We start from the raw sequence: 72,089 nt of genomic DNA, 5'->3' as shown, positions 1-72,089 counted from the left end.
TAGCCATACTGGTTAGACCAAACAGTCCATTGAGCCCAGTATCCTGTTTCCAGAAGTGGCCATCCAGGTCACAAGTACATGGCAGAATCCAAAAAGAGTAAAGAGATTCCATGCTGCTTATTCCAGGAACAAGCAGTGGATTTTCCCCAAGTCCAGCTTAACAGTTATGAACATTTTTTCCCCCAGGAACATGTCTAAACCTTTTTTAAACCTTGCTACAGTAATTGCTTTACCCACATTCTCTGGCAGTGAGTTTCAGAGCTTAATTACACAGTGAGTGAATAAATATTTGTTCTAAATGTACTACTTAGTAACTTCATATGTGTCCCCCTGTTCCTTGTATTGTTCAAAAGAGTAAACAGGTGATTATGTTTACCCAAGCTGTCTCTTCTCCAAGCTGAAGAGCCCTAATCTCTTTAGCCTTTCCTCATAGGGGAGTGTTCCATCCTTTTAATCATTTGCAACACCTTCTCTGTATATTTTCTAATTCAGCTATATCTCTTTTTTGAGCTACAGTAAACAAAATTGCATATAATTTCCAAGGTGGGCTGTACCATGGAACACAATAGAGCAGGAGTTCTCAGCCCAGTCCCTTGGACACACCTAGCCAGTCAGGTTTTGGGATATCCACAATGTATATGAGTAAGTTAAATTTGCATGTACTACCTCCACTCTATGCAAACATATCTCATGCATATTCATTATGGGTATCTTGAAAACCTGACTGGCTAAGTGTGTCCCGAGGACTGGGTGAGAACCCCTGCAATCTTTATTTCTATCCCTATCCTAATATTTATATCATTCTATTCCTTTCTTAGCACTGCATCATATAGCTACAGTTTGGATTGTTCTTCCCACCATGCATAAGAACATAATAGTAGCCACACTGGGTCAGACCAATGGTCCATCTAGCCCAGTATCCTGTTTCCAACAGTGGCTAATCCAGGTCACTTGGCACTTGCTCACATTAGAGGGGGAAGTTATCAACGTTTTGTTACTGTTAAAATGTGTTATTTTACTTTTAGCCCCAGTTATTAGTAACTAGTAAAAAAGGCCCATTTCTGTCAGAAATGAAATGGGGCGCTGGCAAGGTTTTCCTCGGAGTGTATGTTTGATAAAGAGTGTGTGTGTCAGAGAGAGAGAGAGAGAGAGTGTGTGTATGTGTTTGTGTGAGGACTGTGTGTGAGAGACAGAGACTGTGTGTGTGACAGAGAGATAGAGTGTGTCAGAGAGAGTGTATGTGAGAGACAGAGTAGTCTCAGGACCCCCCTCTCCCCCTCCCCTGCCCCCCCCCTGCAGCCACCCCATGTCCGGCGACCCTCCTCTCCCCCTGCAGCCACGCATGTGCAGCGTCCATCCTCTCTCCCTGCCCCCCCTCTCCCTCCCACCCTCCTAGTTCCAGTGTCCCCCCCCGCCCCTCCCAATTCCAGGAGCCCCCTCCCTCCTATTTCCATGGCCCTACCAGTTCCAGTGTTCCCCCTCCCTCTCTCTGAGTTGCAGGTTCTTCCCCCCCCCTCCCTCCCAGTTCAGTGTTCCCCTCCCAGTTCCAGGGTACCCAGTATCTCCCTCCCTCCCTCTGAGTTCCAGCTTTGTTCCCTCCCCCTCCCCAGTTCTAGGTTCATTGCCTACCTTAGGGCCATACCAGCCTGAGGGTTCCCCCCTTCCCTCCCTCACTCCCTCCTAGCTCCTTGTTCCCCCCCCCCTCCAATTTCCAGGTTTCTCCTCTCCCTACCGGTTGCAGGGTACCCTCTATTTCCTTCCTTCCCTCTTAGTTCCAGTTTCCCCCCCCCCCCCCCCATTTCCAGGTCCATGCTCTTTGCCTCCTTCCCTCCCTTGTGATACCTTGTTTTGAGGTCGCCGAGTTGTGTAGCATTTCGTGTAGCTTAGCGGGGAAGGGCTGGTAAAATGCTCAAACCTTAACTTTGTCTCCGTTTCCCATTTCTCCGTTGTGGTGCGTGTGCTGCTCTGGCAGAATGAGTGTCAGCTGATGGGCGTGAGCCTTATCTGTCTCTCCGGTTCCCGATTATAAGTTTTTTAGTGCAATGCTGCTAGGGCGAGTCTCAGCTGATGGGCGCTAGGCTTTTCTGTGTCTCCAGTTCCCGATTCTCCGTTCTGTAGCGCGTGCTGCGTTGACGGAGTGAATGTCAGCTGCTAGGCGCGATCCTTATCTGTATTTTGCCTTGCCAGTTCCGACAGTTAGAGTGAGTGTCAGGTGATGGGCGCTAGGCTGCTTTTCGTTTTGCTGTGCCAATTTGCGTGTGCCAGTGTTGGGGGGGGGGAGGGGAAATCAACTGTGAGTGACGTCACCTGGCTACAGAGCCTAGCTCAGCAACTCCAGGAGCCACGGACACAGGCAGTCCCACATTAGAAGGTTGGTGGTGAGAATTATTATATAGGACTAAGTCTCACTGCATAAAATGGTACATGTTCTAAAATAGCATGAGTTAGTGCAGACTTGTCCAACCTACGGCCTGTGGGCCAGAACCTGCCCCACCAAGAGCTTTTTTTCTGGCCCTCGGAAGCTTGGTAGTACTTGGTATTCCTGCTTCCCCACCACAGCACAGCTCCCTGTAAGCATGAGCTGTGCAGTGCCAGAAGTTCAGGTTGATCTCATGATTTCAAGTCTCATGAAGCTTGAAACCGCGAGACCAACCCAAACTTCCAAAATGGCGTGCTGAAGCTTACAGAGAGCCAAGTAGTGGAGGGGAAGCAGGAATCCCACTGTTTCTTTAGCAGCCAAATATAAGTGAGGGAAAAGAAACTGAGTGAAGGCTGGGGGCTTACAGGAGCAAGAGAGACTGAGTGAAGGCTGGGGAGTTATATGAGCAAGAGAGTGGAGTGAAGGCTGGGGAGTTACATGAGTGAGAGCAAGTGAGTGAAAGCTGGGGAGGGGACAATGCACTGTTGTATTTTACTAGTATTTGACAAAACATATGGCAAAATAGTGAATGATACATACCTGTAGCAGGTGTTCTCCGAGGACAGCAGGCTGATTGTTCTCACGACTGGGTGACGTCCGCGGCAGCCCCCACCAACTGGAAGAAGCTTCGCGGGCGGTCCGCACGCAGGGCACGCCCACCGCGCATGTGCGGCCGTCTTCCCGCCCGTGCGCGACCGTTCCCGCCAGTTGAATGACAAGCAAAAATGATGAAAACGCAACTCCAAAGGGGAGGAGGGAGGGTAGGTGAGAACAATCAGCCTGCTGTCCTCGGAGAACACCTGCTACAGGTATGTATCATTCACTTTCTCCGAGGACAAGCAGGCTGCTTGTTCTCACGACTGGGGTATCCCTAGCTCTCAGGCTCACTCAAAACAAGAACCCAGGTCAATTGAACCTCGCAACGGCGAGGGTACAACAGAAATTGACCTACGAAGAACAACTAACTGAGAGTGCAGCCTGATCAGAATAAATGCGGGTCCTGGAGGGTGGAGTTGGATTTACACCCCAAACAGATTCTGCAGCACCGACTGCCGGAACCGACTGTCGCGTCGGGTATCCTGCTGGAGGCAGTAATGTGATGTGAATGTGTGGACAGATGACCACGTCGCAGCCTTGCAGATCTCTTCAATAGTGGCTGACTTCAAGTGGGCCACTGACGCTGCCATGGCTCTAACACTATGAGCCCTGACATCACCCTCAAGAGCCAGCCCAGCCTGGGCGTAAGTGAAGGAAATGCAATCTGCTAGCCAATTGGAGATGGTGCGTTTCCCGACAGCGACCCCTAGCCTGTTAGGGTCGAAAGAAACAAACAATTGGGCGGACTGTCTGTGGGGCTGTGTCCGCTCCAAGTAGAAGGCCAATGCTCTCTTGCAGTCCAATGTGTGCAACTGACGTTCAGCAGGGCGGGTATGCGGCCTGGGGAAGAATGTTGGCAAGACAATTGACTGGTTAAGATGGAACTCCGACACCACCTTCGGTAGGAACTTTGGGTGGGTGCGGAGCACTACTCTGTTGTGATGAAATTTGGTATATGGAGCATGAGCTACCAGGGCTTGAAGCTCACTGACCCTACGAGCTGAAGTAACTGCCACCAAGAAAATGACCTTCCAGGTCAAGTACTTCAGATGGCAGGTATTCAGTGGCTCAAAAGGAGGTTTCATCAGCTGGGTGAGGACGACGTTGAGATCCCATGACACTGCAGGAGGCTTGATAGGGGGCTTTGACAAAAGCAAGCCTCTCATGAATCGAACGACTAAAGGCTCTCCAGAGATGGCTTTACCTTCCACACGATAATGGTAAGCACTAATCGCACTAAGGTGATTCCTTACGGAGTTGGTCTTGAGGCCAGACTCTGATAAGTGCAGAAGGTATTCAAGCAGGTTCTGTGCAGGACAAGAACGAGGTTCTAGGGCCTTGCTCTCACACCAAATAACAAACCTCCTCCACTTGAAAAAGTAACTCTTTTTAGTGGAATCCTTCCTAGAGGCAAGCAAGACACGGGAGACACCCTCAGACAGACCCAACGCAGTGAAGTCTACGCCCTCAACATCCAGGCCGTGAGAGCCAGGGACTGAAGGTTGGGGTGCAGCAACGCTCCGTCGTTCTGCGAAATGAGAGTCGGAAAACACTCCAATCTCCACGGTTCTTCTGAGGACAACTCCAGAAGAAGAGGGAACCAGATCTGACGGGGCCAAAAGGGCGCTATCAGAATCATGGTGCCGCGGTCTTGCTTGAGCTTCAGTAAGGTCTTCCCCACCAAAGGTATGGGAGGATAAGCATACAGGAGGCCGGTCCCCCAATGAAGGAGAAAGGCGTCCGACGCTAGTCTGCCGTGTGTCTGAAGTCTGGAACAGAACAGAGGCAGCTTGTGGTTGGTCTGAGAGGCGAAAAGGTCCACCGAGGGGGTGCCCCCACTCTCAGAAGATCTTGCGTACCACTCTGGAATGGAGCGACCACTCGTGCGGTTGCATGACTCTGCTCAGTCTGTCGGCCAGATTGTTGTTTACCGCCTGCCAGGTATGTGGCTTGGAGGAGCATGCCGAACTGGCAAGCCCAACGCCACATCCCGACGGCTTCCTGACACAGGGGGCGAGATCCGGTGCCCCCCTGCTTGTTGACGTAATACATTGCAACCTGATTATCTGTCCGAATTTGGATAATTTGGCAGGACAGCCGATCTCTGAAAGCCTTCAGTGCGTTCCAGATCGCTCGGAGCTCCAGGAGGTTGATCTGCAGATCCTTTTCCTGGAGGGACCACAGACCCTGGGTGTGGAGTCCATCGACATGAGCTCCCCACCCCAGGCGAGATGCATCCGTCGTCAGCACTTTCGTGGGCTGTGGAATTTGGAATGGACGTCCCAGGGTCAAATTGGTCCGAATGGTCCACCAGAGCAGTGAAGTGCGGCAACTGGTGGAGAGGCGGATGACATCCTCTAGATTCCCGGTGGCTTGGAACCACTGGGAAGCTAGGGTCCATTGAGCAGATCTCATGTGAAGACGAGCCATGGGAGTCACATGGACTGTGGAGGCCATATGACCCAGAAGTCTCAACATCTGCCGAGCTGTGACCTGCTGAGACGCTCTGGTCTGCGAAGCCAGGGACAGGAGGTTGTTGGCCCTTGCTTCGGGAAGGAAGGCCTGAGCCGTCTGGGTATTCAGCAGAGCTCCTATGAATTCCAGAGACTGGGTTGGCTGGAGATGGGACTTTGGGTAATTTATCACAAACCCCAGCAGCTCCAGGAGTTGAATAGTGCACTGCATGGACCAGAGGGCTCCTGCCTCCGAGGTGTTCTTGACCAGCCAATCGTCGAGATATGGGAACACGTGCACTCCCAGCTTGCGTAGATACGCCGCCACCACCAAGAGGCACTTTGTAAACACCCGTGGGGCAGAGGCGAGCCCAAAGGGCAGCACATAATACTGAAAGTGTCGTGCGCCCAGGCGGAATCTGAGATACTGTCTGTAAGCTGGCAGTATCGGGATGTGAGTGTATGCGTCCTTTAAATCCAGGGAATATAGCCAATCGTTTTTCTGAATCATTGGCAGAAGGGTGCCCAAGGAAAGCATCCTGAACTTTTCTTTGACCAGGAATTTGTTCAGGCCTCTCAGGTCTAGGATGGGGCGCATCCCCCCTGTTTTCTTTTCCACAAGGAAGTACCTGGAATAGAATCCCTGCCCTTCCTGCCCGGGTGGTACGGGCTCGACCGCATTGGCGCTGAGAAGGGCGGAGAGTTCCTCTGCAAGTACCTGCTTGTGATGGGAGCTGAAGGATTGAGCTCCCGGAGGACAATTTGGTGGAAGGGAGGCCAAATTGAGGGCGTATCCGCACCGCACTATTTGGAGAACCCACTGGTCGGAGGTTATGAGAGGCCACCTTTGGTGAAAAAATTTTAACCTCCCTCCGACCGGCAGATCGTCCGGCACGGACACTTTGAGGGCGGCTATGTTCCCGTGGATCCAGTCAAAAGCCCGTCCCCGGCTTTTGCTGTGGAGGCGCAGGGGGCTGCTTAGGCGCACGCTGTTGACGAGAACGAGCGCGCTGGGGCTGTCCCTGTGCCTGTCGAGGCCTTCGGGCTGGCTGGGTGTACCTACGCTTGGCAAAAGCATAGGGCGCAGCCTGCCGGGCCCGGGAAAAACGTCCACCTGCTGAGGTGGATGCTGAAGGCGCCCGGTGGGAGAGCTTGTCGAGGGCGGTTTCCCGCTGATGCAGTTGGTCCACCAGCTGCTCGACCTTCTTGCCAAAAATATTATCCCCCCGGCAAGGGACGTCGGCCAGTCTCTGCTGGGTGCGGTTGTCCAGGTCAGAGGCACGCAGCCATAAGAGCCTGCGCATCACTATACCTTGGGCCGCAGCACGAGATGCCACGTCAAAGGTGTCATAGATACCCCTGGACAGGAACTTTCTGCACGCCTTCAGCTGCCTGACCACCTCTTGATAAGGCCTGGACTGCTCCGGCGGGAGCTTATCAACCAGGTCCGCCAGTTGCTTCACAGTGTTCCGCATGTGGATGCTCGTGTAGAGCTGGTAAGATTGGATGCGGGTCACGAGCATGGAAGATTGGTAGGCCTTCCTCCCAAACGAGTCCAGAGTGCGAGACTCCCGCCCCGGGGGCGCCGAGGCGGTATCCCTCGAACTCCGTGCCCTCTTGAGAGCAGAATCCACGACCGCCGAGTCATGGGGCAATTGGGGCCGCATTAACTCTGGGTCCGAGTGGATTCTGTACTGGGACTCTGCTTTCTTGGGAATGGTGGGATTAGATAATGGTCTCATCCAGTTCCGAAGCAGTGTCTCTTTGAGGACATTGTGCAACGGCACCGTGGAGGACTCTCTAGGTGGTGATGGATAGTCGAGGACCTCGAGCATCTCAGCCCTCGGCTCATCCACAGAGACCACGGGGAAGGGAATGCAAATGGACACGTCCCTTACAAAGGAGGCAAAGGAGAGGCTCTCAGGAGGCGAGAGCTTCCTCTCTGGTGAAGGCGTGGGGTCAGAGGGAAGGCCCACATACTCCTCTGAGGAGAAAGATCTGGGGTCCTCCTCTTCCCCCCACGAGGCCTCTTCCTCGGTATCGGACATAAGCTCATGTAGCTGAGTCCTTAACCGGGCCCGGCTCGACGTCGAGGCACCGAGGCCTCGGTGTCGTCGAGCAGTGGACTCCCGCGCCCGCGGGGACGAAGCTCCCTCCATCGACGTCGACGGGGACTCCACCTGCGTGGCGGTCGAGACCAGCGCCGCAAGCAGCGGCGGTGTCGAAGGCCTCGGCACCAGGCTAGAGCTCGCCGGCGCCACAGTCAACGGCGCCGAGGGCGCAAGCACCCCCGGCGCCGGCACAGCCTGGCGCATCAGCCCTTCCAGGATCCCCGGAAGGATGGCTCGGAGGCACTCGTCCAGGCCCGCTGTCGGGAAAGACGGGGGGGGGGCCGGTAGGGGTGTCGGTGCCGGAAGCTGCTCGGGTCCAGGAGACTGCACCGAAGTGCTGGGACCCTGACGCGTCGGTACCTCCACTACTGAGGGGGACCTCTCCTCTCGACGCGGACGGTTCGGCGTCGACTCCTCGCCGGCACCGAGAGCCGGGCGCACCGATGGGGACCGATGACGGTGCTTTTTCTGTTTTTTGCGGTGCCCGTCATCGGCGCCCGGTGGAACAGAGGAGATCGATCCCCCTCGGTCTCGAGGGGCCGGGTCAGACAGGGTTCGGTCCCGAGGGCCATGGGCAGAGGGAGTGACCGGGGCCGATTGCCCACGCGGCCTCTCACCCCTGCCATCACCGGAGGACCGGCGGGCCGGCGGGACCTGTGCTCCTGGGGTCGATGCCATTGGTGCCGATTTCGCGTGCATCGATACCGGTACCGAAGAACCGGCCGTCGATACCGATGCCATCGAGGTCGAGGGGCCGGCGCAAGTTCCAAAAAGACGGTCCCGAAGAACTTGCCTCGCAACCTGAGTCCGTTTCCGGAGACCAAGACACAAAGAACACGACTTGATATTGTGCTCCGGCCCGAGGCACTGGAGGCACCAAGCGTGGGTGTCGGTCTGCGAGATAGGCCGGCCGCACCGACCACACTTCTTAAATCCACTCGGGACCTTCGAGGACATCGACGGAAAAATCGCGTCGGCGAAATTAAAGTCGTCGATGGTGGCGGTAAATCACACCTCGAAAAATAAATCGACCGCGCGGCCACAAGGCGACGCCCCCGCTAGAAAACGAGGGAAAAAAACAAGAGCATGAGTTGAAGCTACAGTGTGGTAAATTTAAAACGAATCGGAGAAAATTTTTCTTCACCCAACGTGTAATTAGACTCTGGAATTCGTTGCCGGAGAACGTGGTACGGGCGGTTAGCTTGACGGAGTTTAAAAAAGGGTTAGATAGATTCCTAAAGGACAAGTCCATAGACCGCTATTAAATGGACTTGGAAAAATTCCGCATTTTTAGGTATAACTTGTCTGGAATGTTTTTACGTTTGGGGAGCGTGCCAGGTGCCCTTGACCTGGATTGGCCACTGTCGGTGACAGGATGCTGGGCTAGATGGACCTTTGGTCTTTCCCAGTATGGCACTACTTATGTACTTATGTACTATGTACTCTTTTTTTTTTTTAACAAGAAAAGAAAAGGTCCGGAACGCGCGGGAACCAGAAACAAAAAATAAGAAATTCGCGAACAACGCGACGGTTTTCCGGGGCTGACAAGAGAGAGCGGCAACGCACGACTCTCTCCAGCGCGGAAAAAACAAGACTGGCGGGAACGGTCGCGCACGGGCGGGAAGACGGCTGTGCATGCGCGGTGGGCGTGCCCTGCGTGCGGACCGCCCGCGAAGCTTCTTCCGGTTGGTGGGGGCTGCCGCGGACGTCACCCAGTCGTGAGAACAAGCAGCCTGCTTGTCCTCGGAGAAATGATGGTTCATGTTCTGGCCCTCTGAAAGTTACAAAATATAAAATGTGGCCCCTGACAGAAAAAGGTTGGACAAGCCTGAGTTAGTGGGGAAATGGCAGCCCACGCTGATAATTATGCCCATAAATTTAATGTGTCAACTGGATGCTCATCTCTCTGAAGCTGACAGTCAGAACTTATGCTATCTCCATTTCTCCACTGTTACAGTCTGGATTCTTGGGAGTGGAGGAGTAGCCTAATGGTTAACGTAGTGGCCCGAGAACCAGAGGAACTTGATTCAATTCCCACTGCAGCTCCTTGTCACTCTGGGCAAGTCACTTAATCCTCCATTTCCTTTTGTTGAGGTTTCCATTTCAGGTTTTGTCTGTTCAATTCTGTTTTTAATTTCTTGTATTTATTTGGTGAGGGTCCGATTGTGTCGTAAGTGTGTAAAGCAAAGGTGAAGTACTTTGCAGTGTGTAGGCCTTGTAGAAAACTATAATAGTATGGTGTGTTCTTAAATATGCTAATTTATGTTTTATTTGTTATTTCCCTGGTATTAATATATCCACTGCAGTTCAGGGGGAACTTGGAAGAGAGATTCCTGGCCTCTCCCCCAGCTTCCACCCCTCACTTGCAAAATGTATGTGCCCAACAGTAAAAGACACCCGCATACAGTGGGGGAAATAAGTATTTGATCCCTTGCTGATTTTGTAAGTTTGCCCACTGACAAAGACATGAGCAGCCCATAATTGAAGGGTAGGTTATTGGTAACAGTGAGAGATAGCACATCACAAATTAAATCCGGAAAATCACATTGTGGAAAGTATATGAATTTATTTGCATTCTGCAGAGGGAAATAAGTATTTAATCCCTCTGGCAAACAAGACCTAATACTTGGTGGCAAAACCCTTGTTGGCAAGCACAGCGGTCAGACGTCTTCTGTAGTTGATGATGAGGTTTGCACACATGTCAGGAGGAATTTTGGTCCACTCCTCTTTGCAGATCATCTCTAAATCATTAAGAGTTCTGGGCTGTCGCTTGGCAACTCGCAGCTTCAGCTCCCTCCATAAGTTTTCAATGGGATTAAGGTCTGGTGACTGGCTAGGCCACTCCATGACCCTAATGTGCTTCTTCCTGAGCCACTCCTTTGTTGCCTTGGCTGTATGTTTTGGGTCATTGTCGTGCTGGAAGACCCAGCCACGACCCATTTTTAAGGCCCTGGCGGAGGGAAGGAGGTTGTCACTCAGAATTGTACGGTACATGGCCCCATCCATTCTCCCATTGATGCGGTGAAGTAGTCCTGTGCCCTTAGCAGAGAAACACCCCCAAAACATAACATTTCCACCTCCATGCTTGACAGTGGGGACGGTGTTCTTTGGGTCATAGGCAGCATTTCTCTTCCTCCAAACACGGCGAGTTGAGTTCATGCCAAAGAGCTCAATTTTTGTCTCATCTGACCACAGCACCTTCTCCCAATCACTCTCGGCATCATCCAGGTGTTCACTGGCAAACTTCAGACGGGCCGTCACATGTGCCTTCCGGAGCAGGGGGACCTTGCGGGCACTGCAGGATTGCAATCCGTTATGTCGTAATGTGTTACCAATGGTTTTCGTGGTGACAGTGGTCCCAGCTGCCTTGAGATCATTGACAAGTTCCCCCCTTGTAGTTGTAGGCTGATTTCTAACCTTCCTCATGATCAAGGATACCCCACGAGGTGAGATTTTGCGTGGAGCCCCAGATCTTTGTCGATTGACAGTCATTTTGTACTTCTTCCATTTTCTTACTATGGCACCAACAGTTGTCTCCTTCTCGCCCAGCGTCTTACTGATGGTTTTGTAGCCCATTCCAGCCTTGTGCAGGTGTATGATCTTGTCCCTGACATCCTTAGACAGCTCCTTGCTCTTGGCCATTTTGTAGAGGTTAGAGTCTGACTGATTCACTGAGTCTGTGGACAGGTGTCTTTCATACAGGTGACCATTGCCGACAGCTGTCTGTCATGCAGGTAACGAGTTGATTTGGAGCATCTACCTGGTCTGTAGGGGCCAGATCTCTTACTGGTTGGTGGGGGATCAAATACTTATTTCCCTCTGCAGAATGCAAATAAATTCATATACTTTCCACAATGTGATTTTCCGGATTTAATTTGTGATGTGCTATCTCTCACTGTTACCAATAACCTACCCTTCAATTATGGGCTGCTCATGTCTTTGTCAGTGGGCAAACTTACAAATCAGCAAGGGATCAAATACTTATTTCCCCCACTGTACACCCTAGAACAAGTTAGAAGGAATACTTAAGAGAACTTAGAAGGACTTTAAACCAATGTCTCACAGAGCTATGAACTGCTTCCCTATACTTTAAGGCAACAAATATTCTTGTGGTTAACCTTACTACAGGGTTATGAAATGAAGGGTTTTCCCCTGGTTCTGTAAAATAAACAGGACAGTATGGGGAAATGAGTTCCTCAGCCACTTTTACAATAAGACATGAAGTTCTGGGACCTCTCTAATACAATGGTTCAATGCCCTAGCATGTAAGGTGTGGTACTTGCTGGATATGGGCCCTGGGAAATAGTTTGAGCCTATTTAGTTAATCTGTCTGACAGGGTGTAATGTTTTAGTTCAGTGCTATACAGCCCCCAAGACAATATAATGCAACACAATTTTAAAAACTTAGGTCCAGAGGGTATTCAAAGATACAAATGGAACCAGGTTTACTTCTTTAATTGCTTTTAGTTATTATTCAATTGTAGTGTATACACCTCAGGATCAGAAAGAAACCATGGCCCCACTTACAGAAATACAGAGATTATATTATACGTTAAAGTATGTATGTATGTACACATTACAAGGTACCTGCCATTCACCAATAATCACATACATACACAGAAACCCTTTTGAGACATACAGTCACACATGCAGATTCACACAGATGTATAACAGACATCTAAAAGAAACAAAGACAGACATACACACCAATACATTCTGATATGCATGTAAACACCCAGACATCCCTCCAAGACACACCTCAGTGTAGAGCCCCTTTCCCCACTCCAGATATACTTCCAAACATGCATGCACAGAGACACGCCCAAACACAAGGCTGAGGGGGGGGGGAGAACAGTACCTGGCCTAGACAGAAAAGCTGCTACTGGGGTCCAGCCAGGGCCAGGGAGGAGGAATTGTAATTGGGTCATAGGAAAAAAAAAAAAGAGAGGCAGGGAATGGAAGAGAGGAGAGAAAAAGACTAGGAAAAGAGGGGGGAAATAAAGCAAAAAAATTGAAGTGTGTTTGCAAAAAAATAAAAAAATAGAAAAATAAATAAATAAAGCTTGCTCTGTTCAATGTCCTTTACTTTCATGGAGAACAAATATACAGCAACTGGGTTTGTTTTTCCTTTTCAAGTATATTGGAATACTGGCTTCACTTTCTGATTCAAGGACTCTTGATAGATAATTTGTATGTATAAATACTTTAAAAATGCTATAAATAATTTTTTTAACCTAAAAATTGTGGCTGGTGCCTGCATTTTCCAAACAACTTGCCACCCCTGCTTTCACATACACACAAACTTTTCACCAACCCCCTCCCCAACTTCCCACCCCAATCCCACCAAACATAACAAAGGTGAAATCCATCCATACTGAGGGTCAATGAAGTTTTAGCAGCCTGTTGGCTTTTCCCATCACTTCTTTCCAAAGAAATATCTGTATTTATAGGATTTGACCAGTTTGTAAATTCTGAAAACATTCAAGTACTTTGACGGAACTGAGCAGTAACCTTTGCAGCAGATCTCACAGACCTCAGTACACAAAGTCCTACCAACCACAACAAATATGGAAATGGCACAGCGGCAGTCACTTGCACCCTAGCCATCAGGAGTCAGCCCCTCTCACAGATGACCTCGATGACGCTCTGCTCCATGGGCATGGGATCCAGGCAGCGGTGAGCAGCACTACCCACGATCTCATCCAACAAGAAATGGACCAGGTTCTCATCTGAGACAAAGCGCCACAGATAGAGCTGCAGGTAATGGCAATCCACCTGGATCTGCTGCAAGCCATGGCGCCCGAAGGTGCGTAGCCTTACACATTCCAGGAACGTCTTCAGGCTGATCTTGATAATACCCGTCAAGACAGACACCTGGGAGAAAAATGGTACAACTTAATGGCTAATGTGTATGGTGTACAGCGCTGCGTATGCCTTGTAGCGCTATAGAAATGATAAGTAGTAATAGTAAAATCATTTGTACTATATAGAGAAAACAATAGTTGAAGCTCAAGATGTGTTTCCTGGGGGGGATATACCCTATATAATAATTTGCACCTCCAACATTCTACGTCTGGATGCCTGGGTTCGTAACATCCATTCCCACTCATTGCCCCGCCCTCGCATCAAAACGTAATGACAGAGGGCGGAACAATGAGGGGGAAGGGAACGCTAGAGGCGAGATGATGTCAGGAGGAGAGAATCGCAGGACATGGAGGGAGGAAGGGAACGGCAAGGCAGAGGAGAATTGATGGACATAGATGGGATCGGAGGACAGTCATAGGTGCCCCGTATAAGAGGCTTGGGGAGGCTAAGCCTCCCCAGCCCAACCGTGACCTTCCCCCCTGGCTGCTGCCCCCCCAAATGCAGGGCTGCCTGGCTGCAGCAGCGCTGCAGGCAGCTCTCGGACAGTCCCCTCTGCACCTTCCCGCCCTCAGCTCCCCAATCGACAGCCCTCATCTCCGTTCCTCCCCCCCTTGCGTGTGTTTAACCCTTTTACTTTCAGGCGAAGCGACAGCAGTGAAGAGGACAACACAGCGGGCTCGCCTTCAGCTTCTCCCTTCCCTCACACAGTGTCCCGCCTTTTGCGATGATGCATTTCCTGTTTCCGCGAGGGTGGGACACTGTATGAGGGAAGGCAGAAGCTGTGTTGTTCTCTTCACTCCTGTCGCTGCCCCTGAAAGTAAAAGGGTTAAATGCGCGGGGGGGAGGGGGGGGGGAAGGAATGGAGAGGAGATGAGGCCTGTCAGGGAGCTGAGAGAGGGCAGGGAAAATCGCTGGACATGGATGGGAGGGCAGGGGAGAGAGAAGAGATGGCTGGAATTGGAGAAGAGGGCAGGGGGAGAAGAGATTGCTGGACAGGAGAAGAGGGGAGGGCAGGGGGAGAGAGGAGAATTGCTGGACATGGATAGATGGATGGAGGAGAGGGCAGGGGAGAATGGAGAATTGCTGGACGTGCATGGACTGAGGGGAGGGCAGGGCAGGGGAGAGAGGAGAATTGCTGGACATGCGTGGATGGAGGGGAGGGCAGGGGAGAGGAGAATTGCTGGACATGGATGGATGGAGGAGAGGACGGGGAGAATGGAGAACTGCTGGACATGGATGGATGGAGGAGAGGGCAGGGGAGAATAGAGAACTCCTGGACATGGATGGATGGAGGAGAAGGCGGGGAGAATGGAGAGTTGCTGGACATGGATGGATGGAGGAGAGGGCAGGGGAGAATGGAGAGTTGCTGGACATGGATGGATGGAGGAGAGGGCAGGGGAGAATGGAGAGTTGCTGGACATGGATGGATGGAGGAGAGGGCAGGGGAGAATGGAGAGTTGCTGGACATGGATGGATGGAGGGGAAGTCAGGAAGGAGATGCACATGGATGGAGAGTAGGGAAGAGAGGAGAAATGCTGGACATGGATTAAGGGGAGGGAAGAGAGAAGAAATGCTGGACATGGATTAAGGGGAGGGAAGAGAGAAGAAATGCTGGACATGGATGGAGTCTGCGTACTCTTATCTTTTAAAAAATACTATAAATAACAATCACAAAAAAAGAAAGATTAAAACAAACAAAAAAAAACAGATAAAACAAAATTTTGTGAGAAACTGGCCTTTTTTACTAGTGTATATATAATAACTAGTAAAAAAGCCCCGTTTCTGATGCAAATGAAACAGGGGCTAGCAAGGTTTTCTTCAGAGTGTGCATGTGGGAGTGTGTGTCCCTGCCCTCTGCCCTCTCTCCCTCCCCCCTCCGAGTCCAGTCCTTCAGTGTTAAGTTGCCTGCTGTTCTGTGTTTGTGTTAGAGAGAGAGTGAGGGCATCTGTCTCCCCTCCCCTCTCTGAGTCCTTCACTGTTAGAGAGAGAGGGATTTCCTGCTGTGCTGTTTTCCTTCACTCATGGGGAAACCGGATATCTCTGGCGCTTCACACTTCCGGCTGGAGGCTTCATAGAACGTTGGTGGTGCCTTTTATATATATATAGATTATTTTTTTGGGGGGGGGAGGGGAGGGGGGATTTACAGTTACTGCAGAAAACCACCAGAAGAGAAAACCCAGGATGTATTTTTTCATTTATTTCATGTTTTTCCCTTCAAAATGTTTCTCTCAATTAAATTTTGATTTACTCACTTTTATATGGGACAAATTTACACCCAAATACTTGAAACAACTGGCCTAATATCAGACAGTACTATAAATATACAGAATATATCACCCACATTCTATAATACTATGTATAAATTCAGCTCAGCCTCATCCAGTCACAGAAAGCAAGAAATACACCATCACAACTAATTGGCTGAAATCAGACCTCTGACTCTGGCCACACCCCTCGTCACGTTCCCAAAGGAAATGGAATGACGCCATTTCCTTTACAAAAGATGGAACTGAAAGGCTCTCTGGAGGAGACTCTCCTTTCAGGTGGAGGGGAAGGTTCAGAGGGAATCCCATAAGACTCGTCCAAGGAAAAGTACCTGTGATCTTCCTCTGAATCCGATGAGCGCTCCTCTTCTGTGTCAGACAGCATCTACTGATGGGATTGTTGAGACCAAACTTGCCTTGGTGCCGAGGAACCATGTCCTTGAGAGCGGTGTCGAGAAGTTGTCTCCCGTCTCAACTCCGACGAAGCTTCCTCCACTGACAATGAGGAAGTGCCGGCTTGGGTGGCAGTCAGCACCGGGGCCGCAAGTGGCGCCTGCGTCGGAGGCTGCACCGCAGGCTGAGGACCAGGCAGGGTACAACGGGAGGCAGGGTAGGCACAAGCACCCCAGATGCCGATGCACACCGTTGCATAAGGCCATCCAGAAGCTCAGAGAGCAAGGCCCGCATGTGCTCATTGAGGGCTGACACCGTGAAAAGCTGAGGTGCCAGTTGAGGTGCAGGTTGCAGAACTGCTGGGGTTGACACATGAGCTAGATCTCAGCTGCTAGGAGACAGGCGCATTGGTACCTCCAGTACTGAGGGGGAGCAGTCCTCCCAGCATCGATGCTTCTCGGGTGCCGAATCCTTCGATGCCCTGAAGCTCCTAGGCACCATGTGTTGAGGGTGACCGATGACAATGCTTTTTAGCCTTCGCCTGAAGACTGTCACCAAGGCTCCTCAGTGATGACGTCGAATCCTCACATCATCTTGAGGTTGTGTCCGAAGATGGATGCTGCCAGGGGGCCTGCAGAGCACGAGGCCTTGAGGCAGGTGAAGACCCACTTGATGCTTCACTGCTCCCAGTATCTAAGGTCTAGTAACAGACATGCTTACTGATGCTCCGATGCCGGTGCAATGCTTAATGTCCTCCGACCTTGATGCCAATGTCGAGGAACCGGACTTGACTCCAAAAATCCTCTCTCGTTGAGCCTCTCTGGAAAGCTGGGTCCTCTTCTTCATTCAAAGACAGAGAACATGGTTAGCAGGGCTATGGTTGGGCCCAAGACACTGCAGACACCAAAAATGGGTGTCCTTCCCAGAGACTGTCCGATTGCACTCGGTATAACACTTGAAGCCACTGGGAATCTTTGTGGACATGGATGGAAAAACTTCATCAGCTAAATTAAACAATGCAATGGTGACTAAAAAGGAGCAAGGCACAGAAAAGGAAAGGGAAAAACACGGCCGAAGACAGGGTCTAAAAACGGCCTGACGATGGAAAAAGAAATAAAATTTAAAACCAAGCAAAAAAATTCTAAAGAAATTAACGGGAAGGAAACTGAAGTTCCAACAACAGGAACACAATGAAAAAATTGAAAAAATAGCTGGAAGGCACAAAAAATAGCTAAGACTGAGCGAACGAGGAGATAGTAAGAAAAAGCACCTTCTCACGAGGACAAAGAAGAACTGAGGAGACCGTGTTCACACGATAGGTGGGAAGGCACTCACACATGAGCGGTGGAGCGTGGCTCATGCTCCACAAAGCTCTCTTTTGGCTATGGCAAATGTCGGACTGGGCGATGCGGATCGGTGTAACCCATTTGTGAGAATATAGAAGTCTGCTTGTCCTCAGAGAAAAATGCTTTCAACTTCTTCCTGAATCTCAGATAATTTGTTTCTGACCTCACCCCATTTGGCAAGGAATTCCACATTCTAGCTTACTGATAAGAGAATGATAAATTATGTACCTGTTTAAATTTCACCTGTAATACTGATGGGAAATTAAGCAAAAGCTGACTTTCAGAATGAAGACCCTTCCTTAAAAAGGAAGCCATAGAAGAAACATACATGGAGCAGGAGCCAAACCATGAATAACATTAAATATCATCACACAAAGTTTAAACAATACCCTTGCCTCTATAGGGAACTAGTCCAACTGACTAAGCAAAGAAGTTGCATGCTCCTTTTTCGCAACCTGACAAATCAACCTGGCTGATGTATTCTGAAGTGTCTGAAGACAATTACACAGTAATTTAGAGCAACCCACATAAGGTAAGTTACAATAATCAAGTTGACTTATTGTTAGGGTCTGAAAATCAACCTAAATTGATCAAATGAAAAATATATATATATTTTTTTTTAATTTTGAAAATTTTTATTAAACACAACTTAACAAATACAGTAGAAGGCAATGCAGCCTTCAAACTTCTGAAATACACCAAACAGTTGAGTTACATCTCAATCTACAACCACAAGTTTTAATAATTTTCTCCCAGCCCTCCCCCCTCCCACTCCTACCCCCCCCCCTACTCATTACATACCAAGGCATGGCTAGATCCCCTGTACGGGCAATGCATTAGACCATAGTCTCTCCAAATGTGTCCATTCTTTAGCATCAGGTTTGTATCTGCCCATTCTCCTATCAGTCAGTTGCTCCAGGCCCACAATGCTCCTGATTCTCATCTTCCAAGATGCGATAGTGGGGCCAATTCTCTGTTTCCAGTGTGCCGCAATTTCCAACTTTGCGGCTGCTAACCCCAGTCTTTTAAGCCGCCTTTGCCATTTCTGGCCCCGTTTATTTCCCCATCCTAATAAGCACCATTTTGGCTCTGCTGGAAATTGTGTGTCCAGAATGCATGTTAAGTGCATAGTAACATCTACCCAGAAGGGCTGAATAGAAGGACATTCCCACCATACATGCAAAAAACTACCTGTCCCGGTATTACACCGCCAGCATTGGTCGGATACCATGGGGTATATTCGTTTTAACCTATCCGGTGTGTAATACCATCTACTTAAAACTTTGTAAGCATTTTCTTTAATTAATACACAGATAGATGCTTTTTTCACCTCCATACACACCCTTTCCCATTCCTTCACACTCATTTCAATATTTAGATCTCGCTCCCACACAGACATATAGGGTAATTTCTTCATTTTATCTCCCCTAATATACCTATAGAGTCTGGATATACCCTTCCTCCCTCCCTCTAAGGTTTCCCATATGTTTTCCAGTATCTCTCGTTCCCTTGGATCAGACTGCAACCACCCTTGCCCCCTCATAAAGTGCCTAACCTGTAAATAGGCATAGTAATCAGATTCTGGCAGGCCGAACTTCCTCTGAAGAGTTACAAACTCTCTTAATACCCCTTCAGACATAAGGTCCCTAAATCGTTTCAAACCCTTCCGATTCCACTCCCGAAATACCCCTCCCTCTCGCCCTGCGGGGAACTCAGCTTCTTGGCTAATATAAGCTAGGGTAGAGGTTTTTACCCCCTGCTTAAATTTGGTCTTTAATACATCCCAAATACGTTGCAGGTGAGCTATGAATGGATTGTTATTCCCCTGATGAATGTTATACATCTTATCAGATCCCCAAACTCCTCGTTCCAGATTACACCAAGGTACCAAGTCTTGCTCCAAGGTAGCCACTGGCGATCTATGTCCTTTGCTCCATTCCGCCACCTGTTTTAACTGCGCTGCCTGGTAGTACCATAATATATTGGGTAACCCCCTTCCCCCCTCCTCCACACTCCCCCACATAATTCTTTTCGAGATTCTAGCCCGCTTGCCCCCCCACGCAAACTGGGAGATATCAGATTGTAGTTTACTTAGGACTGATGAGGGGACCTCTAATGGCAATGCTTGGAAGAGGAACAGCATCCGTGGAACCAGGTTCATCTTTATCACAGCTATCTTGCCCCACCAGGATAATAGACCATTTTTCCACCTACTCATGTCTGAGCGCAGCTCCCGAAACAGCGGGGCATAATTCAATCCATATAGCTGCGATAATTCCCTTGGGAGCCGTATTCCTAAATATTTAAAATTATCCCGTGCATGTCTAAAGGGAAATTTTTGCAACAATGCCTCCAAAAAAGTAGGAGATCCGGTGATGCCCAAAATTTTGGATTTATCATAATTAACTTTAAATCCAGACAACTCTCCAAAAGCTCGTATCTCATTACAAATGTGGGTTAAAGTCTCTTCAGGGTGACTTACATAAAAGAGAATATCGTCCGCAAACAAAGCTATCTTGTGTTCCCATGCTCCCGCCTGGATTCCCCGTATCTGGGTTGTCTCCCTAATCTTCTGTGCTAGCGGCTCAATCGCTATAGCGAAAAGCAAAGGGGAAAGGGGACAGCCCTGCCTAGTACCTCTCTGTATCTGTACCTGTTCTGAATATCCCCCATTTACTTTTATCCGCGCCACTGGTGCTGCATATAATCCCTGAAGCCAATTTAGAACCCCTGGGCCAAACCCCATAACCTCTAACACCTCCCATAAATAATTCCACTCCACCCGGTCGAAGGCCTTTTCTGCATCAGTTGTTAACAGCACCAAAGCCTCCTCCCGTTGTTGCGCCTCCCATATGATGTTTAGGGTTCTCCGGATATTATCGGCTACCTGCCTTTTAGGAATAAAGCCGGATTGATCCTTATGAATTAACTGGGGTAGAAATCTATTAATTCTTTCGGCCATTGCCTTAGCCAATATCTTAATATCAATATTTATTAAAGAAATCGGCCTGTACGAGCCACATTGTGTTGGATCTCGACCTGGCTTGGGGAGGACCGAGATCCCCGCTTCATACATGCTCTTCGGCAACGTCCCGGTCTTGAAACATTCGTTCCCTACCCTCACTAACAGTGGCCCTAATTCCCTCCCCAACAGTTTATAGAATTTGGCCGTGTATCCATCCAGACCAGGTGCTTTCCCCCCCTTCAAGCCTTTGATTACTCTTTCTATCTCCTCTAACGTGATAGGTTTGTCTAAATATTCCCTCTGTTGCTCCGTTAACCTGTGTAGACCCATCCCATCTAAATATTGTTGAATTCCCTCCTTGCTGGCTTTCGTTTCTTTAGTATAAAGGGCTGAATAATATTGAGCAAATCGTTCCCGAATCTCCTTGTCCTGGTGAACCAACTGATCCCCTGCCCCCTTTATCTTAGTAATAGTACTACCTACCCGCTGTTGTCTTAAACTTCGCGCCAACATCCTACCCGCTTTATTACTAAACTCGAAAAACTTCGGCCTCATGAGTTTTCTGTGATATTCCATCTGACGGATTTGTATTTGCTGTAACTCCGCCCTACACTCTTGCAGCTCCCCCCAGATTCCCTGATTCCGTCCTCCTTGATGTTGAGCTTCTAAAATGGCCAGTCTTTGTCGTACCCTCAATTCCTGTTGTTGACCCTCTCTCTTCCGTTGACTACCTTTCCTAATCAAATGCCCTCTCACTACTACCTTCAGGGCGTCCCAAAGAATCCCATCAGAAACATCCCCATTATCATTATAGGTTAAATATTCCTGCACCACTTTTCTAATTTCCTCACAGGCCTCTACAGTATCTAGCAAGGATTCATTTAGCCTCCAAAATGTATGCCCCCGCTCTCTCCCCAACCCCTTCCAAGAAATCCAAATGGGCGCATGATCCGATGCATGAATAGTTCCTATGCCTGAATCCCTAACCGTTCCCCATAGATTGCGGGATCCCCAGAGTGTATCTATCCTAGTGTAAGTACGCTGTGCATGAGAATAGAAAGAATAGGTTCGCTGCCCCGGATGCTGCATCCTCCAAACATCGATCAAGTCCAGATCCTTGACCATTCTCAATATTTTAGCCGTATTAGCCTGACCACTTCCCCTCTCGCCTTTAGAGCGGTCTAAATCTGTCAGTGCCCAATTGAAATCACCCCCCAGAATTATTTCTCCTGATACAAAGTGAAGCAGTTCCAACCTTAAAGCCTCGAAAAATGCGCCCTGTCCCTCATTAGGAGCGTAGATATTCACTAATGTAAGTGGTTGATTATTTAGTTTACCTTTAACCGCTATACATCTACCCTGGCCTTCCACATATGTTTGTTCGTGGACAAAGGCGACCGTGTCTTTTATATAAATTGCCAAACCCCCCTTTTTCCCCCCTCTAGGATCAGCCTGAAAGTATCCAGTGCCCATATTTTTATATTGTATTAATCTTTCATCTTTCTTTTGAATATGAGTCTCCTGCAGCATAACAATATCCCAATGCATTTTCTGAATTTCCCTATATATGATACTCCTTTTCTCAGGGGTATTCAAACCATTCACATTCCATGAGCCCACTGTTATCCCACCCCCCTCCCTTCCCCCCCCCGCCCCTCCCCTCTCCCAGAGAGTCCCCTCGACTGGCCTCCAAGCTTAGATGCCAGTTAAATCCCTAAGGAAGTGTCGTTCCGATGGGTTATCCATCTATAATGTATCCTCCGTGTCCCCCCTCACCCATCATCACCCATCACATTCATTCCCCCCTTTAATCATATATAACAAAACCTTTTGCAGTTCTTAACATAACTTCACCTATATTAAAGTATACATGGAACCAGACCTAAAACCGGGCATTAGCCCTGAGACAAGTGGAGTTTCAGGTTTCTGCATCTCTCTCGTGCCCCTGCTCTTCATGAGTTGGGCTCCTTCTGATACTGCCTCTGCTTTGCTGGATCCAGCCCCCAACACCTTTGGAGGATTTGTCTTTCTGAGAGCTCTGAGATGTCGCTATTACTTCGGGCAAATCCGTACAGCCTAGTGACGCCAGAGTTTTCCATGCTTCTTCTGGTTGCAGTATTTTCTTTGCTTGACTGCCCACTGAAACCAGGATGCCTCTAGGATATAACCACCTATAGCGCAAGCCGGACTTTTGCAAATATCTCGTTATGTCTTTGAAGTCTCGCCTTTTTTGCAAGGTAACTCTCGCCAAATCTTGAAAAATCTGCACCTTCACATTACGCCATTCAACTTCACCCAGAGCACGTGCTTTCCGCCATATTGCTTCTTTCACTTGGAAATCATGGAAGCAGACAACTATGTCTCTGGGGAAGTCACCCCGTTGCGGTCCCAGACTCCGGTGAGCCCTATGAAGTTTTATTGTGGGCCCTTCCTGCGTCTCCTGTGGATCTTTTCCTTGATTCAAAATGAAAGTACAGATATCTTGCACAGTCTTCTCTATGTCTTTATACTGAGACTCTTCCGGCACGCCTTTAAAGCGCAGATTACACCGCCGGGAACGGTTCTCCAAGTCTTCTATTTGTTGCTCTATATCCAGTCTCACTTGCTGTTCTGTGTTAGATTTCTTCTTCAAATTCTTTAATTCTCCCGCTAGCGCTTCCATTCGCTCCTCAGTCTCCACTACACGATGACCCATATCTTTTACCTCTTCCCGGAGCTCTGCTACTGCTGTCTGAATACTTTTCCTGGTGTTAATCATCTCTGATTTGAGCTCTTTGAACCATCGGATGATTTCACTCCTTTCTACCTCGGCCTCACCCGCGCTGTGTTCCTCCATATCATTGTCAGGCTCATCATCATCATTTGGCGCCATTTTAGCTCCGCTCTGAAGGAGAGCCGCGTTCCCTCTTTTCACCGCCCGCGGCGAATCTGCCGAATACTTGTATTTCGCCAACTTTTTCCTGGCCGCCATGGGATATTATAATCCTATTTCTGCGTTCGCGGAGGTAATTGTCGCGCTTCTTCAAGGGGTAAACACTCTTTTATAACTATAAACCCGCAGAGCTCTACAAACCGGCTACCGACTACATCGGTGACGTCACTTCCTCCGAAAAATATTTTTTTATCGTTCTTAAATGTCTCAATTTCCAGAAAATTTTTTCGTTATAAAGTTAACCTGAGTCTCAAATGATAACAGTGGGTCAAGTAACTCCCCAAGTACCTCTAACCCTGATTCATTCTTCAAATCAATATTTCTCAGAGATAAAACATTGTTCAGTGGTAGAGTTAATGTACCCATCCACATCATCTTGGTCTTTTCCATATTCAATTTAAGATGATAAACAGAAGCCTATCTCTCTATATAAAAGGCAACCCCAACGTTCTGAAGCCTCCACGGAAGTTGAGGCGCCCGAGATATCCGGTGTGCCCTGGAGTGTCTGCACCGCCCTCGCGTCAAAACGTCATGACGTCGAGGGCGGAGCTATGACACTCGAGGGCCGAAACGGAAACTGTGACGAACAAGGCAAGTACCTCGGAGGGACGGAGGGAGGGGGCCCCTTGCTAGCGCCCGTTTCATTGCGTTCTGAAACGGGCATTTTTTCCTAGTATTTATATAATTCTGAACTGATATTATTGGAATCAACTTCATACTTTCAACTGGAATAAGAAGCGTAATGTCATCTGCATGTACATAATCATTTACTTTCAAAGAGTACAGAAATTTATTTAACGCGATCATCAATATATTAAACAAAATAGGGATAGCGGGGAGACCTGTAGCACCCCACTAACAGATCTCCAAGACCTAGATAACAAGCCTGATGTTTCACTTTATAAGATTTATTTTCCAAAAATCCTTTCAACCAGGTTATTCCTATCTCATCCAGTATATTCATTATGATCTACAACATCGAATGTTGCCAACAAGTCAAAATGAAAAACCAAATGGCTGCATTTAGAGAAATTATGATATCCATATGAATAAAAGGACTCTCTACAATTTTCCAGAGATTTACCTTGTTGAACTCCACAGGGCTAAAGATGTCGATCCGCTCGGAGAACAGTTTCTGGATGTTACTCAGCAGGTTGGTGTCCATAGGAGCACTAGATGGCAGGGCAAAAGAAAGAAAAACAGCAGCTGTGAGAATCAGGCTACCTTTCTACTATCATTATCATAAGAAAAGCTGCACATACTGTTTCTCTGATAATTTTCAGAGGCTTTCTTTGAGAATAATAAATATTTAAAAGTTTAAAAAGCAATATAATGGTAAGAGAAGGGCAGTCATCTTAGTTTTGAAGAACCTCTGACACCCATGATGCACTGGAGGTGATGATGTCATAAGCTTATAAGAGTAGCCATACTGGGTCAGACCAATGGTCCATCTAGCCCAGTATCCTGTTTCCAATAGTGGCCAAAGCCAGGTCACAAGTACCTGACAGAAACCCAAATCATGGCAACAATCTATGATACCAATCCCAGGCCAAACAATTGTTTCCTATGTCTGTCTCAATAGCAGACTTGAACTTTTCCTCCACAATCTTGTCCAACCTTTTTTAAACCTAGATACGCTAACCGCTGTTACTACATCCTATGGGAAAGAGTTCCAGAGCTTAACTATTTGTTGAGTGAAAAAAGATTTCCTCCTATATAAGTATTTCCATGTAACTTCCTTGAGTGTCCCCTAGTCTTTGTACTTTTGGAACGAGTCACAGTGCACACAGAGGCAATAGTTATGAATTTTGAATGCAGGTGGTGGTGAGGGGGGGGGGGGGCATGAGAAAAGTTAACATTTTGAAAATATGTCTGGAACTGCCTGCTGAGGAAATAAACAGATTGCAAAGCTGAGAAATTTTGAGATATTAAAAACCTCCAAACTTCCCTGCACGGACGTCGAATGTCTTGTGCATACTAAAATAATTAGAGCCAGTGAATCATTGTTGTCCTGAAAAGCTCTACAGGAAGTCAGTGGCAGTCAGCAGATAATCAGAAGCCAGCACTGTGGGAGCAAGTAAATTCATCAGCAGGGGGGGATTACCTGGGCGTGTAGCTGGGTGCATAGCGAGCCTGCATGCGGGAGCTGCTATAAACAGAGAATGCCCTTTTACTAGAATCACTGCTGTGGGCTTTCCGTATTCCTTCTTCATACAGGAGACCCACCTATGAGAGGAGACAAAGATTCATACATAGGATAAAAGGCAGTTTAGAGAGATCCATTCACAGAAGGAGAGACAAAGAAGAGGGATTAAAGAAACCCACCTATAACATGAGAGAGTAGTGGGATTAAAAGAAGGACTGATAGCTGTAACTCTCACCTGCACATCGATGGAGGTTGTGTCTTCCACCACCCGCTTCATGACGGCACGGACATTGCGTGGTTCAATGGTGTTGATCCAGTCCCGGGTCTCCACGCTCTTACGCAGCATCTGTGAAACTATCAAGCCCTGTACCTTTACGTAGTGATTCAGCAGCTTCTGGGCAGCCTCACGAGCCTCACTGCACAGGCTGGTCACAGCTGTCACCGGCGAGCGGTCCTACCACAGAACAAGAGACAGCAAGCAATGGTGACCTCTTTCATGAACAGGATACAGCTCAAGCCTTAACTGCAGCCAGGTGAACCAACACTGCACTGCTAAAACAGAGACCTGAGTTTCATGCCTGGCTTCTGCTCTGGGCCTTGGTGTGATTCCATGTTCCATTCCTGTCTCGGGCACCTACACTTAGAGCCATCCCTCAGCACTAAATGCATGTGGCACAGACAGATCAGTCTCACCTGCACCAGAAACTGCTCATCTGTCAGGGTCAGGATGTAGCTGATGGTGGATGTCTCATAGTCCAGGCAAAGGCGGGACAGCAGCAGAAGCAGGGCTGGTGGTGTGGATCCCCCACGGTCTCCTGATGTCTCACAGAACTGCCGTGCTGTCTGGCAGATGGACTTGATGAAACCAACAATGAGGCCTTCTCGCACTCCCTGGCTACAGAATTCACCCTAAGAGCAAGCACAAGTACAAAAAGAAAACCCAACTGTTTGCTGAAAATCTTAACAAACAACGAAGAACTACAAATCCCAGTATGCAATAGAGAAAAAAATAAAATCAGGTCTGGATCAGCTTGCCTATGTACTGTAGGATAACCTGGAGGCTGTCTAAGTAAGTATATGCCATCTGCTCAAAGTGCAGAGAAAAGGATATAGAAGCTGAGGTGCCAATATTAAAAAAACAAAAAACCACCCCCAGTGTCCAGTTAACTTTAGGAACTAACCAGATGAATTTTTACTTTTGAATATTCCACCTTGATGACTGGATAACTTAGGTCTAAAAATCTTATGTCCAGCCAAATGTTAGGTATTAAGTACTGTGAGGAAGGTAGAATAGCTGCAAAGGTCACTAGGGCAATCTGATTACTGTGTTAACTTTCAAAGGGTCTGTTTGAAGCAGTCCTCTTAGAATCAAAACTATATAGAGGAAAGGTCCTAGGTAACCTTCTTTCTGAGAACAGATGAGGACATTTCTCTGGGTAAGTGAACATTATTTTGCCCTGTGCTTTAAAGATTGGGGATAAAGGATAAACTGTAAGTTTATTGATAAAGCCAGTTTGAATTAAAAAAAAGCAAACTTTATTATCTAATTTCCATAGTGTGAAACCCTTTTCCCCACAGTTTTAAACTTGAAATTTCCATGCCCTTGAAGCTAGAGTAGCAGACTTGGAGGAGCTGAGGAAGACAGAGAGGTACATAGAGGAGACAGCGAATGCTACATACCTGTAGAAGGTATTCTCCGAGGACAGCAGGCTGATTGTTCTCACTGATGGGTGACGTTCACGGCAGCCCCCTCCAATCGGAATCTTCACTAGCAAAGGCCTTTGCTAGCCCTCGCGCGCCCATGCGCGACCGTCTTCCCGCCCGAACCGGCTCGTGTTCGTCAGTCCCGTATATAGCAAGACAAAGACAAGGGAAGACACAACTCCAAAGGGGAGGCAGGCGGGTTTGTGAGAACAATCAGCCTGCTGTCCTCGGAGAATACCTTCTACAGGTATGTAGCATTCGCTTTCTCCGAGGACAAGCAGGCTGCTTGTTCTCACTGATGGGGTATCCCTAGCCCCCAGGCTCACTCAAAACAACAAACAAGGTCAATTGGGCCTCGCAACAGCAAGGACATAACTGAGATTGACCTAACAACTTATCCAACTAACTGAGAGTGTAGCCTGGAACAGAATAAACATGGGCCTAGGGGGGTGGAGTTGGATTCTAAACCCCGAACAGATTCTGAAGCACTGACTGCCCGAACCGACTGTCGCGTCGGGTATCCTGCTGCAGGCAGTAATGAGATGTGAATGTGTGGACAGATGACCACGTCGCAGCCTTGCAAATCTCTTCAATAGTGGCTGACTTCAAGTGGGCCACTGATGCTGCCATGGCTCTAACACTATGAGCCGTGACATGACCCTCAAGAGCCAGCCCAGCCTGGGCGTAAGTGAAGGAAATGCAATCTGCTAGTCAATTGGAAATGGTGCGTTTCCCCACAGCCACTCCCCTCCTGTTGGGATCAAAAGAAACAAACAATTGGGTGGACTGTTTGTTGGGCTGTGTCCGCTCCAGATAGAAGGCCAATGCTCTTTTGCAGTCCAATGTGTGCAGCTGACGTTCAGCAGGGAAGGAATGAGGACGGGGAAAGAATGTTGGCAAGACAATTGACTGGTTCAGATGGAACTCCAACACTACCTTCGGCAAGAACTTAGGGTGAGTGCGGAGGACTACTCTATTATGATGAAATCTGGTGTAAGGGGCCTGGGCTACCAGGGCCTGAAGCTCACTGACTCTACGAGCTGAAGTAACTGCCACCAAGAAAATGACCTTCCAGGTCAAGTACTTCAGAACTCCTGCCTTCTGGAGTTCAGTGGCTCAAAAGGAGGTTTCATCAGCTGGGTGAGAACGACACTGAGATCCCATGACACTGTAGGAGGTTTGACGGGGGGGCTTTGACAAAAGCAAACCTCTCATGAAGCGCACTAAAGGCTGTCCTGAGATCGGCTTACCTTCCACACGGTAATGGTATGCACTGATTGCGCTAAGGTGAACCCTTACAGAGTTGGTCTTGAGACCAGACTCAGACAAGTGCAGAAGGTATTCAAGCAGAGTCTGTGTAGGACAGTTGTGAGGATCCAAGGCCTTGCTGTCACACCAGACGGCAAACCTCCTCCATAAAAAGAAGTAACTCCTCTTAGTGGAATCTTTTCTGGAAGCAAGCAAGACACGGGAGACACCCTCCGACAGACCCAAAGAGGCAAAGTCTACGCTCTCAACATCCAGGCCGTGAGAGCCAGAGACTGGAGGTTGGGATGCAGAAGCGCCCCTTCGTCCTGTGTGATGAGGGTCGGAAAACACTCCAATCTCCACGGTTCTTCGGAGGACAACTCCAGAAGGAGAGGGAACCAGATTTGACGCGGCCAAAAAGGAGCAATCAGAATCATGGTGCCTCGGTCTTGCTTGAGTTTCAACAAAGTCTTCCCCACCAGAGGTATGGGAGGATAAGCATACAGCAGGCCTTCCCCCCAATCCAGGAGGAAGGCATCCGATGCCAGTCTGCCGTGGGCCTGAAGTCTGGAACAGAACTGAGGGTCCTTGTGGTTGGCTCGAGATGCAAAGAGATCTACCAAGGGGGTGCCCCACACCTGGAAGATCCGGCGCACTACTCTGGAGTTGAGCGACCACTCGTGAGGTTGCATAATCCCGCTCAACCTGTCGGCCAGACTGTTGTTTACGCCTGCCAGATATGTGGCTTGGAGCAACATGCTGTAACGGCGAGCCCACAGCCACATGCTGACGGCTTCCTGACACAGGGGGCGAGATCCGGTGCCCCCCTGCTTGTTGATGTAATACATGGCAACCTGGTTGTCTGTCTGAATTTGGATAATTTGGTGGGACAGCCGATCTCTGAAAGCCTTCAGAGCGTTCCAGACCGCTCGTAACTCCAGGAGATTGATCTGCAGATGGCGTTCCTGGAGGGACCAGCTTCCCTGGGTGTGAAGCCCATCGACATGAGCTCCCCACCCCAGGAGAGACGCATCCGTAGTCAGCACCTTTTGTGGCTGAGGAATTTGGAAAGGGCGTCCCAGAGTCAAATTGGACCAAATCGTCCACCAGTACAGGTATTTGAGAAAACTCGTGGACAGGTGGATCATGTCTTCTAGATCCACAGCAGCCTGAAACCACTGGGAAGCTAGGGTCCATTGAGCAGATCGCATGTGAAGATGAGCCATGGGAGTCACATGAACTGTGGAGGCCATGTGGCCAAGCAATCTCAACATCTGCCGAGCTGTGATCTGCTGGGACGCTCGTACCCGGGAGACGAGGGACAGCAGATTGTTGGCCCTTGTCTCCGGAAGATAGGCACGAGCCGTCCGAGAATCCAGCAGAGCTCCTATGAATTCGAGTCTCTGTACTGGGAGAAGATGGGACTTTGGGTAATTTATCACAAACCCCAGTAGCTCCAGGAGTCGAATAGTCATCTGCATGGACTGTAGAGCTCCTGCCTCAGAATTGTTCTTCACCAGCCAATCGTCGAGATAAGGGAACACGTGCACTCCCAGCCTGCGAAGCGCTGCTGCTACTACAGCCAGGCATTTTGTGAACACTCTGGGCGCAGAGGCGAGCCCAAAGGGTAGCACAAAGTACTGGAAGTGACGTGTGCCCAGACGAAATCGCAGATACTGCCTGTGAGCTGGCAATATCGGGATGTGCGTGTAGGCGTCCTTGAAGTCCAGAGAGCATAGCCAATCGTTTTCCTGAATCATGGGAAGAAGGGTGCCCAGGGAAAGCATCCTGAACTTTTCCTTGACCAGATATTTGTTCAGGGCCCTTAGGTCTAGGATGGGACGCACCCCCCCTGTTTTCTTTTCCACAAGGAAGTACCTGGAATAGAATCCCAGTCCTTCTTGCCCGGATGGCATGGTCTCGACCGCATTGGCGCTGAGAAGGGCGGAGAGTTCCTCTGCAAGTACCTGCTTGTGCTGGAAGCTGTAGGACTGAGCTCCCTGTGGGCAATTTGGAGACTTCAAGGCCAAATTGAGGGTGTACCCTTGCCGGACTATTTGAAGAACCCAACGGTCGGAGGTTACAAGAGGCCACCTTTGGTGAAAAACTTTCAACCTCCCCCAAACCGGCAGATCGCCCGGCACGGACACGTTGATGTCGGCTATGCTCTGCTGGAGCCAGTCAAAAGCTCGTCCCCTGCTTTTGCTGAGGAGCCGTGGGGCCTTGCTGAGGCGCATGCTGCTGACGAGAGCGCGCGCGCTGGGGTTTAGCCTGGGCCGCAGGCTGGCGAGAGGGAGGATTGTACCTACGCTTACCAGAAGAGTAGGGAACAGCCCTCCGTCCCCCATAAAAACGTCTACCTGATGAGGTAGATGCTGAAGGCTGCCGGCGGGAGAATTTGTCGAAAGCGTTATCCCGCTGGCCACGAGCATAGAGGAATGATAGACCTTCCTCCCAAAGGAGTCTAAGGTTCTGGAGTCTCTGCCCGGGGGCGCTGAAGCATGCTCTCTAGAACGTTTAGCCTTCTTTAGGGCCAGATCCACCACACCAGAGTCGTGAGGCAACTGAGTGCGCATCAGCTCTGGGTCCCCATGGATCCGATACTGGGATTCGATCTTCTTGGGAATGTGGGGATTAGTTAATGGCTTGGACCAGTTTGCCAGCAATGTCTTTTTTAGGACATGATGCATGGGTACTGTGGACGCTTCCTTAGGTGGAGAAGGATAGTCCAAGAGCTCAAACATCTTAGCCCTGGGCTCATCCTCCACGACCACCGGGAAGGGGATGGCCGTAGACATCTCCCGGACAAAGGCCGTGAAAGACAGACTCTTGGGAGGAGAAAGCTGCCTTTCAGGGGAGGGAGTGCTGTCAGAAGGAAGGCCATCAGACTCCTCGTCAGAGAAATATCTGATGTCCTCCTCCTCCTCCCACGAGGTCTCACCATCGGTATCAGACACAAGTTCACGGACCTGCGTCTGAAGCCGTGCCTGACTTGACTCCGTGGGAACACGGCCACGGTAGGAGCATCGAGAGGTGGACTCCCTCGCCAGCACCGGCGAAGCTCCCTCCGCCGACGTCGTCGGGGAGTCTGCCTGGGAGGCGGCCGTAGCCGATACCGGAGACACCTCAGGCAAAGGGCCAGCCGTCGCCTCACCCGATGGTACCGGAGGCACAAGCACCCCCAGTACCGGAGAAGGGCGCAACAGCTCTCCTAGAATCTGTAGAAGAACGGCCCGGAGACTCTCGTGCAGAGCGGCTGTGGAGAAAGACTGAGAAGCCGATACAGGCGTCGAGGTCAGAGTCTGTTCCGGGAGTGGAGGCGGTTCCGGGCTGTCCAAGGGGGAGCGCATCGACACCTCCTGAATAGAGGGTGAGCGGTCCTCCCGGTGCCGATGCCTACTGGGTGCCGACTCCCTCGGCGACCCAGAGCTCTCGGTACCGAGACGGGAAGGAGACCGGTGTCGATGCTTCTTTGACTTCTTCAAGCGAAGCATGTCACCGGAGCTTCCTGGTACCGACGAGGAGGACTGTAGAATCCAACCGTCGCTTCCTCGGGGCCGAGGCTGAAGAGGGTTGATCTCGGGGGGCTGTACCGCAGGAGCCCTCAGGGCAGGAGGAGACCCACCCGGGCTCACCGCCACCAGCAGGGGAATGGACAGCCCTCACCTGCACTCCAGACGAAGCACCACCGTCCGACGACATCAGCAATAGCGGAGGTCCCGGTACCACCGACGTCGACGCAGCCTTTCGATGTCTCGGTACCGACAATGCAGGAGGTAGAAGCCTCGATGCAGTCGATGCCGATGCAGAGGTCGAAGACTTCGATGCTGTCGACGTCGATGCACTCGACGAATCCCGTGCTGTTGTCGTCGAAGAGCCCGAGAACAACGCGTTCCACTGGGCCAATCTCGCTACCTGAGTCCTCTTTTTCAAAAGAGCACAAAGACTGCAGGCCTGCGGGCGGTGCCCAGTCCCCAGACACTGAAGACACGAAGCATGCCTATCAGTGAGCGAGATTACCCGGGTGCACTGGGTGCACTTCTTGAAGCCGCTGGAAGACTTTGATGACATGGGCAGAAAAATCACGCCGGCGAAATCAAAATTCGCGATGATGACGAAAGGCACCAAAAAGAAGGGAGAAAAAACCCCGTACCGAGGCCAAATAGGCTGGTCCCGAAAGCGAAAGGAAACTTACGCAGGGAAAAAGCTGGAAGCACAGAAAAGGGGTAAAGACCGGATCGTTTTTTTTTTTTAAAGTGAAAATCGCGAAGACGCGCGAGGTCAACTTGAGGGGCACGAAACGGCGGTAAAACACGACCGTCCCAAGCGCGGACAAAAGAAGACTGACGAACACGAGCCGGTTCGGGCGGGAAGATGGTCGCGCATGCGCGGTGCGCATGGGCGCGCGAGGGCTAGCAAAGGCCTTTGCTAGTGAAGATTCCGATTGGAGGGGGCTGCCGTGGACGTCACCCATCAATGAGAACAAGCAGCCTGCTTGTCCTCGGAGAACTAAAGGTACATTGTAGACAGTGGCGTACCAAGGGGGGGGGGGGAAGCGGTGGGGGCGGTCCGCCCCGGGTGCACGCCGCTGGGGGGTGCTGCGGCACGCGCCTGTGGGCTCCGAGTTCGCTGCGCTAATTTCGCTGGTTCGCTGCAGCTCCCTCCCTCTGCCCCGGAACAGGTTACTTCCTGTTCCAGGGCAGAGGGAGAGAGCTGCAGCGAACCAGCGAAGTTAGCTTAGCGAACTCGGAGCCCACAGGCGCGCGCCGTGGCACCCCCCCCCAGCAGCGTGCACCCGGGGGGGGGGTCATTTCGCCGGGAGCGGGGGGGCGCTGCACCCGGGGGGAGGGGGCATCGGCGATCCGCCCCGGGTGCCATCGAGGGTAGGAACACCACTGATTGTAGAGCAGTCCAACCTCCAGTCTGGCAGCCCCTGTACTGCCTTGGAGGAGGGAGGTATCCTAAAAGGAAAGCATCACCTGGGTGAAGTAGGAAGTAATCCTATAGCCAGCACCTGCCCACCAGGGGATGCAATATCCTCTTGTACTAAGGATGTGTCTCCAGGAGCTTCTGCCCAGGAGGGAGGGGTTAGGACAGCTGTTGTAGCTGGTGAATCAAACATTAGGCATGTAGATAGCTGGGTGGCTGGTGGATGTGAGGATTGCCTGGTGACTTGCCTGCCTGGTGCAAAGGTGGCAGACCTCATGCATCACCTAGATAGGATTGTAGATAGGGCTGGGGAGGATCCAGCTGTCTTGGTACATGTTGATACCAATGACATAGGAAAATGTGGGAAGGAAGTTCTGAAAGCCAAACTTAAGCTTTTAGGTAGAAAGCTGAAATCCAGATCCTCCAGGGTAGCATTTTCGGAAATTCTTCCCATTCCACAAGCACGACCCAAACAGACAGGCAGAGCTCTGAAATCTCGATGTGTGGTTGAGTGGGGCAGGGATGAGAGATTTGGATTTGTTAGGAACTGGGCAACATTCTGGGAAAGGGGAACCTATTCTGAAAGGACATGCTTCACCTTAACCAGGATAGATCCACGCTGCTGGCACTAACATTTAAAAAGGAGATAAAGCACCTTTTAAACTAAAATGGGCCAGGGGAGGGGGACACTAACAGTCATCCAAAAGAACATGGTTCAGTGTGGAGTATCCTTTTAGGATACTATTCAAAGAGGACCATTTAGGGAATCCCAATAGAGAGATTTCAACAATGGTGAAAGAAAGGCAGGAGTGTTTAAGGGGAGCACGGAGTCAAATATGCAAATTATCCCCATCAACTTCTAAGCAGCTTGTAGATGCAAGGAAAAAACACAATCTGAAATGTCTGTATACAAAAGTTAGAAGCCTAAAAAATAAGATGGGACTGGGAGAGTTAAAGTATATACTGTTAAATGAATAGGCAGACATAACAGGCATCTCAGAGACCTGGTAGAAGGAAGACAATCAATGGGACACTGTGTTAACAGGGTATAAATGATTTCACAATGATAGAGTGGATCAAATTGGAGGGAGGATTGTGCAAATGTCAAAGAGGGAATTGAGTCAAACATAACATACGTGGAGGGGCATAATCGAACGAAAACGTCTATCTCCATGGGCGTTTATCTCCGAGAACGGGTCCGTGAAGGGGCGGACCGAACCGTAGTTTCGAAAAAAATAGACGTCCATGTTTTATTCAACAATTTGTGAGCTGGGCGTTTTTGTTTTTCAGTGATAATGGAAAATGAAAGCGCCCAGCTCAAAAACGAATAAATCCAAGGCATTTGTTCATGGGAGGGGCCAGGATTCGTAGTGCACTGGTCCCCCTCACATGCCAGGACACCAACCGGGCACCCTAGGGGGCACTTTAAAAAAAAAAAAGAAAAAAAGGTAAAAGAGCTCCCAGGTGCATAGCACCCTTCCCTTGGGTGTTGAGCCCCCCAAATCCCCCTCAAAACCCACCGCCCACAAGTCTACACCATTACTATAGCCCTAAGGGGTGAAGGGGGGCACCTACATGTGGGACAGTGGGTTTGGGGGGTGGTGTGGAGGGCTCCCATTTACCAGCATAAGTGTAACAGGTGGAGGGGGGATGGGCCTGGGTCTACCTGCCTGACGTCCACTGCACCCCCTAATAACTGCTCCAGTGACCTGCATACTGCTGCCAGGGAGGTGGGTATGACATTTGAGGGTGAACATAAAAAGTTGTGAAACGGCATATGTTTGTGGTGGGAGGGGGTTTGTGACCACTGGGGGAGTCAGGGGAGGTCATCTGGTCATTTAGGGCACTTTTTGGGGCCCTATTCGTGGAAAAACAGGGTCCAGGAAAAGTGCCCTAAATTCTCGCTAAAAACGCATATTTTTTTTCTATTATTGGCGAAAGGCGCCTATCTCTGATCGGCCGATAACCACGCCCCAGTTCCGCCTTTACCACGCCTTTGACACGCCCCCATCAACTTTGTCCGCATCCGCGACGGAGTGCAGTTGAAAACGTTCAAATTCGGCTTTCGATTATACCGCTTTATTCGTTTTTGTGAGATAAACGTCTATCTCCCGATTTGGGTCGCAATATAGGCGTTTTTCTTTTTCAATTATAAGCTGGATAGTAACATACAAAATAAACAAATAACCATTCTACATAAAACAGAAGCGTGGAATCCTTATGAATAGAAATTCCATGTGTGAAGGGAAAGAGTATACTGGTAGGGATGTACTACCATCTGCCAGAGGAATATTAACAGATATTAGGAAAGCTGGCAAATTGGGCAACAGTATAATGATGAGTGATTTCAATTACCCCAAATCATTTTCACACAAACAGAATTACTTCTAATCAAAAATACAGACCCCAAGTGCACTGTCGGTCAAGGCAGAGTTGAAAAACAATCTTTAAAATTTTCCATTACATTCGGTCCTTGATTTTCAACTCTGTCTAAATGACAGTCCACTCGGGGTCTGTATTTTTGATTAGAAGTAATTCTATTTGTGTGAAAATGATTTGGAATGTGGAAGAAGACACAGCTCTAATTAATTTGGTATGTGAAGGGAGAACTGGAGCCTGTTTTGAGTTCAGACTGGCCACCTGGACTGAGAAACATGTGACCACCTTCCCACATCTCAAGCATTCTATAATATTCCTTAGCTCTGAACATGAGTTCTAAGCCTAATAAAAAGGGGAATTTTTGCCAGTGAAATGGGGAGCTTGTCTGTGAGTAACGTACTGTATATTCCTTCCTATGCTAGCCTTGTTACTAAGGGCTAGGCCTGCTACTAAGGCCTTACTTTGCTCAGTTTGGTTCTCACAAGTTGGCCTAACAAGTTAGCATCTTTTGTAACAATCAGTGCTTTCTCAGGAGCTGAGAACAGACACTTCATAGATGCACATTTGGCTGCAGCTGAGTATGTTTTTCATATAAGGTGGATGTAACCTTGGGACATGTTAAAAGACAGACCGACAATACACAGTGAGCCCAAGAGAATGTTAAATTTGTGGGGAAAGAGACAGAGAGAGGACACAAGGGTATTGTTTTATGCCCTGTGGCTAACTACACACTGTGCAAGCAGAACTGATAGCTAATTAGCCAATGGCCACTAACTGTCCATGTGAACCCACATCAGGAGAGATTTGTATAATACAGGAAAATCCATATATGGCATAGGCTACCTAATGATTCTAGTTTATGGGAAATCACATGATTTATGAGAAACACAACTTACTAAGGCTATATATGTAATTGCTGGGACAGTGTTAGCTGAGCAGACTTTGTTAGCCAGTTTTTGCGTCTCGCTTGTCTGACAACCTGCTCCAGAGAGATAATAATTATTTTGTATATTGGCTCTGTGAGATACCAATAAAGATTGTACTGGCTGCGCCAACCACCGAGTCGTACTGTGCAGAGAACTATATTTCCTGATCAAAGAAACTACTGGCTTTCGCTGTGAGCAGGGCCCCTCCAGCTGATAAGAGCCTGGATGTAGAGATTAAGGACCAGTGACATATGTCTATTATGATGTATTATTGCTTCTTTTCCTGGTCTAGAAACTCCTAGCATTGCTTGGATGTAGGGACCAGTGATGCTATTTCTTTTTAACTATAGATAGATATTGTCTCTTTTCAGTTATATAGCTTAATCATTGTGTATATATCTTAATCATTGTGTCTCTTACACAATAATGAACCTCTAATAAGTCTCATTTACATAATACACATCCAAAAGAATCCACAGTAATTATTGAGTAGTCTGTGTCAGTGAGGCAGGCTGTAAAACAGGTCGGAACACCTTCAAAGAATGGAAAAAGGATTCAAATGAAGAAATGCACTGGCAAGTTAGATGCAAAGCACAGATAAAGAAGGCTAAAAGAGAATATGAAGAGAAACTTGCTGCGGAGGCTAAAACTCACAGTAACACCTTTTTCAGATACATCAGAAGCAGAAAGCCTGTGAGAGAATCTGTTTGACCGTTAGATCACGAAGGAGAAAAAGGGGCACTCGAGAAGGGCAAGGCAATAGCGGAGAGACTGAATAAATCATTTGCTTCTATTTTTATGGAAGACTTAAGAGATCTATCTGTTTCAAGGGTGATGATGTGGAATAACTGAAAGAAATCTCTGTGAACTTGGAAGATGTACTGAGCCAAATTGCCAAATTAAAGAGTAGTAAATCACCTAGACTAGATAGCATGCAGCCTAGGGTACTGAAAGAACTCAAACTGCTGATCTGCTGTTAATGAACTGTAACCTGTCATTAAAATCATCTGTTGTACCTGAAGACTGGAGGGTGGGACAATGTAACACAGATTTTTAAAAAGGGTTCCAGGTGTGATCCGAGAAATTGCAGACCGGTTAGCTTGACTTCAGTGCCGGGCAAAATAGTGGAAATTATTATAAAGAACATAATTACGGAACACAGACAAACATGGTTTAATGGAACAGAGTCAGCATGGATTCAGCCAAGGGAAGTCTTACCTCACCAATTTGCTTTATTTCTTTGATGGCATGAATAAACATGTGGATAAAGGTGAGCTCATTGATGTAGTGTATCTAGATTTTCAGAAAGCTTTTGACAAAGTTTCTCATGAGAGACTCCTGAGAAAATTAAAGAGTCATGGGATAGTGAAGTGGAGGAGTGGCCTAGTGGTTAGGGTGGTGGACTTTGGTCCTGGGGAACTGAGGAACTGAGCTCAATTCCCACTTCAGGCACAGGCAGCTCCTTGTGACTCTGGGCAAGTCACTTAACCCTCCATTGCCCCATGTAAGCCGTATTGAGCCTGCCATGAGTGGGAAAGCGCGAGGTACAAATGTAACAAAAATAAAATAAAAAATAAAATAGGAGGTAATGTTCAGTTGTGGATTAGGAACTGGTTATTTGACAGAAAACAGAGGGTAGGGTTAAATTACCACAGTTATTGAACAATTAGAGAAAGGGAAACATGAACCAAACAGAGCAGTCACTAGTGAGATGATGCTCAAAACTAATGCCAATGCTAAAAGGGAATTAGCGCCGGGTTAGGGCACACATTATTGTGCACCAAAGTGTCTAATGGTTCCAGCTCGGGCGCCGAAACCATTAGCACAGACCATGTTTAAATGTGGTCATTATACACTCCAAACCAATGCTCAAACAATAAATAAACAAATAAAATAAAGTTACCAAACATGTTTAGCATGGGAAACTTTCTGCCAGGTCCAGGGCATCACTGGAAGGGTTAGTAGAGATGAGGTGTCTAGTGAAACCTCTTCTCTCCTTCCAACCTGCTGGTCCCCCCCCCCCCCCCTCAAATGTTGGCACCTGTCCCAACCATCAGTCACCACCCTCCTATATAAAAAGAATAATTCCCTAGTGGTCCAGAGGCCCCTCTCCTCCCTAGCTAAGCAAGGCTGGGCCAGGCCTGGACGCCTTACCCCAAGTCATCCTGGGGTCTAGCGGAGGCTCACCCTGCCCCCCCCCCATCCCCTGTAACTTTAGTTGGAAGCAAGAATGATGTGATGCCCATTAGGCTCCTGCTTCTCTGGGCCACAATCTTGAAAATGGCCCCCCACCGCTCAGGGGCCTATTCTGATGTAAGAAACCGTCCATCACATTATGGGCAATGGGTGTCAAGCAGCTGTGCTCAGCTGCTGGATCCTACATGCAGTGCCATCTGCCCAGCCAAGTGGGCATCATGCAAGTCTGCAACTTGTGCCTGAAGCAGACTTCGGCCTGGGACTCGCCCGCCTCCTACAGAATCCCCCGCTCAGTTCTCAAGTGTGTGTGTTTTTTTTGGTTTTGCCACCTTTTTTTTTTTTTTTTTTAACTAGCTTTATTCCCCGACAAAAGTGCAAAAAGGCTAAACCAGGCAGAGTCCAGCCATATGGCTACCTGGAGATGCAGAGAGCCCAGGGGTGGGCCCTTATATAGGTACTATCAATAGAAGACATCAGTTTCACTACTGCTATCTGCTGGTAGGAAGGGGATACAACCCAATCATACAGACTGTGCAGATGGACACTAAGGAATGGTTTGACTTTTCCTCTAGGAACTTAAGTCTTTTTAAGTCAATCTATACTAACTGCCCTGACCATTTTTTCCAACAATAATTCCATAGCTTTATTGTGTGTCCCAGCAGTCCAACAGATGACCCATGAGCAAAGAAATCCCACAAAGAGTGCCCAGAAGAACAAGGAGCCACAACTAGAGCTACATTACCTTGAAGTATGGCTTGTTGGAGAAGGTGATGTCTTTGGCTGTGAAGAGGTGTACATATGTCAGGACAGACTTAATCTGGTTGAGGATGGAAGCTGAGACGCCGGCCAGCAGTTCAGCCAGATTAGGATTGTCTTTGCCAGCCAGGCGAGGAGCAGCTATGGCCTGTCGTACATCTGTCAAGCAATCCAGGAAGAAGCAGCGTAGTGCCTGCAGGTACTGCCGCACACGCTCCTCCGCAGCCCGAACCACAATTTCTGTCCCAGCAGTAGCCACTTCTGAGGTAGGCAGGAGCTTGGCCAAAGCCTGCAGACGTCGGTGGAAGCGGTCTAAGGCTCGCACCAAGAGTGAGTTGTCACCTAGCCCCCGCTCCAACTGGAGGCGCCTCTCAACCATACTGAAATAGTGGCTGGTAAGGTTGTTTACAAAGGTGACAAGCTTCTCTTGGGCCATGTGTGCAATGCTGTGGCTTCGTGGGTTCTCCTGTGATGGGTTAGTGATAAACAAGTCTTGGTAGGAGGCGATTACCAGGCACAGGCTGCTGACAAAGCCATTGCAGCCTCGATCAATAAAGTCCAGAATGTCGCTAGGTGGCGTTGGTCCAGTGGTGGAGGGTGCAGGCAGTTCTAGATCCTTCTGCAGTGCTGCCAGCTCCTCCTCTAGTCGCGAGCAAGCATGGGAGAGAAACTCATCACACAGCTCCTCTGCAGGTTCATCCAGCTGGAGCAGTAGCTCCACACACTCTGCCAAGGCTTGAGCACTGGAACCACCATCTCTGAGAGACAAAAAGAACAACTTTGGCATGATCTTACAGTTCAGTTCACAGTTCAAATGTATTTAATATACTGCAAATAAAATAGTTATCTAAGTGGAGTACAAATAAAACATAATTGAGTTGAAAGGCAGGGGGAACGATTTCAGAAGGATGCCTAGGTTAAAATGGAAATAATTATATCATTAAAGTAAACATAAAGTGCTACAGTTAATTAATATATATGACAGAAAAGGAGGGGAGGAGTAGTCAAAAAGGAATGACAGGACAGTGAAGGAGATGAACTTGCTGTAATGGGAAAGCGACGGGCAAGCTGGGTTCAGAGGAGAATGCTTTGGAGAAAAAAACAGGCTTTCAGATTAGCTTTAAACCTTAAGAATGACAATTCTATCTGAAGTATTCTAAAGTGTAGGGGTGACAATGAGAAAGAGGATGTTCTGGCAGAATGTGAATGGATCCGGAGGTAAGTGGGCACTATCAGAAGATGCTGTTGGGAACAGTGCAGGGAGTGCATTGGAACATGTGGAATAAAATGTCTGAGTAAGAACAAAGGTACACTGGAGTGAAGAATTTGGAAGATTAGGATAATGATTTTAAAGCTAATCTGATGTCGAATCAGTAACCAGTGCTCGGCACAGAGTAGAGGAATGACACTATCACATTTTCTTGCTCTATATATTAGTTTGACAGTAGTGTTTTGGCTAAGTTGCAAGTGGCGTAGTTGGTAAGCTGTGATGAATTGAGTTACAGTAGTCCAGACGAGAAATTACAAAGAAGTATACAAGGAAACAGAATGAGGGTTTATCGAAGAAGGGTTGAGAAAGGCGAATTTGTCTTGGAACAAAAAAGGACTTCTTAACTATAGTGGAGATATGTTTTGTAAATGGAGTGGAGGAGTAGCCTAGTGGTTAATGCAGCGGACTTTGATCCTGGGGCACTGGGTTTGAGTCCCACTGCAGCTCCTTGTGACTCTGGGCAAGTCACTTAACCCTCCATTGCCCCATATAGTATGTAAACCATTTTGACTGTACCTACAGAAAGGCAGTATATCAAGTCCCATTCCCTTTCCCTACAAAAGATAATATCAGTGAGGACACCAAGGATCTTTACTGCATTCTTAAAAGGAATGACTGCAGGGAGCCTTATTTAGTATCCCTAAGGGAAAAGGTGGTGCTTAAACTGATTCTCTCTTCTGGGGTTCCTAGCCCATTATAAACCATAAAGCTGCATTTCTCTGTTGATCACCCTCCCCTCACCTATCCACACCTATCCTGTTAGAATATCAATGATATGCTTTGATGTCCTCATGCATACCTCCTACCCACCCCCATCCTCCCACCCTGTCAGACTGTCATAGTAATGCTTGAATGTTTTCACTTATATACACTGTCAGCTAGCACATTTGCTTATTTCCGATCTGACGAAGAAGGGCAACCTTCGAAAGCTAATCAAGAAATGTATTATGTCCAATAAAAAAGGTATCATCTTATTTTCTTTTCCATGTTTTATTTTGTTTGATTTCTATTGATACTCTAGTTCATAAAATCATCCATGGAGATGCCCCAGCCTATGTCAGACCGACTAGGAATGCCAAAAGATCAGTCCGCACATTCCTTAATCTTCATCTCCAAAGCTGCAAAGGTCTAAAATACAAACTTATACATGCAGCAAACTTTACCTACCTGAGTGCCAAGCTATGGAACGCACTGCCGCACAACTTGAGAAAGATCTACGAACTAACAAACTTCCGAATACCACTGAAGACCCATCTTTTTAATAAGGCATACCACATAGAACAACAAATATAAATGCATGCATCTCCTTTACCTTTACACAGACCTATTTTTATAATATCTGCTTATTTTAAACTTCTACCATGTTACTCAAAATCTCTATGTAACAATAAGTGATAATGTTCTAATCCATTACCACCAAGAACGATACACTGTAAGCCACACTGAGCCTGCAAAAAGGTGGGAAAATGTGGGATACAAATGCAATAAATAAATAACCTCAGGAGCGGGGGTTGATGAGCCCTGGCACAGCTGGCATCACCCTGTGAGAGGGGTAGGAGAGATGAGGAAGGGCTGCCAAATCCTGCTGTGATACTGGGTGATTGTGCACACAGTTGCTCATTCAAAGACTGAAGCAGGAAACAATCACTGATCCTGATACCCGGAGTGGAGAAGTAGTAGGGATGTGCAAAGGGAAATTATTTTTGCCGCTGCTAGCCCTTTCTTGCAGATTTTCAGGCTTTTCTTTATTCACTTGATACAGTTTATGTTAATTTATGCACAATTTTACCTACAAATTAATGTACATAAAAGTTGATATGCATGAGCTAGTTTCTTTAACGGGTGCTATCAAACTAAATACACATCCCTAGGGAGTAGCCTAATGGTTACAGCAGAAGGATGAGAACCAGGGAAGCCAGGTTCAAATCTCACTGATGTTCCTTGTGACCTTGGGCAAGTTTCTTAATTCTCTACTGCCTCAGGTACAGTCTAAGGCTGTCATTTACTAATAACGAGTCTGCACTAATGCAGTTATTACATGTTATCTGCCAAACGCCCATAAGAATAAAACAGACCCTGTGGCAGAGAAGACTTAACAACAAAAAAGCAAAAATAACCCCTTTGCAAAACTAAATGAGGAAAAACAAAACGAAAAGGGGAACAACCAAAGAAGTGCCAACCAAAGGATATTTATTAAAAATGTCACAAACAAAGATCAACTAAACAAAAAAACAAAAACCCCACACAGTCCATAGGGATCTATAAAAATGAAATCAAGACTCAATGCTTTCCTGCATTTTGGTGCGCAGTGTGCCTACCTTGGGAGTCTCAATTATAGCTGGACTTGTAAATCCCTTGTACTGTTTAAAGACAGATATAAACACAACACCATCAGCTGATTGGCAACCTGAACAATTCATTTTGGCAACAAAAACCCCAAAGAGCTGCAGTGGGAATCAAACCCAGTTCACCAGGATCAAAGTCCACTGCAATAACCACTAGGCTACTCCTCCATTCCAACAGTACAAGGGATTTACAAGTCCAGCTGAAGTTGAAACTCCTGAGGCAGGCGCACTGCGCACTGAAATGCATGACTGCATCATCTTTGTTCTGGCTGCGTTTGGGTGCTATTCTCTGAACACAGAAAAAGTCATACTAAGTTAGGAAAAGAAAAAGTCTCTTTATTTCTCACTGCAACAGCACAAGAAATACTATTGGCTCATATCATTTTTATAGACCCCTATGGACTGTATCTTTTTTTAGTTGATCTTTCTTTGTGACATTCTTAGTAAATATCCCTTGGTTGGTACTTCTTTGGTCATTTCCCCTTTTTGTTTTGTTCTTCCTTAGAGAAGACTTAACAGCATTAGCACGTGAATGATCTTCTTAGATTGTCAGCCCTCTGGAAACAGGGAAATCTTACTGTACCTAATGTAACTCATCTTAAACTACTACTGGAGGTAACATATAGTAACTTAGTAAATGACAGCAGATAAAGTCCTGTACAGTCTATCCAGTCTGCCCACCAAGATAAACTCATTTTACATGGCATACTATACTTTATATGTATACCCGAGTTTGATTTGTCCTTGCCATTGTGAGCTAAATTTAAAAACAAAATACCTGAATTTCTCCCTTAGCCGCTGGGAGAGAGAGGCCATGATTTTCTGACAGTCATTCTGGATGCCCTGGAAGGACGGCATGTGCTGATACTGGTGCAGGATGGAACGTGCCTTGCCATAGTAGCGCACTGCCTGGCCATAGGCCTCCAACTCGATACACTTGTTAAGGCGGGCAGGGAGCTCAAAGAGGAACTGTAGCTTACGAAGTAATGTGTGAACTCCTGGAAATTCAGGGAAACGGGGGTGGCGAGAGAGAGAGAGAAAGAGCTGTAAGGGAATGTGCTTCTGTGTGGAACCACTAACATTAGGAGCCTGATTTTATAGGGATGCTGATGTGAGAAGTCTAGAAATGTGCACATAAAACAGCCTTCAAGAACTAGCCCTGTGAAGCACAAATGTTGAGACACACATTTACATCTGCTCTAAAGTTTGTGTAAATACGTGTGTGTACTACTACTACTACTATAAATCATTTCTATAGCGCTACCAGTTGTACGCAGCGCTTCACAATTAAACATGAAGAAAAGACAGTCCCTGCTCAGAAGAGCTTACAATCTAAATCAGGACAGACAGACAGGACACTATGAGGCATATTTTCAAAGCACTTAGCCTTCCAAAGCTCCATAGGTTTCTATGGAACTTTGGAAGGCTAAGTGCTTTGAAAATATGCCTCTATGTGTGTACTCACATATTTTATAACACACAGTGGTGTGCTGGTAAATTTTTAACAACAGGCTCTCTCTCCAGTCTACCTCTGTGCCCCCCCCCCCAAATTGCAGAGCTGGCTATACCCCGGGGGGGGGGGGGGGGGCAATACATTACTCGCTCCAGCAAAAATAAATGTTTTAAATGCTCCCAAGTTCCAATCTAATTCATGTTTAATGTGGGATAAAATGCCACAAATAAGTAAATAAATAGATAGAAACTCTGAACGTTGAGCATCTGATTCTCATGATGTCTGTTTTAGAAGCCCTTTATCAGGAGAAAAAAAAAAACCTCTGCACCAATGTAACACGATTATGGTGTCCCTATAATCAGCCCCTCCAATGACACACTGATTGTGATTTATAACAAATTACTACTCTACCTATGAAAAGTTATTCCCTTCCTATACTCCTCTGTGTACATCCGTATGCACAAGCTGGCATGTTTGAAAATACCTTTTTTTTTTTTTTTTTTACAGTATCCTTCGTACAGTCCCCACCCCACCTATTCCAGGCCTCCCCCTGCTCCCCCGAGCCGCAGGGTCCCAGCACATACCTGAAGGCAGCCACCCTGGTGGTCTAGTGGATTCTTCGGGGCAGGAAAGATCCCCAGTCTTTCCTGCCCGCTGCTGGCGCTGACCCTCCCACTGCCTCATCATCTTTAAAATGGCTGCCGAGACTTACAAGGGCAGCCTTGCAAGACTCCAGCGGATGTCTCGCGAGGCCGTGGCTGGAAGTCTTGGCAGCCATTTTTAAAGAGCGATGCAGCAGCGGAGGGTCAGTGCCCGCAGTGGGCAGGAAAGACTGAGGATCTTTCCTGCCCCAAAGAATCCACTAGACCATCAGGGTGGCTGCCTTCAGGTATGTGATGGGACCCTGTGGCTCGGGGGGAGGAGAGGCAAACCAGTTCGCCCTGCCTCAACAACTGGCTCGCAAAAAAATGTCACAGAAATTAACAACCGGCTCTTGCGAGCTGCTGCGAGCCAGCTCCAGCACACCACTGCATATATATCTAAACCTCACCCTTGCTTTACCCATGCCACCAGGTATGCCTACAGATGGTGCACATATCAGTATGTACCATTTGTTGCTGCATGTATACTGCCATGCAACAAACTTCATAAAATTACCTTGCACATACTGAATACAATCTTTAAAAATAAATACTTCTGGAGGGAGCCCGCCTGGGCTATCAGAGTCCAAGGCCAAGGGGGCAAGTAGGGGAGGGAGGAGTAGAGGGGGAAGACGGGAAGGGGAATGGGGTTAGGGGGGAGGGAAGGTCTAATGGGATGGGGGGGGGGGAAGATGAGAGGGGAGGGGTAAAATGTTAAAATCCTGGTGACAAACTGTATTGTATTATAATTTGAGGAATTATTTTGTGATATCATGTTACTGTTTGTTAAGGTTGGTCAATCAATAAAAAAGATGAAATATAAAAATAAATACTTCTGCTCCTCTCAGGACTGTCGCCCTGTAGCGGGGCATGCATACAAGAATCAGTGGGTCATCAAGGATCAGGGGAACTGCTTTTTCCTTTGAGCAAATGGCCATTCTTCCCTTCCTCCCTCTCCATTCTGACCAGGTGGCTTTCCAAAACACTCCTAAGCATGACTCCCATCTTCAAGTCAGGCTCTGGTCTTGTATGCGATAGGGACAAAACGCAGTACCCTGTGCCATCTCGTTTCCCCATACCAGACAGCTTGGTGATCTGCTCATGCTGGTCCTGCAGGGTGCTGCTGATCCGTGCACTGAATTCCGTGATCACTGCCATGTTGGATGCCAGGCAGTCCATCTCATCCTCCATCTTCTTAAAGTCATTCTTCATCTTACGGATAGTGTCTGTGTGCATGGGACAGAAACAGAGAAAATGCCATGTCAGCCCAACAATTTGTCACCAACAAAGTTCTGGGGGATAGAGGCGATACCTCTATGGAGCCAATGCATCTTCAAAAATATGCAAATGCTGAGCCTACTACAGTCAAGATGCCACTTGAGACGGCTCTGACACACACGGTTCAAATAAACAGGTCTAGGAAGGTACAGGAGGAAAAGATGGCTTAAATTGCAGCTGTTCACTTTCTCCTCTTGCTGCCCAATCTCTGGGGCTGATGCAGAAAGCTTCCCGCACGGTTACCGTGGAATAGCAATGCAGAAAGGGTTTCAGCGTGAGTGTTAACTTGTGAGGAAACTCTTATCACATGCAAATGTGGTGAATTTGCTATCCCACAGCACTTACAATTTAACAAAAAAAAAAAAAAAAATTGTGGCCACGTGGCTACTGCAGGAAAATTTATGCCACATCTGGGGCAAATAGAAGGGTTGGTTGAGAGATGCACCAGGCGGGACCAGTTTGCCATATGAGGGAATTTTTCCTTTTTTCAAGATGTCGCTGCTGAAGGCAGGAGTGAGAGGGCATCACTCCGGCCTCTTAATAGTTGGGGTGGTACCTGGGGAGGGGAGAGGAGACAGGTGGATGCCATTAGACACCAGGAATGATTCTGGTGGGGGAGGGGGGGAGGGTGCTGCTAGACACCAGGGAATTGGGGTGGGGAGTACCTGCAGAAAGGGTTGGGTAAGTGGGAGTGTGCCACTAGAAGGGTCAGGCGGGAGGGAAGGGAGATAAGAGCTGATGATGACTGGCAATTTTTTTAAAAGTGTCTCCCTCCCTGTCAGTGCTTGAGCCAATTGTGGTGACAAGAAGTGTGACATTTAGCAATGAGATGTAGAATGCTGTTGTGATTTTAATGGGGCAGTAATTTGCATGCTCATTTCTTACAGCGTGCTGTGGTTATTTTCCTGTGATAGTTTCGCAGTAGAGCCGTGCGATAAGCTGGGTCTACTATGAGGCTTTCTCCATCAGCCCCTCTGCAAGTGGGGAGGAAGTGAGAAGAGCAGATGATGTCATGCCTGTGCCAAAGTCTAAGCATTTTGAGGATGTGGTGTAGTAGCCGTGTTTGTTCAGTTTTAAAGGTAATAAATAGAAATAAAACAAACATAGAAAAGAAAATAAGATGATACCTTTTTTATTGGACTAACTTGCGGGGAAAGCTGTTCACATTTTACACTGTGCAGACATGCAGAATGTGGGGCCAATATATGTTTTGGAACTCTCTATAAAATTATGGTATCAACCCATCTAACTCTGGGGCCTTCCCATTTTTTTAAACTCCTTGCTTGTGTTACTTTCATAATCAATCTCTCTCTCTTTTTTTTTCTTTAAACTGCATATCCTCTTGAGGTAGACAAGGAAGTTCCACCTCTGGAAGATATTCTGCCATCCCCAGTTCTATAATATTTGGGTCTTTTGTATTTAACCTCCCCAAAATGTGAGAAACATGATTTAACTGGCACTGGGAACCCCTCCCTCTTTCACTCTCAAAATTAGGGAACTAAGCTTTTTTGTCTTCAGTGTATGGGTCAGAAGTCTGCTGGCCTTGTTACCTTCCTTGAAATAACACTGTTAATCTGCTCTGTACTGAATTACATTACATATGACATTTATAAGCCACCATTACCTCAAGAGTTCATAGCATTTCACATTAAGAACTGAGCTTTCTGAGGATGAATTACAGGGTGAACATGCTTTAAATCAATCGCTGAACAAATCCCACACCAGCAGTGTGTTCTATATAAATACATACACGTCTGTCACCACATTAGTGTATTTGGGAATTGTTTTCAGTACATACCCAGGTACATTAAGGAGCAGTAAGAGTGTTTTCAGCACATGAGTGGAGGTTTTTTTCGAGCCACATGATGGTGCGCCGGGCCCACGCCTTATAGTCTGAATTTCTGGGCTGGCTGGGTGGCGATACCGAGGCTTTTTTTCTCCACTGCTGGTGTAGGGTTTGTTCAGCTGTTTGGCTGTGTGGGTGACAGCAGCAGTATTTATTGATTTTTACACACAGCGTGTGTGGAGCTGTGTTTAGAGTTTCTACATTAAACAGGCTGCCATATTTTGTAATGTTTGTAATTTCCTTAATATCTGTTTATAACCCACATAAATACTGTTACAAGAATCAATAAGCACCAAGATCACCGCTTGAACAATTACATAGTAACATAGTAGATGACTGCAGAAAAAGACCTGCACGGTCCATCCAGTCTGCCCAATAAGATAAACTCATATGTGCTACTCTTTGTGTATACCCTACTTTGATTTGTACCTGTCCTCTTCAGGGCACAGACCGTATAAGTCTGCCCAGCACTATCCCCGCCTCCAAACCACCAGCCCCGCCTCCCACCACTGGCTCTGGCACAGACCGTATAAGTCTGCCCAGTCTTCTCTGGTGGCTTTGGCCGTCCAATCTATCCAGAGGAGTGCCTCTGGATGCTCTGCAGTGGATCGTGGTGACGACGGACACCAGTCTGAAGGGCTGGGGAGCCCATTGTCAGGATCAGTATGCGCAAGGTCTCTGGACGCCGGAAAGAGCTCCATCAATTTCTTGGCGATGAGGGCAATCCAATTGGAGCTTCGGGTGTTCTGTCCATTCATGGAGAAACAAGCAGTGCGCATTCTGTCCGACAACACCACAGCGGTAGCTTATGTCAATCGCCAAGGAGGAACAAAAAGTCTTCCGCTAGAGCAAGAAGCTGCTGTACTGATGAGCTGGGCGGAGTTGCACCTTCTAGCTCTCTCAACGGCTCACGTGGCAGGACTGGAAAATGTGCAGGCGGATTTTCTCAGTCACACCACTCTGGATCCCTGGGAGTGGGCTCTCAGTGACAACGCGTTTCGAGTAGTGGTGCATCGCTGGGGGCTTCCAACCGTGGACCTGTTCGTGTCAGCGGTCAATGCGAAAGTGCCGTTGTTCTTAGTCACCAGAGAGACTCAAAGGCTCAGGAAATCGATGCGCTGCTCCAGCCTTGGCCAGGGGGGCCTCTTGTATGCCTTCCCCCATGGCCTCTCTTAGGTCGCCTGATCCAGAAAGTGGAAGCGCACATGGGTCCGGTAACTGTGATAGCCCCGGACTGGCCTCACAGACCGTGGTATACCGATTTTTGGAGTCTGTTGGTCGGGTCCCTCTCATGTTTTCGGAACACCCAAGCCTGTTAGTTCAAGTACCGGTGAGTCATCCGGATCCCAGTCGATTTTGTCTTACGGCCTGGCTCTTGAAAGGGCAAAGTTGACTAAAAGAGGTTACTCGGCAGGAGTAGTGGCCACCATGTTAAAGTCCCGGCGCCGTTCTACTTTGCTTAATTACATCAGGGAGAGTTTTTGAGGCGTGGTGTGATGAGTTGGCTGTTTCTCCTTTTCAGGGCCTACGTTGCACAGGTTTTGGATTTTTTACAACGGGGGCTAGACAAAGGTTGGCACTGTCCCCGCTGAAAGTTCAGATTGCGGCTTTATCTTGTTTTCGAGGTCGAGTGCAGGGTAAGTCTCTGGCCTCTCATCCAGATGTGGTTCATTTTTTGCGGGAAGTGGACCTGGTGCGGCCTCCCGAGTGGGCTATTTTTCCCTTGTGGGATCTTAATTTAGTTCTCTCGGCTCTGTCTCGTCCTCCCTTCGAACCTTTAGACACTTGTACTTTGAAGGACTTGACTCTCAAGGTGGTTTTTGGAGTTTACAAAAAACAGCGTGGTTTTGTGACCGGTTCCTTCCTTTATTCCCAAGGTGTTATCACGCTTTCATGTTTCTCAGTCAGTGGTTTTACCCGTCCAGGGGTCTTCCTCAGGTTTGGAAGAGCAGCGCCGGCTTAAGTGTTTGGATGTCAGAAGAGCGCTGAAATTCTATTTGAAGCTTATGGAGGATTTCCGGCAGACAGATTGCTCGTTTGTCCTCACTGGTGGAGTTTGGAAGGGTCTGGGGGCCTCTAAGCCCACTATTGCTCGCTGGCTCAAGGATATGATTGCTTTTGCTTATCTTTTAGCCGGCAGGCCAGCACCGGCGGGAGTAAAGGCCCACACTACCAGAGGTCAGGCTACTTCTTGGGCTGAGCGGTGTTTAGTTCCTCTGTTGGAGATCTGTAGAGCGGCAACTTGGTCCTCTTTACATTCCTTTGCCAATCATTACAGATTGGATGTACAGGGTTGACAAGATACCATGTTTGGGGCACAAGTCCTCACAGCGGGGTTGCTGGGGTCCCACCCATGACTTTACTGCTCTGTTACTTCCCATCAGTCAAGCGCTGGGCTGGTCCGGAGGGATGCTAAGGAAGGAGAAAAGAGGCCTTACCTGCTAATTTGCTTTCCTTTAACCCCTCCGGACCAGCCCAGATCCCTCCCGTTCAGCAATAGGTATATTCTGTTTTGTGTCTTGAGGAGAGCTGTGTTGTTGGTTTTCGTTTGTCAGAAATTGCTCCTTGGAAAAAAAACCCAAACAATATGTTTTTGTTGTATTCGTTTGGGCCATCTCATGCTCTGAATTGGTGCCTCCTCAGGTGAGTCAGGCACGATTTGCATGTCGCACAGTCTCGTGCGAGACTGGTGGCATTGGCTGCTCAAGTTCCTGGGTGCACAGCAGCTTTTTTTCTGTCTTCCTGCTTTGGTACTGTGTACTGGATTATTCTATCTAGCTAGGGCTTCTATTGGCTCTCTATGATGAGTCAGAATTCTCAGCCTCCATCTGCTGGAAGGTGTGCACAACCCATCAGTAAAGCACTGGGCTGGTCTGGAGGGACTAAAGGAAAGCAAATTAGCAGGTAAGGACTAATTTCTCCTTACTGCTTATAAACTCCTCACTACCACCGGATCTCCTCCTTATCCTTCATTATGGCTGTTTATTTATTAGGATTTTTACCATCGCCTTTTTGAAGAAATTCACTCAAGGTGTTGTATAGCAAGAATAAGATTAACATGACATAGACAATGCTGTGTTCCAAGGTAGTGAGTCCTTGGACCACAGTCACAGGACTGGCTGCAGAAGACAGGTCACCTCTAAGTCAGAGGCAATGGAGAAAATCAGGGATTCAAAAGCTAGGCGAGGCTGGAACTCTGGAACTGGCAAGGCTGGAACTCCAAATTGCAAAGGCACCAGAAGAGGGTCTGGGCTTCCGTGAAATACACCCAGACATCATCGTGGACGCACCCTTTGAATTTCCCACTGCTAGCCCGATAAACAAAGAGCTGCACCCCTCCTGCGTCGGGTCCTGGGTTTGGGCTTGCAAGGAAACAGGCGGTGGAATCTTCAGAGAAGGATTAGAGCACGGATTAGAGTTGCAGGCTCCCAAGAATTGTCCTCTGGAAAAAAAAGCCCTTCCAGGCAACAAGGTACTGCAACTTGCCTTGTACCCTTCGAGAATTCAATATATCCTAAACCTCGTACTCCTTTTCTGGGTCTGTCTCAACTGGTAGTGGGGTGGGAAAAGCCTTAGCTATCTTTCTCAATATTAATGGTTTCAGCAGTGATACATGGAAAGTGTTGTAAACATAAGCTAACCGGAAGCCTTAACTGGTAGATAACAGGCCCAATCTGGCTCATCACTAAGTATGGCCCGATGAAGCGAGGGGCGAACTGGGTTGAGGGTGTTTTAAGATGCAAGTTTTATGTGGAAAGCCATACCGTGTCCCCTTATCTGGAAGCGGGTTGTTAGGCATCTTTTCTCGTCAGGTGGTCTTCCAGACCTGGGAAAATGAAGTGACAGTTTCCTCAACAGCAGGGCCCTCTGGGGCCGGTAACACAAGCATGGGTATCCACAGATGATCCAAAGGGAAAGGCCCCAGTGGATGCACTGACGTGACTGTTATGACAAAACTCTGCCCATGGTAGGAGCTGAGCCCAGTCGTCTTGAAGAACAGAAATATAGGCCCGCAAGAAGGTCTTCAGGCTCTGATTGATCCTTTGTTTGCCTGTTCATCTGAAGAGAAATCTAGTTTCATTTGTAGTGAGCGACTGAGACCACCAGAATCTGAAGGTGAATTGCACCCCTCGGTCTGACACGATAGATATAGGCAAGCCGTGCAGTCGGAAGATCTCTTTGAAGAAGAGATGGGCTAACATGGGTGCAGTTGGTAATCCAGCAAGAGGCACAAAGTGGGCCATTTTTGAGAAACGGTCCTCCACCACCACCCAAATGGTAGTATGACCCTTAGAGAGGGGAGATCCATAATAAAGTCCATAAAAATGTATGTCCATGTTTTTTTGGGAACAGGAAGTGTTTGCAGAAGACCCAAAGGGCTTCTGGCGGGCACACACAAGACAGGCTGAGACAAACTCCTTTATGTTTACCTTTAGAGAGGACCACCAATAAGAGTGGGAGATTAGCTCCATTGTACCTTGAATTCCTGGATGGCCAATGGTCTTTGCATCGTGTCCCCACTTGAGGGCATCCTCTCGCAGTCATCTAGGGACAAAAGTCTTGCCTGGTAGTACAGACGTAATGGTGGCAGTTAGGATTCGGGTTGGGTCGATGACATGCTGGAGCTCAGGCGCTTCCTCATCTGTTTCCATTGATAGCAACAAGGCATCCACCTTAATATTCTTCTCTGCTGGTGGTCGGAAGCGCAATTGAAAGTCAAAAGAAAAGTAAGGACCATTGGGCTTGTCGAGGATTAAGTTGGCGAGCCTCTTGAAGATATAACAGATTTTTGTGGTCAGAACAATGAAGGGGAACCACCCCCTCAAGTAAGTGGCGCCATTCCTCCAGTGCTAACTTGTTGGCCAATAGTTCTTGATCCCCGATGGTATAGTTCTTCTCAGCAGAAGAGAATTTCTGTGAGAAAAAGATACAGGGAAGCAGTTTTCTGCTGGAATGAAACTGGGATAGGATGGCGCCAGTTCCAGATGCAGACACATTAATCTCAACATAAAACACTTTTCTCAGGATCAGGATGTTGGAGGATCGGAGCAGTCATAAAGGCCTGCTTAAGGTGATCAAACACAGCTATGGCTTCAGGTGGCCAATCCCATGGGGTTCGCAACCTTTCGGTTAAGGGCCGTCAGAGGTGCTGCAATGGTACAGTAATTCAAGATGAATTGACGATAGTAGTTGGCAAAACCAAGAACCTCTGGAGGGTTCAGCGGCCCAAAGGCTGAGGCCAGTAGAGAATAGTAGACAGCTTGACCGGGTCCATATGCAGCCCATGTTTATTTGATTTCATCTAGTGGGTAATAATTGGATTGTTTTGTATTTTTTTGTGTCTTGTTTTTTCATTATGTATGTAATTTTGGAAACCACCTAGGCTTTAAGGTGATATATAAATTTTAAATAAATAAATTATATACCCCCGGAAGGACAACTCAGGGCACTCAAATACACATTTTTCCAATTTGGCAAATAACAGATTCTGATGCAGAAGCACTAACCTTGAAGTGTCACCTATGCTGTTCCAGGGATTCGGAGAAGATTAAGATATCATTGAGGTAAACAAGCACACACTTGTACAATAGATCCCGGAAGATCTCATAGCTGAAATTCTGTAAGACAGCCGATGCATTCACAAGGCCAAAGGGCATAACCAGATATTCATAATGCCCAACCCGGGTGTTGAAGGCTGCTTTCCACTCATCTCCCCTTCTCATACGAATGAGGTTATAGGCGCCCCGCAGATCCAATCTGGTAAAGATACATGCTCCCTGGGGTCGGTTGAATACTTCAGAGATAAGTGGTAGGGGGTATTTGTTCATCACAGTAATTGCGTTCAAGTCCTTGAAATTGATGCATGGCCATAGCCCCCCATCCTCCTTGTCCATGAAAAAGAATACAGCTCGAGCTGGAGACTTAGAGGGGCATATGTTGCAGATTGTCCTTGATGTAGATGGACATAGCTTTGGTTTCAGAGCAGAAAAGCGGATAAACTTTGCTCCAGGGGGTGTCTTCCCGAGTAACAATTCAATGGGGGCTGTCATAGCTACAGTGAGGTGGGAGAGTTTCTGCCCTTCGCTTAGAGAAGATGCCAGTGTACTCTTGGTAGGCCTGGGGCACGGTCCGCCCGACCTCTAGGATATGGATGGCCACTGACTTGGGAAGCATAATGGAGTCCAAACACCATCCCCTACAGGATGAACCCCAAGCCATTAACTGGCCTTGTTCCCAGTCGATCTGGGGGGTTGTGCCATTTTAACCAAAGGAGACCTAGGATGATGGGGTTTATAGACAATCTGCAGAACATACAGGGTTATGGCTTCTCTATGTAGAAGCCCAATCTGGAGGCTGAGCAGGAGTGTCTTGGCCTTGAGGACTCCCTGAATGTGTCCATACATGGAAGACACTGGGATGGGATGAGGTAACTTCTGTGTGGGAATGTGGAAATGACGAACTAAGGCCTCATCAATAAAGTTGCCTTCTGCCCCGGAATCTACGAATGCCTCAGTGAAGAATTCGGGCTCCACATCGATGATGGCTGGAACCAGTAATTGTGAGCGGGGAATTCATGGGGAAGGTCCTAGTCCTGCCTCCCTAGGTCTGCTGGTTTCCCAGCTTCTTTGGGCCTCAACGGGCATAGTGCCCTTTTTTGCCGCAATACAAACAAAGATCCTGTGCCCGTCTCAGTTTCTTCTCCTGGTCTGAAAGTCCCAATAGGTCCATTTGCATGGGCTTCTCATTGCTCAGAAGATGAAGACTATGAGGGGAGTGACATAGGTCTGCGTTGAAATCTGGGAGCCACCTGGACAGGTCTGTGACTGGCATGATGTTCCAGGGTTCACACATGAAAAAAGGTATCTACTCGTGTACATAGGAGAATCAGATCATCAAAGTTCACGTCCGGCCAATTCATCCTTAATCACAGAGGACACCCCTTGCCAGAACATGGAGGCTAGGCTTTTGTTATTCCATTCCAGTTCGGCCGCTAAGGTCTGGAACCGAATGGAATAATCTCCGATGGACAGGGATCCCTGATGTAGGTTCAGTAGATCCATGGTTGCGGAGGTAGCTTTGAAAGCCTTCTTGAAGATCCTGCAAAAGTGGATCAGAAACTCTGCCAGGTTATTCAGTATAGGCTCGTTCCTCTCCCTGATAGGAGAGCCCCAGGCAAGGGCAGGACCAGTAAGAAAGGAAAAGATATAGGCTACCTTGGCCTTATCAGACACAAAGCCGCTAGCTTGTAATTCAAATACAATTGACATTGATTCAGAAATCCCTGGCATGTTTTGGGGTTCCCATCAAATTGAGGAGGTGGAGGAGCACAGATTCCTATGCCACTAGGGAGAACGGCTGATCCAGGTTCTATAACAGAGGGTGAGGCTGCCCCTAGGGTTGCGTCTGGCCCTTGAATACTGACCATCTGATGGGTCAGCGTTTGAACAACCCCGGATAGTTGCTGTAGCTGAAGAACAAGCTGTTGTAGCAACTGTAAGACTGGTGACTCCGTCGAGCTCATGGCCTTTGCAAGTTGTTGTGTTCCAAGTTAGTGAGCCCCTGGACCATAGTCGTAGGCCCAGCTGCGGCAGAAGTCCAAGACAATGGAGAAAAGTGGGGACTCAAAAGCTAGGTGAGACTGGAACACAGGACATGGCAAGGCTGGCACTTCAGGAATGAGTAAGGCTAGAACTCAGGAACTAGCGAGCCTGGAACTCCAGAGTTGCAAAGATGGCGGAAGAGGGTCTGGGCTTTCATGAACTACATTCTTTCACACCCTTGACATCATCATGGACATGGCCCTGGAGGTTCCCGCCACTAGATCGATAAACTAAGGGCTGCAGCAAGAGCGGCTCAACATTCCCCCACTCCCCCTATCTCAACACCCCTAGCCTTTCCCCATTCCATCTCTCTCTCAACCCCTCTCAGCCTATCCCCACTCTCATCTCCCCCCTCAGCCTTCCCCCACTCTCTTTCTCTCTCTCAACTCCCCCCTCAGCCTTCCCCCACTCTCTCTCAACTCCCCCCAGCCTTCCCCCACTCTCTCTCTCTCAACTCCCCCCTCAGCCTTCCCCCACTCTCTCTCAACTCTCCCTCAGCCTTCCCCCACTCTCTCAACTCCCCCCTCAGCTTCCCCCACTCTCTCAACCTCCCAGAGCCTTCCCCTCTTTCTCTCAACCCCCCCAGAGCCTTCACCTACTCTCTCTCAACCCCCCCAGAACCTTCACCACTCTCAACCCCCCCAGAACCTTCACCCACTCTCTCTCAAGCCCCCTCAGCAACCCACTCTCTCTCTCTCAAATCTCCCCGTCAGTCTTCACCCTATGTCTCTCTCAAACCTTCCATCAGCCTTCATCCACTCTCTCTCAAACCCCCAAGCCTTCCCCCACTCTCTCTCACAAATCCCCCTCAGCCTTCACCCACTCCCTCCCTCTCAACCCCTACCCACTCCCTCTCTCTCAACCCCCTTGGCCGTCACCCACTCTCTCTCTCAAACTCCCCTCAGCCTTCGCCCATTCTTTCTCTCTTAACCCCCCCCCTCAGCCTTAACCCACTCACTCTCTCTCTCAAACCTCTCTCAGCCTTTACCCACTCTCTCTCAAACTCCCCTCAGCGCCCATTCTCTCTCTCTTAAACCCCCCCATCAGCCTTAACCCACTCACTCTCTCTCAAACCTCTCTCAGCCTTCACCCACTCTCTCCCTCTCAACCCCCCTCGGCCTTCACCCATTCTCTCTCTTAACCCCCCCCCCCCTCAGCCTTCCTCCATGCCCTCTCTCTCAAAACCCCCAGCCTTCACCCACTCTCTCAAACCCTCCCTCAGTCTTCACCCACTCTCTCAAACCCGCCTCAGCCTTCACCCACTCTCTCAAACCCGCCTCAGCCTTCACCCACTCTCTCAAACCCGCCTCAGCCTTCACCCACTCCCTCTTTCACTCAACCCCCTCAGCCTTCACCCTCTCACCTCGTAGGCTGCCTTTGCATAGGAAATAAAATGCTTCTTAGCCCCTGCTGCGATTCAGCTCTCGTGTAAACTTGAGCCATGTGGTACAGGAAGTTTGAGCTGGTCTCGCAGTTTCAGGTCCCGCAAAACTCCTGAGCTTCCTACACCATTCGGCTGAAGCTCACATAGAGCGCCGAATCATGGGACAGAAGTGTGCCGAGTAGTGTTATATATATAAAACACTAAAATTTGGAGGGGCATTAAATCCCAGACACCAGTGTAGAATTTCTAGGTGTCATGGCAACCTAGCGACCAGGATTAGTCAAGGCCTCATAAGCTAACGATTTCACTGTTCACTGATGTATTAACTCATTGAGTAAACAAAAACAATTTGGGGAGACCAATGCAATTCTAACCAGAGAAAACAATTTATTGATAATACTAGAACTACTACTACTACTATTAAACATTTCTAACTAAATAAGATACAAAAGGCCCTGTTTACTAAGCTGCACTAAAAACGTATCACACCCTCAGGTTGTCCAAAATATCAAGGAGAATGAACGTGTCTTTTGACACATAAACAATTAAATGTATACATGTTTAATCATTTTGATAGTGTTACAGCTTTATGTTATAGTGTGACTTATTGGCTGAAATCCCTGAACTGCCATTCACTTGCCTACCATTTTGCAAAGTCAACTAGACTGGAATAACTGACTCCTGAGGCAGGTGCTTGCTGCACCAAAACGCAGGACTGTGTCAAGTCCATTCAGTCTTCCTGATATTTTGGACTTATCAGCCTTTGTATCTTATATATTTTTAGTATTATCAATTAATTGTTTCCTCTGGTTGGAATTACATTGGTCTCCCCCAATAGCTTTTCTTTCTTCTTGTGTTGTGCTTTGGGGGCAGTCTTCAACTTTTTTCATTAACTCATTGAGTGCCGCCTAGTAAATAACATTTTTTTTAGTTCCGGTTTTGGCATAAGTATACTGACTAGTTCCAGGTTGCACCACGACTTGTACTGTGATGTCACTGGAAGAGTTCAGCTTCTCTATCTCCTTCTGCTGATAGGGGAACACAAGCCATTGGTCTAAACTAGTTTAGCAGGAGTCAGTGAAAGAAATAAAAATCAGGTAAGACCAAATTTTGCCTTCTTGATGCTATTTACACTTTAATGAAGATTACATAGCATAGTAACATAGCAGATGATGGCCAAGAAAGACCTGTATGGTCCATTCAGTCTGCCCAACGAGATAAACTCATAGCATAAGGTATGATATGATACTACATATGTAAGCCGCATTGAGCCTGCCATGAGTGGGAAAGCATGGGGTACAAATGTAATAAAAATACAAAAAATAAAAAATGCATATTTGATCTTGATTTGTCCTTGCCATTTTCAGGGCCCAGACTGCATAAGTTGCCTGACACTGTCCTTGTTTTGCCCTTTTATATGCAGAACATTTTTAAAAATTTACCCTCTTAGAACAGTAACTTGAACCTAATTGCTTTCCTGGAATTAAAGAGAGAAAGAGAGAGAGGGGAACAAGATAAAGTACAAATTTAGCAGGAGACACAGAAGTAAAGGTTCCACCACATTCAAGATTAAAGTCCTCATGTTCAAGTTATCTTCAAGAGTTACAACTTGCAACATCCACCTTTATGAGCAAGAGGCAGCTGCTGCTCAAATGCTGGGAGCATGCAAACTGCCTCTGCACTAGTAAACAGCCTGGGGATCTTTGTGTACTCAGGACAAAAGAACATCCTCTGCCATTTGTGTATCAGTGACTGGAAACATTTCAACATCTATGCTTGGAAAGTGCACAGTTATGTCATGTCCTGAAGGATATTGAGTTATGCACTATTAACCCCACATTTTCCAGTGTTCTAAAATACAGTCTGAGCAGATGCCTAGAGGAGAAGAATGCAGAAAGGGGAATATGGTACCTGTAGCTGAGATAAATTTGTTGTAGTTTTCGTACACAAGTGTCTGCATGTCACTGTCTAGGGCTCGGATCTGCTTCACCATGTCTGCCTCACAGTCCATTAGCTGTGGCAGGGGGCACTCCTTGCGAAGCTGGGGGGAAGAAGGCAGAGAGTTAGATGCCTAAGCCAGACATTTTCCATCCTCTGGCTGGATAGTTAGGCTAGCACCTGATTCCAGGTCATTAGGGACTGAGCAAGTTGGGCCTGCAGGGCATGCTCAGAGTTTTAATTCTCTCTCAGGACCATAGTAAAAACAGACTCTGGGATGGGACTTACTCAGCCTCAACCTGCTGGTGGAAAATTACATACGAAAACTCTTTTTTACTGGTGTATTTGGCTTAATGGTTTTCATTTCCAAAGAAGCAAAATGAGGAAACCCCTCAGATGGCAACGGCAAGAATGCCAGTGGCCCCTGATCTGATCTTTGGGACTCTAACCGGGTTGAATTTTTGAGCTGTCCAGAATGAACATGCATGAGAACCACACTGATGCATGCAAATATTCCTCATACATATTCATTCTAGACAGACTAAAAAAGATCAGACCTACAGGGGTGGTCAACAAGGCTGTTGTGTAGAGACCTGTACTCTGTGTGCATGCCCAGCTAAGCCTTATCCCCAATGACCCAGAACAACCTACTAACCTGTCATTACTGGATGAAAAACAAAATGATCACCTGTAGCACATTAACAATTAATTATTGAAGTCTGAAATTTCTACACCCAAATAATAAGTCCAAAAAGCAATAATATTTCATGTGAACAAGACACAATGTTACACATAAAGCTGTAGGAAAGCTGGCAATGCAACAAAAATAATGTAGAAGAAATGGGATGAATCCAGAGGATTTAGAAAACTGAACAAAATGTGTATATCAAAAATTATGTAATGGCACACTGGTACTGTATGCTTCTAAAGAGATAGTCAAACTAGAAGTGGGGATAGGGACAACAGGAAACCGGCAATGAGGAGAAAAAAAATCATTACTACTGTTGGGACAAAACAGGATGATTTGGAAGTGAAAAGGAATGGGAGGGAATGGGGCCCAGATGTCTCCATGCACACCTTGACTCAAACGTTACACCAACATCTCAGCTAAAAAAAAAAAATAAATTGAAAGAGGAGCTCATCTTGATGAAAAATGGTGCAGTGGACCCTATTGCCCCCCCCCCCCCCACCCTGGTGGCCTATTCTCCCCCTGTTGATCAACAAAAGGGGCTGGAGGTCTGGTGGATCTCCAACCCCCCCCAATGCAATACCTGGTGGTCCAGCGTGAACCTATAGCCCCCCCCTCACCCTGGTAGCCAGTGCCACCCTCTCAAGCCCCCCAGTACCTTTAAGTAGGAGGAAGTAGCGCTCGTTCCTCCTTCAAGTGCCGCCTTCAAAATGTCGGTGACCTGCCTGGGTGGGGCTCTCATATAGTAGGAAAGCTCCGCCCATTGAATCCCAGGATGCACTGGGCAAGGCGCCACCATTTTGAAGGCGGTACTTGCAGGAGGAGGAAGTGCTACTCCCTCCTCCCTCTTAAAGGTTTGGGGGGGGGGGTTGGGGGCTGGCGGCACTAGGCCGCCAGGGTGAGGGAGGACTATATCGTCACCAAATATTGCTTGGGGAGGGTTGTGTGTAGGGGAGATGGAGATTCATTAGACCTCCAGCCCTTGTGTTGCCGCAGCGGGGGTAAGGGAGCTGTCCCTTTCTTTGATCAACGGGTGGGAGGGGGTATTACTAGGCCACAAGGATGAGGGGGAGCAACAGATTGCTTTGGGGGGATGTAGGCGAAGCTTGTGGGCATGCAAATGCATGCATGACAGGGTCTCCCTATTCCTCCCCAATGTCCTGGGTTTGCCGCAGAAGCAGCACCCTTGTTTGGTGCACTGCCCACTGAGCATTGGGGAGGAATAGGGAATGAAGCCGGTGAGCTTGTTGTTGCACTTGCTCGCTGGCTCTGATCATTGGGTGGGAGCAAACGTGGAAACTAGTACAGCACTAATGGCCTCTAGCACCCACGTTTGCTTTTAATCATCAGGGCATGGGAGAGCGACATAAATATGGCTTTTTCTTTTCTATATAGAGTGGAGACTCTTTAGTATGCGGAGGTCTGGATCCAAGGATTTGTCACTGCATAAAAACCAGACCAGAGGCTAGAAGAACTGTTAATTTATCTCCATTTAGATCTGTTTTGTGCTATATAACTTGTCTTGCTAGTTCTAAAAACTCAATGAGCTAAACAATGATAAGTATCACCCATTGCCTAACTGAATAATGCAGAGATCAGCAAAAATTAAATCAAAATAATGTTCTTTATTTACAAGTAACACATGAGTGCAGCACAGGACAATATTATACTAAAATGTCAAATGGTGTAATGCTTATTATATAAAATCTGAAGTCAGGAATAAAAAAATGACTAATTAAAAACAGCAAAAACTAATAATGTTGGCTATACGCTGAGCATGAATTAGTGTCTATGACTTCGGTATTGTTCATTTCCATCCATTTGATAACCGGTTTCTGAATCTGTAATGTTGGTTTTGCTAGCAGTATCATCAGTGTCATCATCGTCATTGCATTTGTTGCCAGCAGTTCCCTTCATCTGTGAGATGCTGAGCTGTTGTTGCTTCATCCAACTCCAGACATTCCTTAATTTCTTCAGGTGTCGTTTGTAAATTGAATTCTTTTGCAAGATCATACAGTTGCTGCAATTTCTCTTCTTTGCTAGGTTTCCCAGCTGATAGGTCTTCTTGTTCTTCTATAAACCCTTTAAATCTGTGGTCTGATTTGTCCTTGTCAAATGAGGTGTTGTCACCTACTGCCAGAGAGTTGAACGCCTCACCAAGGTCTTTAATGGGCCCTTTTACAGAGCAGTGGTATGCCCAACATGGGCTTACCGCTTGCTCTTCCAGGACTACCGCCGGCCCAACGAGGCCACTGGCGGTAGTCCCGCCCCGAGCGTGGACCATTTCCTGGGGAAAAAGGAAACCCCCGGAAATGGCTTGCACGGCGGTAACCCGGTAGTAATCTGGCATCACCGCATGCTGCCTGGTTACCGCCAGGTTTGCGCAGGAGCCTGGGGTCTTTTTACCTGCTGTGGTATAAAGGGCCCTAGCATGCGTGAAAAACGTCACCCGCCACTAGTGCAGGGCCCTTTTTCACGCAGCTTAGTAAAAAGACCTCTAAGCCAGCAATTCTCAATAGATTTGTTCTTAACCCCATTCCATGCAGCTTTAGTTTCAACAATTTTTATTGATGGATCAGCTCACAATACATAGCCAAGAACCACAATGTACAAAATAGTAAGTGTTCTAGTATACGTAAATACAAAGGAGATAACATGTGCCGTCAAGTATTTTTCAATTACCCCCCCCCCCCCCCCCAATTGTGCAAGACTGGGAAGTATAGTAGCAGAAACCCGCTGTAGTCATAGATGTGTACAGGCCCTCTGTCAAAAGTCTAAGCCCCTGGTTTCCCCTCAGCTCAACCATTCGACTGCAGCTTATAGCCTAGTATAGACATGCACGTTAGGGAAGGAACCTTGTTCTTGTGGTCACCCCCCTAGACTGCAACTTTGGTGAAAATCGAACTTAACTTAATAAACATATAAAAGATCAAATTGTTCAATATCAACCACTTTTACCTTTCAACAATTTTATGGATGGCACAGCAGAAAATACGTATTTCCTTGTCAGGTAACCCCTAACTCAACTATATAAATGTCCACTAGGGTATGGAAACATATCATTACATCAGCAATCGTTTCCCCCCTTTTTGTCCCCCAACTTACCCCTCTATTATTAATATGAAACCTATACCATTGACGTCATTTCTCTTACCCACCCATTCCCTAACCTCCCACTCCCTCCTGTCCCCTCCTTACTTCCATGCAGCTTTAAATAAATGATTTCTTTCATGTTTACATTTCTTCAAGAAGCTGGTTACATCTGATGTACTGGAGATCATTGAAGTTATTCTCGCCTGTAGTTCACCTTAAAATTATGTATTAAAATCCTTGGTCCATTCTTTGCTGGCCTGAAAGGATTCATCTCCTTTCAAGCCATTGTTAAACTTTTTAGCTTAGGCCTACAGGACTGGGCCTCTGACTGGTACGCCTTCCTCCCACTGTTGGCTTTCATGAAATCTGGAGTAGCCAAATAGCAAACACATTTTCACGCAAAACCCATACTGGAATCAATATCCTTCACAAAATTATGCAGCTTCTCTTGGCTTTTAAGCCAACCGTGAAGTGTGGATTTAGATATGTCCATCTCCCCAGACAGACGCTTGGGTTTCACCTGATTACTTTTTCTATAGTCACCAACTTCTCTTTGACAATATACATTCGTAAAGGGTCATTCCATGCCAAGTGGTCTAAAATTAAAAAAAGTTCCCACCATCATGTTCTCCAATTTTGTTCAAATTTTATCTGTTGCATGAGTCAGGTGTTAAACGAAGTTTCCCAAAATTTGAGGTCTCTAACTGCAATAGTTGCAGATCTAGCCCCCCTTTTCTGAAAGGTTGTCAGTCCATGAGCGCGTGACATTTACCAAAATGCCATTTTTGGGGTCTAATAAAATCCAAACACATTTATAAGAATGGCTAAAAAATTCAAATCTTGTACAGTTTTTGATGCTAATTCCGATGAAATACATTTTAACATTATGGATGCAAAATCCAGTCAAACAAGTTGACTCAAAGTGTGCATCAAAATTGGTCGCGACTCATCGGAACATATTTGGACCAATATTCAGACTGCAACAACTTCCATGCAAACAAAGATACAGGCTTGAAATTTTGAACAATTTTTATGCTTGTGCTGAACATAATACTGCCAGATTTGCAACTAACCAGCATCTATAACCGCCCTGCAGGATCTCTTCAAATTTGGCACTGTCAGCGCAAATGGTAAAATGTACCAAAGTTCAAAGCCATCTGAAAGAGAAAATTGTGCTCTACAACACTGATTCAGGCAGACTCTTTCTTAATAATTGGCTTTGAACTTTGGTAGCTCGGTCAGGGTGTTCTAGGATGTTAATATGGTTGTATATTTAGTACGTTGTATGTGCACCTGTTGCAATTTTGGATGAAGGACAATTTAATTCTATTTCTATTATGTGCTGCTGTTTGATATGTGTGACAGATATGTTGTATTATATTTTTTGGTTCTTACTTGTATAACTGATATTTGGTTTTCTTGCCAATAAACATTTATAATACAAAGCAAAAGAAGAAATGAATGGACAGACTTTAGCAATGTTAAATGGGAAGAAATGACACACTGTAGCAGTGTTTTGGAAGTGTAGGGAAAGACGAGACAGATGACAAATCTAAAATTACTAGCCGTTCAGCCTGTAAAAACGGGCTAGTATGGGGGGGGGGGGGTTGAAAGGCCCCCCACCCCGCTGCCGCTCCCCCTCCGAGTTCGTCCCCCCCCCCCGGAGCCGTCGCCACCCACCTTCCACCTGGTCAGGCCCTCGCTCCGCTATTGAAACAGCGAGGGCACGCAGCACACAGCTCTACTGCTGAGCTGCCGTGGCCTTCCTTCTTCTCTGCCTGTGTCCCGCCCTCGTGTGACATAACGTCGTCGAGGGCGGGACACAGGCAGAGAAGAAGGAAGGCCGACGGCAGCTCAGCAGAGCTGTGTGCTGCGTACCCTCGCTGTTTCAATAGCGGAGCGAGGGCCCGACCGGGTGGAAGGTGGGTGGCGGCGGCGACTCCGGGTGGGGGGAGTGTTAGCGACGGCGGTGTCCCTCGCAAATGCGCAGTAGAGACCCTCCCTGTTCCGCCCTCGTCATCACGTATTGACGCGGGGCGGGGCAGAGAGGGTCTCTACTGCGCATTTGCGAGTGAGTACGACACTCGCCATTTATATATATTGATTGATGGAGGATTAGGACCATGACATGTTATCCAAAGAAATGGAGATAGGGTGAAAGGGAGGAGTAGCCTATTGGTTGGAGCAGCAGGCTAAGAACCAGGGAACTCTTGCTCACAGAGCCGGTGTTAGACATGATGGGGCCCAGGGCAGATGCTAGGGAGTAGGCTTGCTTGCAGGCTGTGACTCTTTCAAGTTCCTGAAGATTTGGGGCCCATGGCGATTGCCGTGGTTGCCCACCCCCAACGCTGGCCCTGCTTGTTCAAATTCCACTGCAGCTCCTTATAATTTTAGGCAAGCCATTTAACCTTCCATTGCCTCAGGTACAAACTTACTGTAGATTGTAAGTCCTCCACGACAAAAAAAAAAAAAAAAAATACCTACTCTACCTGAATATAACTCATGTTGAAATATGATTAGAAACGAATAAGCCAAATGCAAAATAATTTAATTTTAAGGTGGCAGTGAATCATCCAAAGCTAATGCCAAATAAACAGGCTGAGATACAGGACCAGAATTTTTGTGAAATTTCAAGAGAGGTGGATCTGAGAGTCATCATCATAAAATTTCCCCTCTCCACTACTGCCAACTCCAGACTTCACGCCTTCTGTCTCGCTGCACCCTACGCCTGGAATAAACTTCCTGAGCCCCTACGTCTTGCCCCATCCTTGGCCACCTTTAAATCTAGACTGAAAGCCCACCTCTTTAACATTGCTTTTGACTCGTAACCACTTGTAACCACTCGCCTCCACCTACCCTCCTCTCTTCCTTCCCGTTCACATTAATTGATTTGATTACTTTATTTTTTTTTTTTGTCTATTAGATTGTAAGCTCTTTGAGCAGGGACTGTCTTTCTTCTATGTTTGTGCAGCGCTGCATATGCCTTGTAGCGCTATAGAAATGCTAAATAGTAGTAGTAGTAGTAATTTTACTGGAAGACAAAGGAGAATGTCAGAGCACCAAGGCGACAAGTGGAGACAGCAGAACAGTAGTAAAAAAAAAGAACCACCAGAGAATACACTTTAGGTATGAGAGGAGAGAAGAAGAAAAACAACAAAACAGAATTCCAAAATTAAATTGACTAGATGGTAATCAACTGTTTCTGAAACCGAGGATATTTTTCTTCCAGAGGTGTTGATTCAAACCCCGTTTGTGAAGGGTGCAGGGTTATGCATTTGGGCAGCAAAAACCTGAGGGAACGGTACAGTTTAGGGGATGAATAACTTTTCTGAATGAAAGGGAGCAGGACATGGGTGTGATTGTATGTGATGATAATAAGGTAGCCAAACAAGGAGAAAAGGTAATGGCAAAAGCTAGAGTGATGCTTCAGGGCATAGGGAGGGGAGAGAAAAAAAGAAGTGATGATTCCTCTGTATAGGACTCTGGTGAATCCTCATTTAGAGTATTATGTACAATTCTGAAGACTGCACCTTCAAAATGATATAAACAAAATGGACTCGGTCTAGAGGGTGGCTACTAAAATGTTCAGTGGTGTTCGTCATAAAGTGTATGGGCACAGACTTAAAGCTCTCAATACATATACTTTGGGAGAAAGGTAGGAGAGGGGAGATATGATAGAGACATTTAAATTCCTATGTGACATAAATGTACAGGAAGCGAGTCTATTTCAATTGAAAGGAAGCTCTGGAATGAGGCGGCATAAGATGAAGGCAAAAAAGGATAGAAAAGTAACCTGAGAAAATACTGCTTCATGGAAAGGGTGGTGAATTAGTGGAATGGCCTCCTAGTGGAGGTGGTGGAGACAAAAACTATCTGAATTCAAGAAAGCTTGGGTCAAGTACACTGAATCTATAAGAGAGTTAAAAAGTGAATAACGGGTATGGATGGGCAGACTGCATAGACTGCATGGTCTTTATCTGCCTTCATCTTTCCATGTAGGCAACAGCAATGCTTTGGCACGTTGGCCATTTCTGTTTCCTATAGAAGGGGATGGTATTTTCAAAAACAATGCACCACCCTCTGCTGATTTAGTGACAAAGGAGAGGCGCATCCAGCAGATGCAGGCTATGAATTTTGAAAAATCTTTGCAGTGCTGGCATGGCACAGATAAAGTGAACCTGGGGCTAGGTGGAAACTCCTGGCAGGCCAGTGTTAGATAACCTATTGTTAGGGCAAATTGATGAACCGGTCATGAGAACTGACAAGGCCAGCTGACCCTTCCTTACTCAGGCCACCTCCCCTTGGGGTCTCTGGTCTCGTTCAGACACAGAAGCCATCTTTACTGGTGCAGGTGCTTGAACGCATCCAATATGTAAAAAAAAAAAAAAACACCTTCACTGTGTCCAGGCTGGGTAAGTTCAGTTGTGTTGATTTTCACACCCATGCCTCCCCAATATTTTCGAAAACTGTTATAACAATGCCACTTATTATCACTATTGTAAATCAAATTACATTCCTGGATTTTTTAGCCTACGGGTAAAGTAATATTACCAGATTTAGAAACAACAGAAGACCCTGGGCCAACACAACCCCTCTTCCTCCGCGGGCACTACAGGTCCCAGCATTCACGTAATGTGACATCACTAAACCTTGGAGGTGGTACGGTAGCTGTCTACTGAGGACTCCAGGCTCCTCTCTGACTCACAGCAGCTCACCTTGTTCAGAAAGAGCTCGGGGTTGAAGTGCGCACCGTCCACGTCGATGGGGTCCAGGGGGTCCTTCTCCTCCCCATTGGCGGGGAGGCCGTAGTAAAGCTTCAGCATACCGTGCGCCTTCCGCTTTCGCCCGGCCTCCTCCTCCTCTGTTGCTTCGACCCGCGGCTCTGGGAGCTGCCCGGCCCTGCCAGAGAGTGAAACCGCCATGTTCTGTCCGCACTTCCGGGAACAATAAAGTTATCGCACTTCAAACAATTCTAGACTCTCTAGCACTACTTGCTAGTTGCCACCTTAGGGCTGGGGGAGCGAAATGAATACACAAAACCTCCCTCCCTCATATTGTCTACTGCTCATGTTACGGCAACAACAAGCCCCGACAGAGGGAGAGATGGTAGTGAGGTTTGTGCGAATAGTGCGAACGCACTGTGTTAATAAAACTCGCTTGAAGTTTTATTTATGTAATAAAGCTGCTTCTCCGGCATCCAGCAAATAAAGTTAGATTGGAGAAAAAAAAACCCAAACTTATTGGACCGTCAGAACAAAAATTATTTACTGGGTGAGAATTAGTTGATAGCAGAGTGTTGCAAAATAACTCTCCTCTCGTGTGTCTGGGCAAAAAACTCTTTATTTGGGAGTCAATCCCCTTCTTATATACTCTATGAATATTCATGGATATTACATGTATTATCATTACTATTGGTTACATTTTGCTTACACAACCATGATCATGCATTGCTTACAAGAACAACTCTACATGAACAGCTCGTGAACCTGCTCAGGAATGTACAAACATCACCTGCTATTCTGCTACTTTCTCAGGAAAGAACAAAAACATCACATGCTAGATTCTCAAGAATATACAAAACATCATCTGCTGCCTGTATCCAAATACATTCTATCTACATCTCCACCTTTTTTTTTTTTTTTAATGAAATCTCCGTGGTGTGCCAGCTGGAGATGGAGGTGGAGATGTTTGTAATAGCTTATAAACATATTGAGCAGAGTGACGTGTTGGAGCGAATGGACGAGGAAAACATAAAGAAAAAAGGTTAGGAATGCATTGTATACAACAGCAAAAAATAGTGAAAACAAAAATACCAATGACTAAATACTGGATAATAGGGCGGAGCCAGGTCCAAGGGATCCATTGCCACAATTGATCCCATACATCAGAGAGTAGGTTATTATGAATAGTAATATGAGTAGTTAAATTCCGTAGGAAAGCTAATTGTTTGTCAATGGCCTTTGAATTGTCAGATAAATTAAAACAGCACATGTCCTGAAACTCTTCGCAACCATGATGGTTAAGTAATAAAAGATAATCAATGGCTGCTCGATTTTGTAAAACTCCATGACGTAATTGCTGTTGCTCAGCATTAAGTAAACTAATAGCAGTGGAGGTTGCATTGATTGATTTAATTGCCCAACAGGCTAATTCACGAATATTTTTTGCATTTGCCGCTGCCAATGCAGGGACACCTATTAATGAAAATGCAAGTGCCAGATATTCAGTTTGACTCAGAAATTTAACATTATCATTGCAATTGGCAGCAAGGGTCATACGCTTGGATCGCATATGTGAGGAGTTAGAAAATAAAATATGTTTACTGGGAAGTACCATAGTGAGTCGACTTAGACAGCATGTAGTACCATCAGATATATTAGCTGGAATATAATTAAAGGTATACATTCCACATGACCAAAACCAGCCAGGGGGTAAATGAGTAAATTTATAAATATATGAAACATTTTCGTAGGAGCTACAATTTAACAAAGTTGGTCCAAAATTAACACAATTTGATCGGGTACAATTAACCATACGAGCACATGTCATATTGATACTAGCTATTTGATTGGTTCTCACATGCATTGCCAAAGTAGGCGGCAACAGGGTTTGTGTTCCCCAATTATGGTATTCATAAGAAGCATTTCGATAGGATGAATTAACAGGAAGCTGTGAATAAAACCAAGTATCATTTTGCATATCTTTAGGATCATGACATACTGGAATCAGGCAAGTTGCCAAAACTTCTCCAACTGCCTTTTGATGAGAAAGACAGAAATCAGTTTGGTTCAGTGAAATTGCAAACGCTTCCCAAATATTTTTTGTGGGAAGTAATTGTGACTGTCCACAAGGTATGTACAAACAACAACACAGTAGAAGCAATGTAATGGAATTAGCATTAAGCGCTGCAATAATAGCCACTACGAAGTTATCATCAGTCTTTTCAATATGAGCTTTTTCTAAAGTCTCTGTAGCTTGTTGACTCAAGGCTTTAATTTGTCCCCAAGTAACAGGAGCATTAGGTTGACGAGTCACTGACCGTTTGCGTGTTTGCATCTGCGGTCCTTGAAGGGTGAGTGTGAAATTGGGAATTGGGTTGTGAAGACCTTGATGCCACGACATGAGGTTTCACCCACTTTGCTGGAATCCACACCGGGCCAGAATCTGTTTGAACAGCAGCGTAACCACGACCCCAGGTAAGGAGAGGCACAGGGGAACTCCACTGATCAGAAGGTAGTTGTCGGTATATGACCAAAGGACGAGATAAAGGTGGGGCAGGAGTACGAAAATGTTGTTCAAATCTGGAAGAAAAAGTTTTTGTAGCAGGATTATTGATGAGATTGAGATGATTCAGTGTGTAAAGGATTTGTGCTAAGCATTCATCAATGCTTACTCTATGACGGAGAATACCGTCTTTTTTTGTAGTCAGATTACTTAAAGCAGTTTTCAGTGTGCGATTAGCACGTTCAACAATAGCTTGACCAGTGGAGTTATAGGGGATACCAAAAAGGTGCTCAATATGCCAGAGGGTCAGGAACTCCTGTAAGGAGGTGGAAGTATAAGCAGGGGCATTGTCTGTCTTGAGAGTTTTAGGAACACCCATGACCGCAAAAGTTTGGAGAAGATGAGAGCGGACATGAGATGTAGTTTCCCCTTTTTGTGCAGTGACCCACAAAAATCCAGAATGAGTATCAACAACCACATGAAGCTTAGACCATTGACCAAAAGGGGGAAAGTGAGTAACGTCCATTTGCCAGAGGCTATTAACTTCCAGACCACGAGGATTAACTCCAGGAAAAAAGGTAGTAGGAGCTGAAAAGGAACATTGTGGACAATTTTTGATAATAGCTCTAGCTTCTTCTAAAGAAATTTGAAACTGGCGAGCTAGGCTAGGTGCATTTTGATGATGAAGTTCATGACTGCAGTGTGCTGTGGAGAAAAAATGAAGATGGCGATCCGCTCGAGCATTCCCTTCAGACAGACCACCAGGAAAAGGTTGATGACTGCGGATATGACCTATAAAGAGAGAAGAAAGGCGATTCTCCAAGTAACCTTGGAGGGTTAACAGTAAAGCATAAAAAGAGGCATCCATTTTGAATGATACATAACTGTCGGGCATGCGACGGACAAGATTAGCACAATATTGACTGTCAACAATAAGATTCAGTGGTTGATCTGAAAATAAAGAAAGAGCCAGGATGATGGCAGCAAGCTCTGAACGTTGAGCAGAGGTTTGTGGAGAGGTAAATTTGACGTGCCATTTGTTCAGATTGTACCAAGTAACCACCCCACGAGTGGGACTACCATCTGTAAAGACGGTGAGAGCAGTAGGGAGTGGACGTAAAGAAATGGGATCATGAAGAGTGATTGGCAAAATGGATGTGCCCTGTATGCGAGGGTCTTTAGGATAGTGGCAATCTATAATACCAACATAAGTGGCTAAAATAAATTGCAAGTCGTCGGAGAACTGAATCATTTTTTCCCACTGCCACAAAGAATGAGGAATGATGAGTTTAAGAATGTCGAAACCAGTCATGAATGTTGCTCGCTCTCGAGCTTTAGTAATCAGCAAGGCTAGTTGCTGGGGCCATTGTGTAATAGTAGAATGGAGAGTATTCTGTAAATAGACCCATTCTATCAATTTCGGAGGAGTTGTATCTTGATATAAGACACCAAACGGTTGTCGGTGGGTGGGGTCTTTGAGAACGCAAAAACAAAAAAGGGCAAATGCATCTCGTCTATCTGTCCATTTTGTTTGTAAGATTTGATCCAATTGTGACAGAATTGTTTGTTGCGATGCAGTGAGTGTAATTAATTCAGCAGGTGTTTTATGACCTTTTAATGCGAGAAACAGGGGTTGTAAAAATTCTGTAGGAAGTTTCAAGTAGGGACGTAACCAATTGAGATTTCCTAAAATCTCTTG

The 72,089-nt window shown here is 47.2% G+C and overlaps 1 protein-coding gene across 1 annotated transcript; it reads right to left on the bottom strand.

Moving 5' to 3' along the window:
• Positions 1–12,564: 12,564 nt before the first annotated feature.
• VPS51 (VPS51 subunit of GARP complex) lies at positions 12,565–68,126 on the bottom strand. The gene is made up of 10 exons (XM_030219365.1): positions 67,882–68,126; positions 59,359–59,488; positions 46,418–46,564; positions 44,023–44,242; positions 39,616–40,387; positions 26,185–26,400; positions 25,727–25,945; positions 25,450–25,571; positions 24,430–24,517; positions 12,565–13,454 (listed from the first exon to the last, which is right to left on the bottom strand). Exons 1-10 carry the CDS (start codon positions 68,086–68,088, stop codon positions 13,194–13,196), a joined length of 2,382 nt encoding a protein of 793 aa, XP_030075225.1. The 5' UTR covers positions 68,089–68,126; the 3' UTR covers positions 12,565–13,193.
• Positions 68,127–72,089: the final 3,963 nt, after the last annotated feature.

Source organism: Microcaecilia unicolor, chromosome 11, assembly GCF_901765095.1.
Source record: "Microcaecilia unicolor chromosome 11, aMicUni1.1, whole genome shotgun sequence".
Lineage (NCBI taxonomy): Eukaryota > Metazoa > Chordata > Amphibia > Gymnophiona > Siphonopidae > Microcaecilia > Microcaecilia unicolor.
This window is presented reverse-complemented; position numbering and strand designations above follow the sequence as displayed.

What these genes read in the sequence shown, in the direction of transcription:
- VPS51 (XM_030219365.1), bottom strand. Translation starts at nt 68,088, where the DNA reads ATGGCGGTTTCACTCTCTGGCAGGGCCGGGCAGCTCCCAGAGCCGCGG. An exon ending in CGGCTAAGGGAGAAATTCAG is followed by an intron (nt 40,388 to 44,022) that starts GTATTTTGTTTT and finishes TTTGTCTCTCAG; the next exon opens with AGATGGTGGTTCCAGTGCTC. An exon ending in CCAACAAGCCATACTTCAAG is followed by an intron (nt 26,401 to 39,615) that starts GTAATGTAGCTC and finishes GCTTGCTCTTAG; the next exon opens with GGTGAATTCTGTAGCCAGGG.